Source organism: Leopardus geoffroyi, chromosome D3, assembly GCF_018350155.1.
Source record: "Leopardus geoffroyi isolate Oge1 chromosome D3, O.geoffroyi_Oge1_pat1.0, whole genome shotgun sequence".
Classification (NCBI taxonomy): Eukaryota; Metazoa; Chordata; class Mammalia; order Carnivora; family Felidae; genus Leopardus; species Leopardus geoffroyi.
This window is the reverse complement of record NC_059339.1, coordinates 93,206,139-93,278,227: the sequence shown is the minus strand read 5'-3', so window position 1 is coordinate 93,278,227 and position 72,089 is coordinate 93,206,139.

Genomic DNA, 72,089 nt, shown 5'->3' with positions numbered 1-72,089 from the left:
CTAACACGGGAGGCTCCGTTATTTGGGGCTCGGCGGGCTGTACTTGAGGCCTCTTTTACTTTTCTTACCAATAAAGGGTTTTGGGCCCAGCAGCCTGCCCATGACATTGCGCTCCTAAATTCGCATGACAGCCATGAAACGCTCCCATAATCAGTGACACGGGATGATTTTCCGCTCCTGACAAGCCCTTGTATTGAGTATGATAACAGTCACTCTGTCTTCATCCACCGCTGGAGTATAATATCAATCCATTTGATGATCCGGCCAGCGAAGCCCAGCACCTCTGTATCAATCTTCATAGAGTGCCGCCTGATGTCTAACAAAGAGCCTGAAATGAGATCATTCAATCACTTTCTGCCGGCCCGGCCGCTCTCCTGGAGGAGCTCCAGCCACTGCCACGTTCCCACCTTTACACAGTGAGGGCTGGATGCTAATTGCAATAGAAATACCTAAATGCCTCCAGAATGGAGCTAACTCACACAAACCACATATAGGAACAAAGGAGAAGCAGATTTCTTGGCCCTCGCTGGTTAAAGATATAAAAAATCATGACGGTGTGAGTGGGGGGCCGGGGGGGGGGTGGCTTCCATTTGGCAACATTCTGCCTGTGTGCTCTGCTGGGGACTCGTAGGCTGGTTCTGGAAATGGATGTTTACTGTCACACAGCGTTTTTCGGAAACGTTTAAACAGGGAATCCATTTTTGTGTGGGACGAGCCACTAGCCTCGTTCCCCTGAGTATCTTCTTGCGTTTTCCCTAAATTTAAAAATAAAAACTCCTTAGAAACCTAAAACAGAGCAAGGAGAAATACATCTTCTCTAAAATATGCAGTGGCGATACGGGAGAGGCAGATCACGTCAGCCGCGTTACTTACGTATTTAAATAATCGTAACGGTGGGAAGAGAAAGGAGACATTCAGCGTCTGCTCCTTCTGTCCGTTCTTATTGTGAGAAGTTTTAGATCCTGTGAGTTTCTCTGTAACCAAAGAAAATGAAGACCCAAGAGATGCCTGTTGCCCCCTCACATCTCTCCCCCCACGAGACTCGGGGGACGTCGCCGTGCTCAGAAAAGTGGAGACACGTTTCGGGACCACGGTGGACACAACTGTAATGCAGAATCTGAGGTAGGTCTACATAGCTGAAATCTTTTCAGCTTTCAGAATGAACTGAAAAAACTTCAATGTCTTGTTAATGCAATAGCTTCCGGTTTTTAAGACCTAAAAGAACGGCACGTCTCCATCAGCCTATGAGCAGAACATCCCATTGACTTCCGGCGCCCTTGACTGAGGTTCCTCCGTATCGGCACCTGTGAAAGCTCGTTGCCATTTTCACGCGTACGTGATGTCTCCACCTTTTGAGAGGAAGGGCATGTTATTACAGCCACTCTTCCGAATTACTCCAGGAATCACTCACGAGGACACGGGATATTAAGAGAGTTTGTCATTTCAGGTGATGGTTTGTCCCTGCTGGCCAGGTGCCAAGGAACATGTTAATTATTTCCCTTAATACCAAACCTTTATGCTTTAAATACAGTCTCTCAGAAACCCAGGAAACAGATGTGCAGCTGTATAATGCACATGGAGAGCCCAATCTGATATTATTTAGGTGGGCCGGTGGGGATTCCAGCCTGTCAGTTGTGCATAATAGGGCTTTTTTGCACATCTGTAGCTTAGGATCTGACCCCTATTTGGCTTTTTATGCATTTGTTTTTCTCCTACTTGTAAGCAGCACAGGAAAACAGTGTTCCAAATTGTTTCTTCCTGATTTAACTTGGGTGTGGTTTCTATACACACACACACACAGACACACACACACACACACACACACAGTTCTTGGTGCAATATCAGAAGGACACGGAGTGATAATTAAAACACACAGAGTTCGTACTGTGCGCGTATAAATGGAATGCGAGAACATGCAGGGATCCTTTTCCTGTTTCCAAGAAAAATTTGGTTTCTCGGTGATCTTAGAACCAACCAATGGGCGTATCAAGCCATTCGGTTCTGTAAAGGTTAAGAGACAATGGGATTCATAAAGCATTACTGATTTCTATAAAGGTACGTGAGCAAAATTCGTACCTGTCCTCATGCGCGCCATTCCCTCAGGTCCGTGGGGAGTGAGTCCCCGAAAATCTAATGGTCAGTTTTGCAATGTCACCAATTTTTTTCAATCATACAAATGCCACCAATTCAATTAAGCTCGCAGGGTCCCTCCGCCGGGTTGTCCTGGATAAGAGCATGCGGCCGAGCCGGTGCTGTCCCTGTGAGATATGGTTCAATCAACAGCCAAAGTTTTACTTGTCAGTTTTGATATATCCGATAATAGCTGTGGGTTGTTTTGCAATGTCCAATGTTCTGTGAAGATGGGCTTTTCATATTCTTTATTGTTTTTTACTGACAAAATGTTGCCTGGACTTTTGCAGTTTTGTGAAATGAAACAACACTGAAAACAATATATAATTTAATCCTCATACGCCTAAGCGGACTTCCCCAACCTTGTGGCGAGTTTCGGTCGGGATATAATGAGTTCCTGTTCATTGATCTGTCATAAGCAGGCTTGGTGATTGAACATGACCCCACAACCAAAACACTACAACTCATTCGGGTCCCCTCGGCCCCATGCGAATCCATACGTGACATCGGGGGGCAGCGTAGCGATCCATAATTATATTTCACTGCCTCTCGGAGTCGGGGCTGACAGGAAAAGAATAAAAATGGGTCTTTCCAAAATGCGCGAAGGCTGCCGTGGCTTTTACTTATGTGCTGGCGCTGTGCATTTATACTGCAGGTGACTCGCTTCTTCCCTGGGGACCCGAGTCGGATCCGCTTCCATTCTTTTCTTTGTGTCTCTTCTGTTTTGTGCAGAGACACAGTCACACAAAAACTTGCACAGGGGTCAGCAAATCCCGGTACTTGTAGACTCAGCCCGCGCCGTTCCCTGCCCAGGGATTTGCACACAGGCGTGCACGCAGGTAGACGGACACACGCGTGCAGACGCACATACACACTGGCACGTGTGCACACGGACACGCCGAGACAGACACGCTGACGTGCACACACAGACACACACACCCACACGTGCACAGTCACGCACGCGCTCCGGGGGAGGCGGCGTGAGTGCTCATGTGCGCCCACCTGCGCGTAGGTCCCTAACTGCGCTCGCCGCCACTACCTGCGTGCGGTGTCTACGGTCCCGTCTCTCGGTAAATGACACGGCTGCACCACGGTGGCAATCATTTAAGACAGAAGGTGTCTCCAACGCACTTGCCCGACTCTGATCAATGGCCGAACGGTTTCCTCCTGTGCACGGTCATACGCGCGCGGCATCGCTGATGTTTCCGCCGGCCGTTTCCGCGCAGCAGCTAACAGGTGCAAATTGGCGTTTGGGAGCGTCAACGTCCCACTGTGCTTTCTTCATTTTAGAGCAGGGTCCGCCTCTGAGCCTCCTCGCCTCTGTGCACATCGAGTGTCTTGCGACACAAAGGATGCTTCTCCTGAAGCGGGTTATGTACAGATAGGCCCACAGATTGTGAAATAGGAAGGCACGTGATTCCTCAAAGTGAGAAAACTCTTCTTGGACACCCCACTCCCTTTTTTGTGGGGGGAATAAACCCTAACAAATAGAAGCAGTTTACGAAGACGCTGTCTCTGTCTTGTCACGGGAAAGGCCGCTGACCGCGCGAGGCCAGACCGCATCCCGGGTGCAAACGCGGTAGCCCCCGTTCGCACTGGCCCCTGGGCTGGATTCCCGCGTCCTGGAGGAAGGAGTGGAGCTCAGAGGGGTGAGGGCCTGGGCTCCGGTCTGCTGGGTCACCAAGCTCACCTCCGCGGCTCTAGAACAGCGCCGTGGACTCTCCCCGCCTTCTCTGAGACCAAGTAGACCTTAACTCATGCGTTTTGCCCCTGGAATCACCACCTGCCCCGCCGTGGGCTCTGAGGCCACGATGCCCGGACATCATTTCGGGATCTGTGGCACGTGGAAACCGTGTTTGACATTTATCTCCTACTTTCACGCTGTATGTTCATTAGAATCCGATGAGTAACAGTGTGGTTGGATGTATTTGTGGTCCTGGGGGCCAGGCGTGGGGGCGGGAGGTCTGGGGACCCTGCAGTAGGAGAGATGGTTGTTCAAGCACGAGAATGGAACACGAGCAATGAGAAAAGATAATGAGACCAAAAGGTGCTAAGTGCTAATATTCACCTTAAGTGATTTCTCGCAAAACACGCGTGAGGGAAGTACACGAAGGTTGTGTACGTGTGCTGGTCCGTTTCCCAGAGCAGTGGCGAATCAGTCACAGCACGTTCGTGCTCTGAGCACACGCGGACGAGGGCGTGTTTGCCCTCCCCCGCCGGGTCTCCCAGGAACCAGCACATCTTCCTTCTTATTTGCACGATGAGGTGGGAGGGAGGGAAGCTCGCTCTCCAAGGACACTCCCCTGCAGGGCTGGAGGCCGACTCCGGGGCAAGGGCTTGGGCTGGCGCGTCGTGGGCGTACCTGTGTCACCTCACCGCACGCACCACAGTCACGGTAGGTGTGCTCCTCCTGGCGGGGACCCAGGTGCCGGCGGCCCGCATTCTGGCTTACCTTGTTCCCCTCCTCCTGCTCCGGAGATCCCCGCACATCCCCACAGATCCCTGCGGGTCCCCACAGGTCCCCGCAGACCCCTGTGGATCCCCGCAGATCCCTGCAGATCCCCTCAGATCCTTGCGGATCCCTGCAGATCCCCGCAGACCCCTGGGGATCCCCGCGGACCTAGCAGACCCTGGCACGTGGGACACAGGCATGGGAATCGGGCAGAGCCGCACCCCAGCTGCCAGTCCCCTGTGTCACATGCCCCATTCTCTCTCAGCAGCCCTGCCTCCTGAGAAGCCATCACTTAACAATCTTTTTACTGTTTGCTTTAAACACACACCTTACGAGCCTCATCCCAGAGTGACCTATCTGTTGCTAACTGGTAAGATAGTAAATGTTAGTTCCCCACTGTGCCCACGTGGCAAACAAGAGCTCCGGGACCAGGAGGAATTGAGTGGCTTCCCAGGGTCACAGAGCCTCTAAATGGTGGCATTAGACTCACACCGAGGCCGCTGGCTCCAAAGCGCTGTGTTGAAAATCATCCCCCCTCGGAAGGAAGTGTCATTTGCCCCTCAAGTGTCAGAAGCACAGTCCCGTGGGGGCTGCATCGGGACCAGAGTTCCCAGAGGCAGATGGCAGTGCCCGCCGAGAGCCTCTCTGGTGCCCGAGACAGACGTCCGTGAGGTGGGACGAGGGGAGCTCAGAGCCGTGGGGAAGGAGGCTGAGTTCCCGGCGGGAGAGGTAAGTGTCCACGGACGTCTCCGCCCCGACTGCAGGGGAGAGGGGCTGGTTTCTCAGAATGCAGCGGGCACACAGGGCGTCTAAGCCAATCTTCATGCCACTTAATCTTGCCTAGGTTTTCTGGAATGATTTTGGAGGCCTGAGGGGAGGCCCGGCGATAACGTGGAGTGGAGTGGACGACACTCCAGCGTGACGTTGGGCGGGCGACAGGGGAGGGAAGGACGGTGTGAGAAATATGTTGGGTGGGGGACGTGGCCATGTGGAAGGGTGGCAGGTGTGGAAGCAGAAACAAAGCAGGTGCCTCTGAGGTCAGGACGTGGGGATGGGAGTCGATACCAGCACAGCTGTCACCAGTGACATGTGAGTTCGAGCCCCGCAGCAGGGTCTGTGCTGACGGCTCCGAGCCTGGAGCCTGCTTGGGATTCTGTGTGTGCGTCTCTCTCTCTGCCCCTCTGTGCTCGTTCTCTCTCTGTCTCTGTCTCTCTCTCTCTCTCAAAAATAAAAGAAAAAGAAGAAAACACACTGGAAGAAATCATGGCTAAACATTTCCAAATTCTACATACTCAGAACATTCAGAAAACCTGAAGAGCCCTATATTAGTTAAAGAAGTTACATTTTTAACTTGAACATTTGTAAAGAATGATCAAAGTCCACCGTGCTTCACTAAGGGATCTGTCAAATATTTGAGGAGGAAATTATGACATGCAAACTCTATAGAAAGCTGCATTAGGGGCACACTTTCCACCTCACTTTCTGAGTAAGCATTTACCCCAGGACAGACTAAGACAGGGCAAGAAAAGCTAGAGATAAATAAATCCAACGGACCGATGCAACTATTCAGTGAGCTCTGAGAAACCAACTCTCAGATTATATAAAACCTAACATATGACAAAGTGGGGTTTATCACAGGAGTGTATGATTGTTTTAACACTGACAATCAGATAATGTAATTTACCATATTAACGGAATAAAGGAGAAAAACCATATGGTTGTCTCAGTAGATGCAGAAAAAGCATCTGATAAAAATTCAACATGCCTTCATCATAAAAAGTCACACTGATGTAGGGATAGAAAACAACAGCCTTAACCTGACAAAGGACATCTATGAAAAACCTATAAAGTAGCATCATATTTAATGGTTAAGACTGAATGCTTACCCTCGACATCAGGAACCATGAAAATCTCCGTTTCCACTGTTTCCATTCAGCCCTGCACTGAAGCTTCTAGATAATGCAATAAAGCAAAAATAAATACAATAAAATATACTGTTAAATTTTTAAAAAATAAATCTGTCTCTGCATAGAAATGATCATTTGGGAAGAAATTTCTAAGGAAGCTAAAAACAACAACAACAATAATAAACGGAACAAGTAAGCCGGTTTAGTGAGATTGCAGAATACAAGGTCAATATACAAAAGTCAGTCATATCTATATACCAGCAACAAAAATTTGGGGATTAGAATTAAAAAAATGGAAACATAAAATACATACATTTCTCAGAGATGATTTTACAAATTATGTTCAGGACATGTACACTGAAAACTATAAAACAACGTGAGCCCTAAGCAAATACAGAGTGCTAGTAGGTCATGAAGAATTGCAAATTCTCTCCCAATTGATCTGGAGATCCCATGGAATTTCCTCCAGAATCTCCCCATACATTTTTGTAGAAACTGACGTGTCAACTCTAATGTTTACGTGGAAATGCAAAGAATAGCTAAAACCATCTTGAAACGAAAGAAAAAGTTTGACGACTTCTATTACACAACTTCAAGACTTAAGGCAAAGCTATAATAATCAGAACATTGAAGTACTGGTCTAGGAATGAACACACATGTTGATAGAACATATAGAGTCCAGAAGTAGACCCACACATAACCGATCAGTTGGTTTGTCCAAAAAGTTGCTAAGGAAGGCACTAGGAAAGTGATCATCTTTTCACATATGGTGCTGCTTCCTCAGACGAAGACAAAAATAACCTTGAATGTTACCTCATAGCACGAGATCTCAAGAATTAAATCAAAATCAATCAAGCATTTAAACCTAAAATTTTTGACTGTAGAACATCATAGAAGAAAATGCCGGAGACAACCTTTGAATCTTCAAGCAGGCAGAAGCTTCTACATAGAACATAAAAGAAAACCACAATAAATTGGACCCAACACTTAAAACATCTGTTCTCTGAGAGATACTCTTAAGAAAATAAAAGTACAAGCCACACCTTCTGAGAAATATTTTAAAAACATATATCTGAGGGACGCCTGGGTGGCTCAGTCGGTTAAGCGTCCGACTTCAGCTCAGGTCATGATCTCACGGTTTGTGAGTTCGAGCCCCGTGTCAGGCTCTGTGCTGACAGCTCGGAGCCTGGAGCCTGCTTCGGATTCTGTGTTTCCCTCTCTCTCGGCCCCTCCCCCACTCATGCTCTGTCTCTCTCCTTGAAAAATAAATAAAAACATTACAAAAAAATAAAAACATATTATCTGACAAATGCCTTGTATCCAGAATACTTACAGAGCTCCTTCAACTCAAAATATTTTTATCAAAGATTCACATAAGTATCAGAGGGTGTAGAATGGGAGTTTGATCTGCTCGTGGACTTGGGGTATGGCTCCTATGTCATTCATAGTTGAGCTGACGTTTGAAGGAAGACTGTCCGGGGGAAGTAGACGTGCACTGGTCCCAGAAACGAAGGATACCGGACGGCAAGACCCCAGGGTGGGACAGGTTGGAGAGGCTGTCAACGCTGAGCCATGAGGGCTGCAGACCCCTAAGACCTGGGTCGGTGGCCTCGATCGATATACGCGGATTCCACGGTTTTCACACACAGCAGAAGTTAGTAGCTTGGGGACGCGCCGCTAGCTGATGTGTGGTGTAGAAAGAACAGTGTTGTTGCTACCTGCCAAGAGCTAATGTCAAGGATAGGGACAGAGCAAGTGTGAGGACCTGTGTTAGAGATGATTCCTTAGCCTGGAAGGGAACAGTTTAGACCGGCGTGGACCCAGCAGAGGAGAAGATGAGTAGAATTTGTGAACAGCCTGGAGATGAATGGACAGCATTACGTGATGCACTGACGCGGTGGCGAAATGTGAGCAGCTGGAAATGGTGTAGTTTGGGAGCAGAGGAGAGAGGAGGTCACAGTTTGGACACCCGCACACACGTCCACGTGTCTGTTGAGCTTAGAGAGTCAGGTGTAGGGTTTGGGGACTGGGGAGGTAGGGGGCACTGGTGTTTGCTTGGACGGGGGTTGAAATCGTATGGTCACCTGGAGACAAGTGGACAAGAGTGGACACGCTGATGGTGGCAGAGCACAAGAACTGAGCGTAGGGAAGAGAAACACAAACCTGTGAACAAGAACAGAAGGGCGTGATTAGGAAGCTAAGAGGGGCCCTGGACAGGTATGAAATGGCAGCTGAGAGACAAGAGTGTTCCAGACGGAGGGCAGCCACCGAAATGACAACAGAAACATGCCCTTGGATTTTGCCACATGGGGGGTCTTCCTGGCCGCATAAGAATTGCTTCAGGGCACTGGGTTGGCTCAGTGGGTTGGGCGTCCAACTCTTGATTTTGACTCGGGTTGTGATCCCAGGGTCATGGGACTGAGCCCCACGTCGGGCTCCATGCTGAGCATGGAACCTGCTTGGGATTCTCTCGCTCTCCCTTTGCCCCCCACCCCCAATAATAAAGAAAAGGAATTGCTTCAGTGGTGTGTCAGTTCCCCAAATGCAGTCCAGCGAAGCCTGGGGGTCCCAGAGACCTGCCAGGGTCCATCATTCTACCAAGACACTGCTGCCCTAATTAGCGGCATGCACGCTAATTTAAAAGCTTCAGATCCCTAGATTGTCTGTTTTCTTAAACTTCTTTTAGCTATCATTTCTTTCATTATTTGCGAGAATGAGTAGTTCTCAGATATTTTACTTATTATTTTTGCTTTATCTTTAAATTTATTAATTTTAAATGTTTTTCTTATTATTTTTGTCATATTTGTAACAAATATATTCTTTAGTTTCTTATCCTTTTTTGGCCTATAAAGGCATTATAATTCTTTTAGTGGATTAATGATTACAAATCCTTAAAAAAGTAGAGGATAGTTTGGGTCTATTTAAAAAAATAATTGCAGATGTACTTGTATTTTCTATGAAACTTTGGAACTTCTGGCCAAATAGATAATCTATCGGAACAAATTACTACCATGCTAGAAATGTACTTTGGATTGATCAAAGTTGTTCTGAGGAAATACAGCAAACTCACGAGGAGTTTCAAGGATCCTATTACCCACCAAAGACCCAAAGGAAAGTGGGTCATTGACTGGCAGTGCAAGGTGTGTCCACAGCAGCAACACGTACAATATGTTCAGCGTCCAGGGGTCCACGAACTGGACGAAGATGTGGCTGTCGATACGCTTGTACGATTATGTCTCAACTATGAAAAATTATGCATTAATTTTCCCTCCTAGGAATGAGGACAGGAGGGGAAAATGAGGACTCGAACTTGGGTGATTTTCCAGGGAGCAGAAATATAGGCATTTTTCCCCTAACTGCATTACTGATATTCCAAATGTAATATAATCTAAAATCAAACAAAACTCAAAAGTAAAATGGTTATGGAAAAGATTTTTTACTATTAATGAAAGTCAGTCTGGTAAGTGACCGTTGACATTTTTGAGTCGTGTCTAATCAGAGTGACAGGGGCGACCCCGTCGTTAAATCTGCACGTGGTTCCTGTAACAGAATCCGCTGCCCCGCTGAGCCCGGCTCATTTCATCCTTCTTGGATCAACACCGTATAGTTCATACCACACACACACACACACACACACACACACACACACACTGAATTATGGGAACACCCTTACTTTCAAGGAGCTTACTACTTGGAGGCGCGAGGCTGTAGGGAACAAATGCGCCCATAATAAAAGTATTCATCCACATCTCCCACAATAGCAACAGTTTCTAATTAGACCTTTTAAACATACAGTCAATGCAACCAGGATGTGAAATGTGTTCAAGTTAATGTTACAATTAGAACATTGGCATTTGCATTTACTGACTTTTTTGTGCTTAAATTTGTAATCTTAACTTTGCTTTAACAAGTTTTTATGTTTAATCTCTGCTCCATTTTTTGAAATAAGAGAAAGAAACAGACAGTGCTTAATAGTGTTTGCATTTAAACAGCCTGTGTGAAGTTCCCACCTCATTGAGTTGACTACCTCGGGAAAGGGGAAATTCACACTTTCCTTGCTCTTGCCTTTGTACAGCTGGAGAGAGTTTTCTGCCAGGCTACCTCTGCAGCAGCAGATTGGATTTTGTGCTGTTGTCTGAAGATTTGCTGCTGACAGAACCGGGAGACTACATTTCTAGAAAGTTCTGGATTTGAGAGAAAGGGACAAGAATGCAAACATCGGAGAAGTATTAAAATAGTATTTCTTCTCACAATTGAAACATATTCCTGGGAATTGTAAAGAATTTGCTTAAATATCGAGCCGCTGGCAGGGGCAGAGTTGGATCAGAGCCACGCGAGGTACCATTAGGGTTTCAGCAACAGCGTTTGAGCGACCAGACGGGTGGACAAAGTCGGGCTGAGTCCACCCCAGGCTGCTGTGTTCTCTGTAGGCATTTCAGCTTCTTAGCCCAGGAATGCGCAGTGACCTTGACCCCAGGTGGGGGCAGTGGCGGGGGCTGCTGATCAAACCTGCTCTCTGGGAGTGGGGACTCCCTTGTCAGGGGGAGGCTCCTCCTTTCCTGTCACACTCCCTGTCCTCATGTCTTCTCCAGATCACCCCGCCTTGTCCCTGGCCTTCCAGAGCCTAGGGGAAGAGGGGCAGAGCCTACCCCAGTTCTGACACTGCCCCTCTGGGTCCAGCACTGGCCACACTCAGGCTCCCCCTGACCTGACCGCCCCCCCGCCCCGGGGACAGAGCTGTGAGCCCCAGCCTCCACTGGCCGACCCCAGGACGCAGAGACAGGAGGGGACTTGAACGGAGGAGGGAAGACGTGGGAGCAGACCGAGGTGGGACTGTGCTTGGTACAGCAGAGCACCAGTAGGCTGGGCCGGGTTCTCAGAAATGGCCGTCAGCTTCTGAACGTGTGGAACAGAACCAGCTGGGTCTGCCAGGACCCAGTGGCTGGGGAGGACGACCCTGGCTCTCACACCGCCTGGGGGGCCCTAGCCTCGAGTCCCCCACTACCGTGGGCTTCCTTCCACTGCCACCCTGTCCACGCTTTACTGAAGGTGGCGTCTGTGATGGTTTTCATTCCGTGCTGCTTTGGGAGACCTGGGTCAAGTCCTCTGTGATCGCTGGGAAGACCGGCCTTGACCCCACTGGCCAGACCCCACCTGTCTCTCTGTGCCTCACTGAGGGCTGGGCTCGGGGGAGCTGTGAGTCCAGGGCGCCCACCGCCCTCACGGCTGCTCCTTCCCTAGAAGGAGGTGCTACAGAGACACGTAGGCCGCGAGGAGCTTCGTCACCTACAGCCTGTCACTGTTCTGTGCCCCTGGTGCCATCAGCTATACAGAAGCCATCGTTGCCGGTCACGTGTCCCTGGAGGAAGAGCTGCGTGCACGCTGGGACTCACTTCTTCCTACGAGATGGAGCGGGGCAGGGCTGGGGCTTGAACCAGCACATCTGTGCCCTGCCCGTAGCCCCTTATGCTTCAGACCTTTCTGCGCATTGACGCACCGAGAGGACACAGCTCCATTTACGCAACAGTGGTGTTCTCTAGGACAGGAGCTGTTGCCCGTGAAGGATTTTCCTAATTAAGAAAAAGTAGAGGTGTGGGGTTTTAGGATTCCTTACTGCAGGGGAAATGTGACTATTCCGGTTAGACTTGAAAGTCCATGTTCAGTTAAAGCATCATATATGTACATACGTGTATATGTGGAAAAATATACAGTCACCCGATCATGTTTATATTTTTTGGTGCCTTAGTTTTTTAATATGCAATTTCTGTGCATAGTTATTTTTTTTTTCAACGTTTATTTATTTTTGGGACAGAGAGAGACAGAGCATGAACGGGGGAGGGGCAGAGAGAGAGGGAGACACAGAATCGGAAACAGGCTCCAGGCTCTGAGCCATCAGCCCAGAGCCTGACGCGGGGCTCGAACTCACGGACCGCGAGATCGTGACCTGGCTGAAGTCGGACGCTTAACCGACTGCGCCACCCAGGCGCCCCTCTGTGCATAGTTATAATGTCAACGCTGTGCGTAACATAAAATTCAGTATTATTATTATTATTTACACAGAGAGAGACAGAGACCGTGCGTGCATGCACAAGTGAGTGGGGAGGAGCAGAGAGAGAGGGAGAGAGAACCCCAAGCAGGCTCCACACTGTCAGCACAGAGCCTGACGTGAGGCTTGATCTCACGAACTGTGAGATCATGACCGGAATTGAAATCGAGAGTCAGATGCTTAACCGGCTGAACCTCCCAGGTGTGCCTGGAACCACATATTAAAATATCGTTAATCATGTATTGATGTTCCCCTTGACCTTTATACGTTTTACATTAAGCTTGAAAAACTGACTTGTAAGTGTTTTAGACTTTGTGAATAACACGGAAAATTTAGAAATCCAACCTAAGGGGCTATATTTAGGATCTACGTGTCCAGCTGGGATGAGCCCAGCTTCGGTGCGGGTAGAACAGTTGTGGTGAGTTACTCCTCTGCCGTTGAACAGCCAGGTATGCTCACCTTGGACCTTCTCAAATGGGAACTTTGTGCATATTTTCTTCTTTGATGCCTTGAATATTTCACAGGTGAGAGAAAAGGCAGCGGGAACTAAATGGATGGTACTTGAGGGGAAGCGGGGACACTGGACCGGACCTCGTCCTCGTCTCCACAGGCCACCGTTATGGAAAGGGGATCAGACATGGTTTCTCCCCAGTGTGGAAACTGAGGCCACACAATCTTAAGGAACTTGCACATTAACACATTTAAGTCACAGTTATATTATTCCATTACACTTTTGAATTATTTTTGCATACTGTTAATATATATCTCACGAAAAAATCCACCTTTATTGTTAAAAATGTTGATGGGGGTGGCGGAGAGGGGCGAGTGCGTGATGGGTGGGGGGGAGGGCGCTTGTTGGGATGAGCGCTGGGTGTTGTGTGGAAACCAGTTTGACAATAAATTATATTTAAAAAAATGTGTTTTTCCTGGGCTTCTGTTTCAGTTAGGAACATGTCCAAACAGCCCCAGACCATCTTTCACGGAAATGGGGACACAGGCAGGATGTAGCCAGGCGGCTGTGGGTCACCAGGCAGGCTCTGCCTGGATGGGACAGGCTCCCACCTCGGGAGGGTAAGAGAAGAAGGCACCACCATGAAGCGTCTGGTGGCCGTGGCCAGGCTGGGCCGGAGCTTGGCCACGGAGGAGGGTGTCGCCCACCCCGGCGACAGGAACTTGGCAGGTGACTGATTGAAGACAGGTGTTTGTGAGGACTTGGGGCGAGACTTGGTCGTATCTCATCAGAAGAGCTTCGGAAATGTTGATCCAGATTTAAACGGATTGGCCCCAAATTCTGATACTCATTTCATTCATGTTTTTGTTTTTAATCGACTCAATACAGATTCTGAGACAGAAATCCTGTGAAATCAGCAATCAGAAGGTGAATCGCTGTCGGAGAGCTCGCCCCAACTGTGGACGTCCCGCGTGCAGGCCTCCACAGGTCCCGTGAACGTCCCGGGTGCAGGCCTCCACTCGTCACCTAAGGTCCTGGCCTCTCCTCTCTGCTGAAAGTTCCTGGGGCAAGGTCGCCGTAGGAAAATGTTAAAATCTGATTTATTCGTTTTCTTCTGGGATCCTCAGTTGGTACTTAATGTGAAATAATGTGAGTGGCATGTGAAGACACCTTACCCAGTGTGGCAGATCTCCAGTTAAATTATCCGTGGTATTGGGAACTCGCAGGTCGTTGACTATCCCAATTTAATTTGGGCAGTACAGGACATTTCTAATAATTAATACTGTAATAACACTTAATGATCTGCACTCATGCAATCTGAAAATCCAGCTAATGGTGCAGTTTTTAGTGATTGCACAAACAGCAAGTTTTAAATGTGTCCAATGCTGCTATTTCAGCATCCTGGTGGCATTCAGGAGACCCTGCCCGTGGGCTCTCGCTGACCCCGACCCGGAACCTAGACGTGGATGTGACGAGTGCGGGGCTGGGTCTCCAGGGAGGGGCTGCCTGTCTGGCAGTGGATCCAAGCGGGAGAGCCGGAGAGAGCGCCTCACTCCTCCCAGATGAAAGGTACGTTCAACGGCTGTGATGAAAGTCGCCAGAGAGAGAGCAGAGAAATTGGAAACAAGGAACAAGCTTGTAAAGACTCTTTCACAGGCTTCATTAGGAAGGGGTTAATATTTTGGAGGCCTGCCCAGCAGATAGCCACATATTCAATAACCTTCCTCGCTGCCGACCTCCCTCTTCTACTTGGCGCAACGAGCCCGTTCTGGAAGTTCTCATGCAGACGCGGACGCTCAGACCTTTTCTGGAAACTCCCCTTTGAGACCCAACCTCCAAGACTTCGTATTTCGTTGAGGGCTGGGGTGCTCTTTTCTTTTTTTAATGGGGAAGACTTTAAACTGAATACCATCATTATTTCCGTGGGAACAGACACTGGTAGAATCCGAGGCTCTAAAAACCCAGTTAAGTCCCTGCGACGGGGACTTCGGCTCACTGACGGTCCTCAGCAGAGCTGACGCCAGGGAGCAGGAGGGGTGCCCAGACCAGGCCTTTCTGGCTCGCCGTCGCCAAGCGAAGCCAGTCCCCGCTGACGCAGGCTGCACCTGACAGGGCAAATTCGAACTCTTCCAGAAGGCTCCGTCCCTCCGTCAAGGGCCCCTTTGTCCTGAGGCCTGCACATCGGTCTGCATCAGAGGCACGGTCTCATTACCAACGAGAATGAAATAAACTGTTTAAAAAATTTTTTTTTTCAACGTTTATTTATTTTTGGGACAGAGAGAGACAGAGTATGAACGGGGGAGGGGCAGAGAGAGAGGGAGACACAGAATCGGAAACAGGCTCCAGGCTCTGAGCCATCAGCCCAGAGCCTACACGGGGCTCGAACTCACGGACCGCGAGATCGTGACCTGGCTGAAGTCGGACGCTTAACCGACTGCGCCACCCAGGCGCCCCTGAAATTAACTGTTTAAAAAAAGTAACGTTAAAGGGGCTTCAGTACCCACGAGCCCGGAAATCCAGCACAAGGGCCGGACGTAACCCCGAGGCCCAGTCTGAAACCGGAGGCCTTCAGTTAGTCAGACTCGCATCCATCGTGCTAGCCACCTGCAGACGGCTTTCCAAAACACAGCAAAAAAGCCAGCTAACTGAAGCCACAAGGCCCTACTGTGGGTCAACGAGATCAGCCCACTTTACAGGCGGTTAAACCAAGTCATAGGAGCTATAGCTAGGCGCTGGTGCAGCCAGTACATGACATGTAGTCATGTCCCCAGTGCAGTCCCGCCCACTCACCACCTGGGGACAGAGAGCGTCGCAGCCGCACCAACGATGACCTCCCAGAGGACACTGAGAAGGACCAGGCCCTTGGACTTCTGCCTTCTGAGCATCCCACGCGGCCTGGTTTATGGAGGCGACAAACACACGTTTGCGCAGGTGCGCGGACGTCTTGCCGAATGGAGGACAGCGGGACTTCCTGCTTCATCAAAGCTGGGGCAGGGGCCGCCCACTTGAGCCCACGTTGCTCGCAAGGACCAAGCGTGGAGAAGGGTCACTGATGAACTGTGGAGGGGTGTTCTGTCTTTGAAGAGAATCGTGTCTTTCCAAATGCTGGTGTGCGCATAACGGAAACAGGATGGAATGGACCCCAAGTTCAGCCGTCTGTGGTACAGATAGATGTATTAATCGCCTTAGTTCGTGCAACAAGTGTGAGGAACACACCGTGTGGGAGGGCTCCACGCGGTCCTGAGGAACATGGGAAGGCGAGCGGGGTGGTGGGGGCCTGGTTTCTTAAGGCCCTGGGAGATTCGTGGGGAGGACGTAGTTGCCCCACATAACCACATCCCAGGGGCCGAACGTGCCGGGAAGTGTGTGAGGAGATGCCGGGAGACGGTTGGGGGGCCAGCTTGATCCTCCGTGAGCCGTGAGCGCGCGAGGCCCAAGGAGGGGTTGGACCGAAGGGACAAGGCCCCACCAGGTGCCCAGATACCCTTTATACCGGCCGGACTTCACGGTCTGGGTGGCTGTGGGCTGGCGACAGCCGACGTGAATCAAAGCACAAGCTTACAACCCCTCTGTTCTCTCCCAGAAAACATAGATCCTATTTGTTTACACTCAGTAACTTTCGTAACTTTCCGCTTTTGGCGCTCACTTCTGTTGTGTCGTGGAGAACCCGTGTGGCTCACCCTGACACCTTTCTTGCACTTCCGGCCCATGGCCGGGCGTGCGGTGGGCTTCCTGCAGCCCGAGCCCCCAGCTGGCCTTGGAGTCAGACAGGGGACCCGGGCTTTCCCTGCCAGTTCTCAAGGCTCTAAGGGATTTGATCACAAGAGGCAGAGGAGTGGCTTCCATTGGTAGATTTTAGTTTTAAATGGAAACACTAGAAAATTTAAAATGAACTCGAACGCGTTGACCTTGGAACCAAGCCACCGATAGGCTCTTTATGGACAGTTGTTCCCACAGCAATACGTTTTCTAGAAATTCCTGCATTTGCACTCACAACTTTCTCTGGCCAAAACGTTCTAGCCACACGAGGGGAGGAGGGCCCACCTACATCCAGTCTGGGTCACTGTCGTAACCTCTATGCCATCAGCAGTGGCACGGGCAGCTTCACTCTCACTGCGAAAGTATTCCTGAAGGTTCCATCTCAGCTCCTCCAGCGTCACGGTGTGCAGCTGCGAAGAGGGCTCCTTCTTGCTCCTGTCCCGTAGAGAGCCAGTCTCCAACTACAGCAACCATCCATGAGCTGCATTTCCACAAGTATGTCTCTTGCCTCAGCTTGCCAACAATGGAGCTACGTGGTGGTTCCCGTAAGGAGTGATGAAGGTCGGACATCACAGCTCAGGGTTGACTGTCCTAGAACATCTGCATTGCTGAGTGGGGGGTTGGTTCAACTGAATCATGATCAGACGTTCTGGCATCACACACAACTCAGGCATAGTTGAGACTTCAAGGTTATCATTATATAAAGCAGGTCCTGGCTTTTGGTTCATTTTGAGTAAAAACAAAATCAAGGTACAAAAAACATGCTTCTATGCAATGAGAACATATATTTATGCTTTGGAACTTAAAGGAGCATACGTTTATAGCATTTCAAAATATCAGTAGATACCATTTCTGTTTTGCTCTTAAAAATACAAATACAGTATTTGAAGTGATTGTACTCATAAATCTCAGATTTAGACCTCTGAAAAAATATGTTACTTTGCTTTAAAAAAAAAAACATAATAGGGGTGCCTGGGTGGCTCAGTCGGTTAAGCCTCTGACTTTGGCTCAGGTCACGATCTCTCTGGGTTTGTGAGTTCGAGCCCCGCGTCGGGCTCTGTGCTGACAGCTCAGAGCCTGGAGCCTGCTTCAGATTCTGTGTCTCCCTGTCTCTCTGCCCCTCCCCGACTCACACTCTGTCTCTCTCTGTCTCTCAACAATAAATAAAAACGTTAAAAAAAGTAAAAAAAAAAAACATGATATCTTTAAATCTCAGAAAACTGAAAGAAATCATAATGCATTTCTCTCAGAGGTATAATAGATGATATTTTAAATTTAAAAATTGCAAATATGTATTCTAACCAACTAAATATCAATGCTTTATACAATTCCTGACATTCAGAAGTATGTTGATTAACATTAAAATTTCTGTAATTTATTAAGACATTTAAAAGTCTTCTCTTTACAGCAGGTGTGTGCAAACTGATGCTTCCATGCCTGCTATGCTCACGTTAGAATCACCGCGCTCAGATAGCTGTATTAAAAACATTAGTTCAAGCGATTCTAGTTAGGCTCTTTTATTCCTCTTCTTGGCGATGATCTATCCACGTTTTTCTTAGACTAGAGCATCAAATGCTCAGTAAGTGTAAAATTTGAGGTCTGATATCAAAAGAACAAGGCTCATCAGAAACAACACGGTCAGGATGGACTCTTTTTTATTTTTAGTATTTTTCCCTCTCTAAAAAAATCTCTTTGTATCTTACCTCTTCCCAACATGCATTTGAGATTCTGAATACCGAAGGAAAGTATTTTCATCAATAAGTAAATATAAATGGAAAATAAGAATCCTTTCAAGGCCTATAAAGCCACCATACTAGCCAGTTGGCTGGTCAGTATGGCTTCTAAGGATAAACAATATTTACTTCTAGGGAACAAATTATTGATGCAGGCATGAATTTACTTGAGTATTATTTGGATTAAAAGGTACTACTTGTCAAGCTACTGATTTTGTGTGTGTTGATAAGATATTTCCATTTTACCTTTTTGTTTCTGTTGAGATAGAGAGCATGAGTTGGGAAGGGGCAGAGAGAGAGAGAGAGAGAGAGAGAGAATCCCAAGTAGGCTCTGCACTGTCCACCCCACTCTGCCCGATGCGGGGCTCGAACTCATGAACTGTGAGATCATGACCTGAGCCAAAGTCCCACACTTAGCCTGCTGACCCACCAGGCGCCCCGGGCCATTTTGTCTACACATTAAAAGAAAATGTTTCAAATGCTAAAGTTAATTTCTTTGGGTGAAATCTTTGTCCTCGTGCACGAAGGTCCAAGAAACGTCCAACATTCCCATTAGGATCCACTTAGAAATGGCTGCCTTCATGCGAGTTTATTTTCGAGCAACATTTTATGAATTTTTAACACCCTTCAGTCTTGGGTGAATTGCCCCGTCCATTTGAGCGACAGTACACAAGAACGTTCGCTTTCAGGACGGGCAGACTTTGTGCAGCTTCAGAATACACTACGTACCTCTTTCCTCCAAAGGACTTCGGTTCACATCAAGCCCCTTTTCTCTTGTCTCCAGCTCTCTTCCAAGGCTGTCAGAAAATGAAGAATTCTAGCTAAAACTGAAACGTGGAAGTGTCAGCTTCTGTAAATGAGACTTACAAATGAGTACTGTCACAGCCCCTTTGCAGCCAAGACTAACCACACTGGCAGTTCTTCCTCCCCAGGGTTCATCTGCTCAAAATCATGTCTCGACAACAAGTGAGAGGTTCATGATATAAATATAAAGAACGTAAATGTAGTCCAGGGAAGTGTATACAGTTGCTGATGTCGACTGACCCTTTAGATCATGAATCTGCCTTTTCTTTCCACCCAGACGTCTTGGCCCCCATTCTTCACAAACTATTTGTGATTGACCAAAGATACAAACATTCCATGTGAGGATTTGGGTACATGCTCCATGTAGAATGTGTGCAAACACATATTAGAGGCATAACTTAGCTGGGAAAGGCAGCAGCGAGCCTTACTTGGCCGATGTTAGTTCATTCTGGGCTCAGGCTGAGTGGCTAACTTACTGTGGGTCGGTCTTCGTTGCCTGGTACATTTTCGAGCTTTGACACGCAGGGTGACAGCCGCCCCTGTGAGCAGACTCGTACCTGCGAGTGAACAGGTGTGTGCTAACCCGTCACCCTGACTCCACGAGGCGTGAGCGGGTGCACTGGGAGCCCTTCATGTCCTGCGGGCTGTGCCTGCCTCATGATGGGGCCTGGTCTGCCTCCCCTCCCTCCTGGGCCTCCCTGCCTCACCTGTAGACAGGAACAGCATGGGTGCTATGCTGAGCTCTACAGGAGACGATGTGCCCTGTATTTGACGGTCACTTGATCCACGTCCACAGCTCCCAGGTGTCCAGTGACCAGTCATGTGGCCGACCTGCAGCTGGGCGGTATACAGCCTTCAGGGATGTCCTCCTCTGCCCAGGCACCCTGTGGGGTTACACCCCATGCGGAAGAATGGGGGCGCGTACTTCCTGGGCTCGGGTGTTTAGTCCAGACCCTTATTAATCCAGCCGCTTTCACTGGTGAGGACACAGAGGTCCTCACAGGCCACGGGTTCTGCCACTTAGCACCAGAGCAAAGACCAGAATCCGAGTTCCTTGACTTACAACAGGGTTCGTAACTGAGTTACGGCAGATTTTCTGGCACTAAGCGCCAGCACCCTAGGCGCCGAGGGATTACTGTCTTCACACTTCTCTTCAAACGGCCACTCTGGTGTTTCCGCGTCTTTCCATAACAGATACTGCTGTGTTTCACCTTGTAGCTTCGGTCTAACATCATAACTGGAACATTTCTTGGGACGACTCTGCCACCGTGTGCAGACGTAAGACGGTTTCTCTTTGCATGTGTGTCCTGGGCAATACTTGGTTGGAACGATCTTACACGACCCACTCGATGAATTCCCGTCACACAAGCAGAAGGGGTTCGTTCGGTGGTGATCCCAAGGTGGTTTGGACCAACGGCAAGAGCTGGGCTGCCAGTAACATTCGGTCGAGGCCAGCTTGTCTGTCTTCACGGCCCGCTAGCCGCTTATTTTCATGTGGCGTGAGATCTTTGCCTGTGAATCATCTTCCCGTGGAACTGGGCAACTTTCGAAAGTGATATTCCTGTCAGTTCTGCTCTGCGGGCTTCCCGAGACTCTAATGGATTTAAGGTTTGTTACTGTATCTCGGGTTTTCCACAACAATCAGCGAGTGGCTCGGCCACACCGGGCCGCTCAGAGCCTCGACAGGCACGGATTTAGCTTTGTGGACTCAGGTCATTTTTCATAACCCTGTTTCCCTGTCAGCGTGTCATAGCCAATAAAGAGCTGCTAGATCCACACACAGACATAAATCTTTTCTCAGCCCGGGCTCACTGCGATTTAATGCCACTTTGCTCGGTCACCGTGCTCCCGAGCTTAACACACCTTCTGCTGGAAGAAATGCATACTTATTATTATTATGGAGGAGTATGTGAGATTTCCCCCATCACGGGCTGACGGGCCGCCCGGCACACTGTCATTTATCATTGTACACTAGATCTGTCAACTAGAGAAACAATTTCAATAAAAAATTTCTGCATGAAATTACTTCGCCGGAGAGCAGACTGTTGTGCCTTTTGTGCGTGCGTTCTGTGTCTCTGTGCTGTTTTTGTCTTTCCCTCCTCCTCCTTCTTTTTTTTTTTTAATTTTGGCTGTGAAAGGTACTTAATGTACCAAAAACAATTTGTACAGACATTATTTTACCAATTGAAAGTGTGTACGCCTTGCTGAGGTCCCCCTTATCTAACTGTTGCTAATATATTTTCACGCTGTGCTCTTACGGCTTCATTTTACAGTTGAGGAGATCACCCACTCCATGCTGTGCTGGAAATGGGACCCTCGTCACTCGGGTCCACAGAGTGCAGTTAACATGCGAAGAACAGGCAGCAGAAAGTTGGAGCATTAAAGCATCTTCATTGCTGTTACACTTCTTGCCGCAAACTTGGCTTGTTTGGTCGTTGGTGTCTCTGGAAAGCAAGGCGCAGCGACAGTGAGCAGCGAGAGTACCGGGTGCACCAGAGAGGGCAGGACACCGGGGCGGACCGCGGCAGCCAGCCAGGCCTCCTGAGCGGGGGCGTCCGGAGAGCCAGCGTCACGTAGGTACCGGGGTCCCCACGTCGCCATCACGTCTGCTCTGCAGACAAGGCGGAGATCATCCCTGTGGCTCACGGATAAGCCCTAATTGTCCTTACACGTGTTTGCTTTCTCGTGTGAGCCCAGGGACCAGGGGAGACCGCGAGGCCCATGGTCAGTAGAACCAGCTGGGGCAATAATTGCTGTGAAATTACGTTCTGGACAGCTGCAAGGGAAAGACCAGCCGCGAAGGCCCTTGTTTTCCACCCTGTCAGGTTTTTACCCAGCTATGGATTTGTTGTCATCGGCTCCTGATGATTCTGCTGACACCGCTATCAGAAAATGAATTTTTCACTCCCCACTTGGTTGACTCCGTTCCTAGGGTGTAACTCTGTCAAAAAAAATGCCACTCTCCAGCCCGCTCACTCGCTCGCTGGTGATTCGCGGACCTGCCGCCAGCGCCCTGCTGGGCCCGCCCCCCTCCCCCGTCCCGGTCCCGGCCACGCAGCGTCTCTCACACACACCACCCGCACTTCTAAGCACTTAAAGGTGAAGACCACCACCTCCGCGTGCATCAGAATTCATGCAGAGAGCAGAACATTTGGCAAAGGGCGGCCGGGGCTCGATCAGAAGACGGAGTTGGGTATAAATCGTGTCTCTTACGTGCCCTGAGTAGTTTTAACATCTCACCTATAATATCTGACTCCTCGTGCAAAGAAAACCCAATATTGAGGCCAAGTTAAAAACAAACCCACAGGAGAATCTAGGAAACTCACGAAACGGCATAGAGTCCCTGGACATTTCCTTGGCTGGATTTATACTTTTCACACAATAACAAAAATCTTCATCTGTAATCACTATGTGAAATGGAGACATGAAAGGAAACTAGTCATCAAGCAGATGTTGTTGAGCAAACGGTGCTCGTTGAGTGCTGTGTGCCGGTCCGTGTAGACGGAGGAAGGATGCGCATAAAAAGTCGGAACTGATGGAGGGGGCTCGTAGGCGCTCGGGCAGAAATGGCACAGGCTGCTTTGTGGGGGCTACTGCTTCTCCGTTTGCCTGTGACTCTGTCGTATCACATCGTCCCAGCCCCCAGAATCCCTGTGGGGAAGGACTCGGCTCACCACACTGTGTGGATGAGCATGGTGGGCTGAATCGCTCCTCAGATCCATGGTCCAGAGCTTCAAACGTGACCTTATTTGGAAATAGGGTCATTGAAGGTGGAATTAGTTAGGTTAAAATGAGGTCACAGTGGACTAGGGAGGGTCCTAACCCAAGGACTGGTGTCTCTTTAAGAAGAAAAGTCTTGGGGCGCCTGGGTGGCTCAGTCGGTTAAGCGTCTGACTTCGGCTCAGGTCACGATCTCACGGTTCGTGAGTTCGAGCCCCGCGTCGGTCTCTGCGCTGACAGCTCGGAGCCTGGAGCCTGCTTCGGATTCTGTCTCCCTCTCTCTCTGCCCCTCCCCTGCTCACGCTCTGTCTCTCTCTGTCTCAAAAATAAGTAAACATTTAAAAAAAAATGTGAAGAAGAAAAGTCGCAGGGACATGCAGAGAAATGGCCGTGTGAAGACAGACATAGAGACTGCGGGGACACAACCATAAGCCGAGGCCAGGAGAGGCAGGGGATCCTCCCCCGGGCTGCCCACACCTTGACTGCAGGCTCACAGCTCCAGCCTGGGGGAGGAACATTGCTGGCGTGGACCTTGTGTGTGTGCTGCGGAGTTCCATCGAGAATGCTCAGGAACACCAAGACTGTGCACTTTAGCAAAGGTTCCCACAGACGGGTCACTACAGCAGGTGCTCTCGGGGGTGGAGGCTGGGAAGCCAGCGGGACGGAGGCCCTACCGCCAAGGAGCTGGACGGCCACTGCCAGCAGGTGCCTAGAACAATGTGTCCTGAGCACCAACAGGCCTTGGATCACCTGGACGTGTTGCTAAGCCGCGGGTCTGACTTGGGAAGTCCGGGGTCCAGACCAGATTCCACATTTCTCAACGATCTTCTGGGTGACGCTCTCATCTTCCCTCCAGGAGCCCCATTTCAAGTGGCAAGAGTTTAGACCCTGCCGTCCCCAAAATTGGTGTTCTGCCTGCAACAGTCTGGTTGGGTACTAATTAGATATCTCACGTGTAAACCTCGTCAAGGGGCCGGTAACTTAAAAATCAGATGAGATAAAAAGGAGACAATCCTATAGCTGGTGAGGTGGGCTGTCCTCTCTCCTACATCTTTCTCTCCAGAGCCGCTTACGAGAGTCCAGCATCTCACGGCTCTGTCACAGAAGACCCCCAAGTGTCAACTGTTCTTCATGAATCCGTCCTTCCTTCAGCAATGCCACAACTTGCTCCTGAACAGACTCTGCGCTGGTCCTCTGCGAGATTCTGATCGAATGAGGTATCATGACATAGAAAGTAAGATCGAGTGATGTATAAAGCAGACAAAGCCTTCGTACTGTGAAGAAATAGAACACAATTTTAAAAATTTAAATCGTGGCAAACACCACGAACTAGAGCGTGTCCCCCAAGTACAGGACGAAAGGTCCCCGTCTAGTCTGGAGGAAGGCACCCTGGAAGAAGGGACATCGGGATGCTCTCCTGCACATCTCCCCAAGACTAGCTCTTTCTTGTCACATTAGCTCTTCTCAGTCTCTTTGTGATGGCGGGAGCCCAGCCCGCAGCCCACACGGACAGAAACCACAGCCTGGTCGCCATCCTGGCGGGTCTGGTCTGAGTACACACCGGGGCTCGGGGCTGTGGAGGTGGGTCCGCTTTCCGGTTATCCCTGGGAATGATGCCAACAAGCCTGCGGGCTGTTCGAGCACCGAGCTTCCTGAGAATGGTTTTCCTGATGCAGGAGCAGCAGGTGAATTTAAGTCTAAGACAGGAGTCCAAGAACAATGCCGAGTCCAAGCGCAAAATGTCAGCACTGAGGTTGAGCTGCTGCACTGACAATCCGGTGGCCGCACTGAGTCCGACAGGGTGACCGGTCAAATGGCCACGTCCAGCAGTGAGTAGGCTGGTGTCTACCCGTGGGGGTCCCAGAGTCAGAGACAGCTGTTGGCCACGTTGAAGGTGAGTGCTTTTGCCTATTTGTGGAACCAGCCTAGATCCTGGGTGGAGTCACAGCCCCAGAACCATGGTTTATTTACCCAGCATTTGGCAGGGTGCACAACCAATTTTGTGAAATGAGCAGAGAACGATGAGTCAAAACCCCAGACTAAAACATCTGGGCTTGAAATTGGATCTAGGCGGGAGGATAGGATTTAATAATGAGCCAGCTTTTGTAAGGAAGCTCCTTTACATGTTATTTCTCTGGCCAGAATCGGTCTCAGAATCTAGAAGGTTCAAATCTGTAAACTGGGTCCGTCATATACAACAGAGCTGGGCAGGGAAGGGACAGACTTCGGCTTCTGTCTGCCAGCTCTTCTGTTTCCGTGAAACCTCTTTTCAAATAACATCTACCACTGAGGAGTAATATCATTAAAGGACTTACAGAGGGTCTTCTGGCCTGAATATTTAGTAGATTTACAGTTTTTTTTCATTAAAAATTATGAAAAAATGGAGGAAAATATAAGAAAGAAGAAAATAAGAATCCTCTAATCCCCAACATGCAGAACTACCGTTTACATATTTATATTTATGTATATATTTACCTCCAGTCTTTTCTTGTTTCCTTAAGAAAAAATCACCCTATTGTTTTCTAGAAGTTACGCATGCATAGAGTTACAAACAATTCAGATAAGGCATATAAGTATTAAAAATTAAAGCACGTAAGTATAATAAGATGCACAAAATTATAATCAGAGGTAACCTTCGTAACCGCTAGTGAACATTGTTCTAATTGTCTTTATGGTTCTTCATAGGTAGAAAGACGGCCGGTGATACTTTTATGAAAATCAGATAATTGTAATGAAAGGTAGTATTTAATTTTGCTTCAATTTAAGTAAATGGAATACAAATAACGGACATAGTGGAAATTCAAGTGAGTGTTTCGTTATTACAAGAAAGGATTCCAGGAAATTAAGAAAACAGACTGTGAAACACAGTTAAAACAAAAGCAAACGTTGCGGCTTTATAAGTGGAGACATAAGTCTCCCTCCACAACCCCCGGCTCACGTGTGCACGGTCCACCTTCAGGTGGTTTCCGGGTGCCACATTATGTAACATGGGGTCCCCTCGGGGGAGACTACATCCGATTACATTCCATGACATGATGCGGGCTACATCGGGGTCTGGTCCTCCAATCCTGCATCCCTGGGTTGTTCAGGATTATTTCTTGAGGGAAACTCATTCAGTGTGAATCTCCGTCCTCTTAACAGGCCTTTGCAGCCCTCATTGTTTTAACCGTTGAATTCAACTTGTTGCTGGAGCCACCCCCCGCCCCCACCTCCCTTCCCACATATTCTCAGGTTCCTGCTCTTCCCTAGGAGTCCAGAGTCTGAGCTCAAGCAGGATCGTGGCCTGGGGTACGACTGCTGCTCCCTCTTTTCCCAGAACTTGGGAACCCCTGAGCCTCCCAGCTGACGTTACCCCCGGACCCACGATTCGCTCTTCTCTGGTTGGGGGCTCGCAGAGATCTTTGACTTTCCTTGACCTTCAGTGGGTTAACTAAGTTGTGTCCACCGACTGCAGGTTCTGTTTTCATCTTTTCTTAGAACACGGTGTGCCCTCCTAATCCAAAATCTTGTTTTCCTTCGGTTCAGGAAAATAAAAATGTCTTCCATAAATTAAATTAAAAAAAAAATTAAATGTATATATAATTTGTTCTCCAAGAATTCCGTGTCCAACAGTTTTTTAAACATTTTTTAAGGTTTATTTATTTTTTTAACATATTTTTAAGTTTATTCATTTATTTTTGAGAGCGAGAGGGAGAACGAGTAGGGAAGAGGCAAAGAAAGAGGGAGTCCCAAGCAGGCTCTGCACCATTATTATTAGCCCAGAGCCTGACGTGGGGCTCAATCTCGTGAACTGTGAGATCATGACCTGAGCTGAAACCAGGAGTTGGAGGCTTAACTGACTGAACCACCCAGGTGCCCTGAATTTCGAACAGTTTTAAGTACAGATTACAGAAAAGAACAGATCCTGGCCCTGGTTATACCCGTGTCTGGTTACCGCTATCAAGAGTGTAGGTTGAAAGACAGTCCTGTGGGTCAAGTATGACCACTGCGACCCTCTGTAGAAGAACACAGCCGTGACCATTCTTTTTTGTATCAGCGGTGGCTGCTTTCATGTTCTAATGCCAGAGGTGATTATTTGCACAAAGTCTGAAGTACATTGTCTTCACAGAAAACGTTTGCCTACCTCTGATCTGGGAGAAATCACTTCCAAATGTAGTAGCTGTTCTGTGGGGTGTTTGCCTCTTTATATTTAGCTGATATTCCTATACTGGCGTGTGTTCTCAGTTTAGATATTATCAATTGACATCTTACAAAGGAAGAAAATCTAGTTCTCTTAAACATCTCCATAAACACAAGAGCAAATATTTCTTCTCTTCACCCACCTTTTAAATAACTTTTGTTTAAAAGTTAATATAAGTATCACAATGTGTTTTTGCGTTTGCTCACTGCTGAGCTACCTGGTACTCTTTCTTTTGGGACAAATGTCTTACATTCCTGGAATTAATGATTGTCTTTTTGTTAGCTTAGTTTTCTATGTACCTGACAATAGTTCAGCCCTAACATTCCAGCCCAGACCATGTATTTTCTCAATAGGGTCAAATTGATGGTATTTTATCATTAACAAAAAAACACTTAAAAACGTGGGAGTGGGATTTATTCTTCAGAAGACCTCTGACTTCTTGCACTTGGACTATCACTCCGCAGGCCTGCTGCACTGCTGACCTCCAAATTCTGGAACTTTCTGGCATGATTTTGTTGAACATTCTCTTTGCCCCTCTGCTGGTTAAGAACCCTACTTCCCGGCTGTAATGTCCCCTTCTTTTGTCATCTGCTCCAAATGTGCATAGGAGCTAAGCTTCCTGAGCCCTTATGCTATGCTCACCTGAGCTGGGTATAAAATTCTGATCTGTAAGCCTTTTTGTTTCTGAGAATTCTGTAGGTTTGCTCCACATTCTTTTAGCAACTGCTGTTCCTCTGGAGAAATTTGATGCCCTTCTAACACCTCGTCTTTCTTCTCTGGAAGTTTTCAGGATTCTCTCATGACCCCTGGGTGATGACACTTTGTGATGACGTTCCTGGGTGTGAACCATTTACAATTCATTCCTGGGACTTCTGTGTCCACAGGACCCTTCAGTTCATGGAAGTTTCCTAACTCTATTTATTTGCTATTTGCTAATTTCCATTATTTATTCGTTCATGCTCTCTTGACTTTAAAAATTACAACTCTTGCACATTAAAGAAATACACTTTGACTTTTATCGTATGCTTTTTCAGATGTTGGGTAGGAGGTTGGGTGATGACACGGGTGTGGGTGCATGTGGTCTTGGGGCATCACGTGCTCCCCAAAGCTGGGAGTGCTCAAATAGCATTGCAAACTGCCCACATTCAGAGGTTCTGCCTGGCTTGGCCCAGGGTGAGTCCCCACAGCAGCATGGCTGGGGATTTTCTCCACTCCTGCTGCTCTTCTGGGTCCTAGGCCCTGCCTTCCTGCTGGAGTCCTGTTTTCAGTCCGTCTGCTGGGCATGTTCAAAATACAAATAGGACCAGAAGAACGAAAGACATGCATGAGGGAAAGATGGGCCCAAGGGAAGCAGTCCCATGGAAGAAATGAGTCTTTTCTAATTACGATAAAAATATTCGATCTAGAGCATATAAGTTCCTTAAAAAGTCAAGATGAGCGCAGATACATTCTGTGTTGTTTTATTTTCCAAAGACATTTTTATTTCTATTTTCCTAGCCTCTTAAACTTCCAAGAAACTGTGGAATGACGTTCATCCTAAATAAAAACAGAGCTGAATGAAACTAGGTCACAAGTTTTCAGTGAAGCCAGTGTTTTAATTATGTTGTTTTAATTCAATTACACTGCTCTTTTTCTTTCAGTAATAAATGAATTAAGTGTCATTTCTTTTTCCTTTTTGTTGTTAAATGTATCTGTATTCAGAGAGATAGAAAATGAAATGAAGGAGAAAGGGAGGAAGACGTACCTGTTCTGGAGCACAGACCCTTGTATTATCTTTGTTGTGTCCTTGGCTGGTTGTACGGAGGGGTGGGCTCCTGCTGGTTACATCACCATGCCCAGAGCATGTTACTTCGTAATGTTTGGTTAATTTAGGAGGAAAGCTCTAATTTTGTCCCTTCGGCCTCTATCTTCAGCTCTGACTTGCTAAAAATATACATTGAAACTTATTTTGAAATCAACAAAATGAATGGTTCTTTAGTCAGTGCTGTATATGATTGGTTGTTCTACCTGGAAACATCTCCAAATATCATCATATAGATATAATATGCTAAGAAGTAAAATGAAAGCATTACCAAAATGTTTGACTCTGGGGAGTTAGGAGTACACAATTCCTATCCAAAGATTCACCCAAAAGGTGGTGTTCCCACTGGATCTAAATGAACAAGCGAGTGTGCGGGGGTGGGAGAAACAGCCCCCGGAAGTGTGGGTCCACACCTGGTGTGTTGCCCCAAAACAGGAGCAGGGCTCATGAAAATTAAAATGAAGCAAGATTAGGAGAGGTTTTGTCCCTAACTACTTACTGAGGAATAAGTCACACAGTACACAGTTCATGCGTTTGATTTTCACAATTTAGTTTTATAGACAGAGCCATGCAAACATACACCTTGTCACATGGGTTCCCTCACTTGGCACTGTTATTTTGACATTCATCTGTAGGGTCCATGCATGAATGGCACACTTATTTCCATGGCTGAGTTGTCTTCCAGGATAAAGCTGTGCCGCTGTTTGTTCCTTCAGTCACCAGCTGACGTGTCCAGTTTAGAGCCACCAACAGCGTTAATGTGCAGCTCTCTCATGAATGCGTGTTCCCCTTCCTCCAGGCAAACACCTAAGACTGGAATGTATGATGTATGGTGAATAAATGTCAAACTTACAAGAAAATGCCAACCTTTATTTTTCTACATTTTAATATAATTTATCTGTTAGAAAAATTTTGGGTTTACAGAAAACCTGAATGGAAACTACAGAGAATTCTCATATACTCCCTCCCCTCCCCCACGGTTTTCTGTGTTACCAACATCATGAATTGTTGCGTATTTGTTATAATTGATGAACCAACATAGATAAATTATTATTTCCTAAAACCCATAGTTTAAATTGGAGTTGACTTTTTGGGTGGAATATTTTATGGGCTTTGACAAATGTGTGGCACGTACCCAGCACTACGGTGTTACAAAGAATGGTTTCAAATGGTTTCAATGCCCTAAAAGTTCCCTGTCCTTCCCCTGTTTGTCTCCCCAACCCTTAAACCCATTACAACATGGGTCTTTTTACCGACTCTGCAGTCTTGTCTTTTCCAGAGTGTCATATGGTGGAGTCACACAGGACATCGCCTCTTCAGACTGGCTTCTCAGCCTCGTGTGTGTACCTTCTTCCGTGTCTCCTCCTGGCCGGCCAGGTCCTTTCTCTCAGCGCTGAGTGACGTTCTAATGTCTGATGTGCCACCCATCCTTCATCCATTCGATGCTGAAGGACTTCCCAGCTCTTCTGTGACCTCTTCCCAGCGGCATGTGGGGGTTCCAATCACTCCATATCTTCCCCCAAACTGAGCATGGTTGAGGGTTTTAATTTCAAACATTCTGATATAATAGCATCTCCTTGAGAATTTAACGTGCACTAACCACTTCGAATAACTTCTTATTGCTCATTTGCCCTTCATGTGTCTTCTTTGGTAAAGTGTGCACTCAACCATTGTGCCCGTTACTGAAGTAGGTTGTTTTCCTTCTTATCATTGAGTTGTAACACTTCCTCATACGTTCTACATACGAGTTCTTTGTCAGATACAGGTTATGCAGACGTAGTTCCAAGTCTGCGTTTTGCCTCTTAGTTTTTATAACCATGTCTTTTGAAATGAAATAGTTAAAAAATGTTAAGAAGTCTATTGTATCACTTTTTAATTCCATACTTGGTGATTTTTGTGTTGCTAAGAATGCTCTTTAAAAACTCAAAGTTACTAAAGTTATCCCCTATATTTTCTTAGAGGACTGCTATATATTAGCGCATACTTTAAGGTGCATACTCCATGTTGAGTGAAACGTCGCAGATGGCTGGGCGCGAGCTCAGGTCTGTCCGTGATGCACACACGTGTCCACTTGCCGCAGCACCATTGGGTGTGAAGCTTATCATCTCTATTGACTTGCTTTGCCACCATTGTCAATGACCAATTGACCGTACGTGCATTGGTTCATTTTTACCCTGAAATCACCCAAATATCTCTCAAAATGAACATGGAATGAACTTTTCCAGAAATACAAAAGCTGAACTAATTTATCACCAGCTTGCCAGAACAACCAGAAATGTTGAACACAGTCTGTGAACAGAAATACGGTGTCATGAGTTGGAACAGATCTACATCTAAAGATGCCAAGAACGCCCAAAATCATGTAGATGTGGTAAATACAGATGAGTTTTCCTTATGTCTTTACAAATCTCCTTTAGAGTAAATAGACTGTTTAAAGCTATAAATAAAAATATATCATGGAGTTTATAACATACATAGAAGTAAATGTATGATAATTGTAGCACAGAAGCCGAGAGAGAGAGAGAGACAGAGACAGAGACAAAGACAGAGACAGAGACAGAGAGTAATACCACCTTATGGTATATGTAATGTGTTGGAAAATATACTATAAATCCCGAAACAACCACTAAAAAAGAGGCATAACAAATAGCCAGTACAAGAAATAACACAAAATTATAAAAAATGCACAAATTCATAAGAAAGCAAGAACAAGAAGGAGAAGGAAACGAACAAACAAAAACTTTCAGGTGGAGGGTGCCACGCTGGGTACGTGACTTCCTAGGTGCAGATCTTCTATGAGAGGCAGAGGAAGTGTGAAGATGCTAGAAAAAGTGATCAGAAAGTTCAAGAAAGAGCCAGAAGATTAAGTTCCTCCATAACCTGATTCTTTCCAGGGTTCCCACTGAAAATATAGTGGCAGATACAGTGAAGCCTCAGTTCCGTAGAATATGTAAATAATTTTTACATTCTTAGGTAAAGATAGCTTTATATCTGATATGCTTTGCAGCATATGAGTGTCAGAGAGTCTATAAACTTTCTGAAATTATACACACATTTTTGCATAATTGACCAAAAATGCAGTTTTCCAGGTTTGAGGCTTGAGATTGTTGTTATATTATTAGAAGGGCCCTTGGCCCAGGGATGTTAAACACCCGTCTCCTATGTCTTACGTGTGTATTTCCTCAGCTGAGTATACTGATTCTGGGCCAACGAGTTAACCCATGATTCCGAATATGCCACCGTTCACGGTGATGATTTCTAACCCTTCCTTTCTCGGTGTGGATTTATGTATCATTTTCCTTCTAAACCACATGAATAATTTAAACATGAAAAAACAACCATTAAAAATCTGTGTCTTTAGGGCTTGAAACTTCACTCTTACCCTCAAATATTGAGTCACGTCTGCTGGGCTATTATCAGTGTAAGTACAGATACTTCCTGGTGCCCGCAGACATCCATGGTGCTTCGTTAGCCTGAAAAACATACTGTGAACGACATTTAAGGGATAAGGGAGCGTTCCGTGCAGTGGAAAGCGAGTATTTAACATGAACAATCTCTGTGTCATTACCCTACATCTGCACTGCGATCATCTGTGTCACAAGCCTTCTCTGAAATTATCTTTTGGATGATTTTATATAAAAGACAGTTTCTGATAAATCTGGTTCAACAATTACTGTGCAGCGTAAGTTGTGATTAGAGGAGTTGAATTGGAAGTAATGAAGGTTTAAAAATAGAAAACAGATGTAATATTTTAAATGACATTTTCTGGGTACTGTATTTATATCCCTCTTTCAGTAATTAGCAAAATGTTTTCAGTTTTTTAAAACAGCTTATTACTGTGAACACAATAAACCCATATGTGTAAAAAACAAATAAAAAATAGTGAGAAACAGATGATGACATACTTCGGGTTGTGCAGATAAGGAGAAATAATAAAACAAATAGATGGCCACAAAAATACAGGGCCCCAAATGTAAATAATTCAAATGGAGATAACCAATACTCAGGCGATTCTGCGGATCTGTTATTGAGTGGGGCAGAAATGATGTATGTAATGGAGAGGGAGACTGCAAGTCATTAAACAAATTTTGTTGGGGAATTTGAAAAATCCTGCGGTTAAAGATGCAACCAATCCCACCACATTCGTGTCTGTGTTGGCATTCTTTAAAGAGACCAGGATGACCGGCTGGAGGTTCAGAGTTTGCAAAGACAGTTGGTTTGGAACCATCCAGAGCCATTGAAAGGAGAAGTCTCTGTCCTTGTCCCTTGGTGTCCCTGAGTGATGCCTCTGGTGCCTGTAAGAACAGAAGACTCTCCATGTGTCATATGAGGTTAGTAATTTTTTGGAACTTTCCACCGAATAATTTTCAGAGCACAGGTATTGGTGTTTTTAAAAATTAAGTGGTAATGTGTTTTAAGGAAATGTCAACTTTGGTTTTGGTTTTGGTTTTGGTTTAATCTGAATTTTGGTTTCGGCAAGTGAGGTTTTACTTCAAGGTGATTATGGCCCTAAAATCAAATGAAATGTAATCGCCTTCTTACTGACGCAGGAGAAGGGAGCGCACGTGACCAGACAGGAGTTGTAACCGTTACTAGAGGTGATGCTGTCAGCGGGGCTGAGAGCCAGGCAGGCCCTGGGGCCGACGGGGACGGGGACAGGGAGAGGGCTGGGAGCAGAAGGGAGCACGATGACAGAGCACACGGACAAAGGGACGTATTCTTAATACAAACGGACTTTTTAAAAATGAATGAAAGTGCAGATCGCTTCATTGGAACACGTTGGGGGCAAAACGCTCGTTTACAAAGGCTACCTACTGTCACTTTCAGGTGCAACGTCTGAGCTACAGTGATGCTGCCTTCAGGGCTGTGCCTGTTCCAGGGGTCCCCAGCCGGTCACGGCCTGAACTGCACTTCGGAACAGTGGGTCGTCTTATCTCAGTCCACAGGAGTGGCACCAGGAACCAGTAAGAGACCTGAGCTCGCAGGAGCCCCAGCTGGGGGCGCAGGTGCACGGAGACCCAGGCGGCGGGGGCCTGGGCCCCAGGGGGAGCAGAGAAGCGTGCCCTGGGCCGTCACCTTGCCTGTTTCGGGGGTGGGGGGGCTGCTCTTCCTGAGCAACCTGCAGGCACTGGGTCACGGCACTTTTCATCCCCATGTCCGAAGCCCATGCTCTAGGCCGGGGCACCGTGGAGCACAGTCCTGTATGCTGGTCACGAACCAGGCGTCAGGGGCAGACTCATGACAGGTGCTCCCACTGAGTCTCTGCTCCGGGGGTGGGGGGGGCAGCGACGGAAGTCCACCCTCCACGGGAAATCACTGTTCCGTGATGGACGGACACCAACAACTTACTGGGGAGGACGGAGCCAATGGCCTTCAGAGAGGACAGATGGACCCGGGGCGGGGGAGCTCCCTGTAGAACGTGCCCTCTGCCTCTCGCCTGAGCTGGGCTGCTTTCTCCCTCACATGCCTATACACCCCAGCCTGCAGGCCAGGACGCGTGATTTATTCTTCTCTTTGCCCTGGAGACCGTGGAGCAGTTTTGGTTGCCCATAAATGTCATTGAACAGATGACAGATGAAGTTAGTAGTGTTGGCCCCGGCATTTTCTGGTAAGAGCTCCCATAGGTTCTCTTGTGCTTGCGGGAGTGTCAGAGGCTCAGAAGAGGGGGGGGGGCGCCCATGATGGTGACCATGGGACACCTGAAAACACAGTACCCACCTGGGCCAGCACAAGGTCAGAATCACACATGGACAGGGAGGGCCCACCCCTAATTGGGGTGGGGAGTAAGGCATGTCTAGAAATGAAGGATATAATATTTTAGGGCCAAATAGTTACATTATCAGAAGGTGTTTGTTTGTTTTTCTCTCAAAACTTATCTTTATTTAAAATCAAGTCAGGGCTCGTACTTTTGCTGCACCGATTTTGGGTCCTGACGTTAGCGATCATCCCTCTGCTAAGGGAGTAACTACAGGGCTGGTTGCTCTTCACAAACCAATGGGCCCTGGAGAGGGAAGGCTCTGTCCCGACCGCGCTCAGCCCGGGGCTGCGGGTGATTAGCGCCCTGCGTCTCCCTGGGGTCCGCTCACAGCCGGCTGGCTTCCTCCCGTAGGTCCCCCTGTCAACAGAGGAGACATCGAGCTGCCCCATAACTGGGCTTAGCGCAGTCAACTCATCGACAGGTGCTTGTTTGAAAAAGAAAGCATTTGTCCCACATCACAAGGGCATATGTACTTGGTGCTAATTTTATTGCGACGTTATTTCATAACACTTTCAAGCTGATCCGATTAGCTCACAATAATTTACATTGGTTTCAAATTTAACTTTGTCTTTCAAATATGACTTATTTCACACAAGTTTAACTCTTACGAGTTCAGTTTTTGAAACGAATGGAATTAATCCAGCATCGTGGCACTGTCTCAAGTGGGGGGGACACCTCTGTACTTCTCCGCATGTTGAATAGTAAGACTGACTGCGGACAAGGAGGGACCTTGCGTTCGTGAAACTATGTGATTCTTTCGAAGAATTAAAACTCTTGAATGTGTTTCTCGTAGTTCCAGTCAACTGACAGTTCGGCTTAACGACCCGCTTTATATTTTTCCTCCACACCCTGGATGTCCGACGTCACTGGATTCTCTGATTAAGAGGAAAGCAGTGATGACGAGCCATGTGCTAGAATCACAAGACAGGTTCAGTCCTCCTATCCGGTTCTGTTCAAGTCTCAGGTAATCTGATAATCTGATCCATCTGGCATCCCCCGCAGGGGCCACGTGGGGTACAGTTCAGGTGTTTGGCTCATGAGGAAATTACTTGAACATGATAGTCTGGAATCCGACCAACACCAGATCATCGGCATCCGGCACTGGCACCACGACACGGGTGGGCTGGAAGTGGGATGGCATCTTCTCACCACGGTGATCGGTGGGGAAGAAAGACATTGACCAGTTATGACATCTCTTCTGAAAGAAAGGCCGTTTGCAAACGTAAAGACAGGATCTAAGTGAAACGTAGCAAGACAGCAAGGTGGGAACACACACTTGGAACGGCTCTTCAGCCCAGCTCTTCGTCCACCGCACGGCCATGTGCTAACGCGAGGTCCGGGTGCCAGACCGGCGGATGGACGTGTGAGCACGTGGGGGCCGTGCATTTTCCTAACGAGCCACAGCTGGGAATCGAGCTGCAGAATCTGAGGCAGATTCATAGCTGAAGAATTCTCGATGGAATGCCTGCAGGTAAATCTGCACCTCGTTAGCTGAATTGGTACTTGCCACGTTGGAAGGAGAGCAAAACTCCTTCCATCAAGTCGAGAAACTTAACGGAAGACCATGGGGGAGGGGAAGGGGAAAAGCAGTTTCAAACAGAGAGGGAGGGAGGCAAGCCATCGGAGACTCTTAAATACAGAGAACGAACTCAGGGTGGATAGGGGAGGGCGGGAAGAGGGGAAAATGGGTGATGGGCACTGAGGAGGGCACCTGTTGGGATGGGCACTGGGTGTTGTATGGAAGCGATGAATCGTGGGAATCTATTCCCGAAACCAAGAGCACACTGTATAAACTGTATGTTAGCTAATTTGACAATAAATCATTTATATATATATATATATAAATTTATATATATATAATATATATGTAATGTATAATATATATATATAAATGATTTATTGTCTATAAATATATAATTTATATATATATATATATATAATTTATATATATATGGTCCTTCCATTAAAATCCAACAAAAGCACAAAAACACTAGTTGGGGTGGGAGAAATTCCAGATCCTCCCCTGTGGTATCAATCAGGGGAACAAAGACACAGGCTAGTTTCAACCCAGGAACCTCTGAATCACAATTGCATTTCGCGAATGAGTCACGTGAGCACTTCCGGTGCAGGTGAACAGGTGTGTCTGGGGAAGGGCAGCGACTCGCACGAGGTCCTGTTGTTCACACACGGGAAATGTTTGGGCATGTTGGGTCGCAAGCATCGTTTTCCTTCTCGAAGTTGGAAGCGTGGTAGCAGACTGGTTGGGGCTTGGCAAACGCTCGTGGAAAGTCAGCCCCGTGGTCCACAGGGCATGAAGAGGTCAGGTGACAGCCGTATGCTCCGAAGTGTAGCCGTTACCTTTCCAGGCAGATTTCACGCGCGAGGCATGGCAGACTACTCCCCGAACCACGGGATATTTTCAAACGTAAGGCGCTCCACATCGCAGAAAGCGATGTCTACGAAGCCTTTACTTTGGTTCAGATACATGCACCGCGTCCCATGCCGTCTGCTGTCTCCCAGGTCCTCGCTTTCCCCATGATCCGCACGGATGGACCACAGACGGCGGGACGTCATTTCTCCTGCATGGCCGGGACAATGGATTGGCGGTCTGCCTTAGTCCGGCTGCGCTGCTGTACCAAGAGCCAAGCACCGCAGCCCGGGTGACTTACAAACAACACACATGGATGCCTCACGGTTCCCCAGACTGGGCGTCCAAGAGCAAGGCGTCTAGTGAGGGCCTGCCTCCTGGTTCCTAGAGGCCGTGTCCCTCGCTGAGGCCGCTCTCTGCCCCCCTCCTCTAGGGGCGCCACCATGAGACCTCCACCCTCACCACCTAAGCACCCCCAAAAGGTCCCACCTCCGCACACCATCGCGCCGGGGGTTACGGTTTCAACGTATGAATTTGGGGGGACACGACCATTTCGTCCATAGCGCGGTCACTAAAATGAATCGTTATTTAGAAAACAACCCTGGTCGGCCGCAAAAGCAACTATGTCTTGAACAGGGTCCGCTGATACGCAGCTTAAACCTGTAGTCTCGTCCTGCAGAATGTGTGAACCACTGAGCTGGTTTCCAGGTCCCGCCTGCCCCGTCACGGTGGCGGGACGGTGATCTTGGACGACAGGAGAGGGGGCGGTGCTGACACCCGTGGGCCCCCGACTCCTGCCATCTCTGACGTCTGCCGTGGCCTGGCTGCGTGGGGGTGGGGGGATGGGGTCAGCCCGCCCGCTGGGGGCGAGCCCACAGGGACGGGGCCACCCGCCAGGCCGGCGACAGTCGGGTGCAGGCTTCCCCCTGGCCAGTGAGCCGCACGTCCGGGAGGGCTGTGCCGTTCCCCCTGGAGCCGGCATTCTCGAGAAAAGGAGGGACAGGCAGCGTGTGTGAAGAGAAATGTAAACCGGTTCACGTTCTGAGGAAGAAAATAGGTCAACTCCGTTTCCTTTGTGCCCTTGCTAAGCCTCATTTGAAGAGGCGGCTTTTTCTCGGAGATAATAATGGGCGTGTGACGCTGGGCAAGTTTTAGGTGGACGACACAACGACGCGATGAAATGGCTCTCTGTTCCTTCCCACTTTGCCGAGGTGTGGCTGCCGGGGGCTGCGCCCCACGACGTGGACGTGTGCACCTGCCCTGCTTGTGAGCCCTGTGCACGCTCGCGAACCCGTCGTCACAGCGGCCAGGAGCTCACAGCCGTCACCCCCTTGTCACCCCTCCTGTCCCCGTGCCCTCCCCCACCCCCAGGCACCTTTGTCTTTCACACGCTAACTTTTCACTTTCTAGAAGCTAGTGTGGATGGAATCACGCTGCATGTGCTCGCTCTTTGGTCTGTTTGTTTATTAGTTTTTGTCTGGCTCCTTTCACTTGGTGCAAGTGTTTTAGACGTCTTCATGTCGCTGAGCTTGCTGTCTGTGCACGTTTCTTGCTGACTGGGGTGGTGTCGTGGGCCTGGGACCGTCATTCAGCCTGTGGCTGGGTTGTCTCCATTCTGGCCGTGACAGGGCTTCCCCACGCGTGCGGGGCACGTGTTTCATCTCAGATCAGGTCACCACGGGGGTCGCGGATGCCAGAGAAGCCCAGGAGAAGAGGCTCGTCAGTCATTTCGGAAACAGAACTCACAGCCCCCAAGGAGTCACCACCACGTGTCCTAAAATGCCTGAGCTTAGGGTGCTGATGACGATGTAGAAGGCACGAGGGACGACACGGAGACTATGACGCTACTAAACTTGAAAAAATGGCTGTGGTGACGGATCAGATCATTCGTAGTCCCCCCCCCCCCCCCCGTTTGGCTGACGGGGACACAGGCCTGAGCCTCACATGGACGAGGAAACAGCTGAGGCGAGGCCCGAACAGCCAGGCAAAGGGGCAGAGTGCGCGGGTCCTTCTGGGGCAGGTGCGGAGCGTGTGGGAGAACACGAGAGCGAGGTCACTGATGGAGGCCGCTGCAGAACGACATGTCCCCCCCCCCCCTCCGCGGCAAAAATTCAAATCAATCCCTTTATAAGTCTTTCTTGACCAAATCTGAGTGGAAACAAGATAAGAGGAAGTGAAATCACAGACGGGAAAGCGGGAGACAAAGCTAACATTTATCGATCCCGAGGAACAAGAAATGTGTCAAGAACTAAGTGGGGTGTGAACATTAATTAGACACAAGGAAATCTTAAAAGAATAAAATAGTCCTGCTGTAGGCAGGCACCTCCTAGAGGCTCGCAGCCAAGTACGTGCCGTCTGTGTAGAATCTCACAGAACCCCCGCAACCGCCCCGAGCTGCCGAAGCCGTGGGACCGGCTTCCGTGGGGCACCCGGCCCTCCTCCCTCGTTTCCTCGTCCGCACCGAGGAGGGTCACTCACTGCCACCGGCCTGCAAAGAGGACGCAGAATTAGCTCGCTCCAAGGGGCAAACAGGTGTCCTCAGTCCTAATAATGGCACTCAAGGGGAGGATGCTTCTGGAAGGAGGCAGCCCCTGGGGGAGGTGCTGAGGAGGTGGCTGGGGGGAGGGCCGGGGGCCGATTTCACGGGGGCGGGTGGGAGTCTGTCTTCCCATGTGTGCTGCCGTTGTCTGTGTGGTGGACTCTCGGGGCAGAGAAGGGAAAAATGAAAGAAAATGGTGCTGGCGATGGCCGACCCAGAGAGTGGAGAGAAATGAGAACTTACATCAGTTGTCAGCACCTGCCGCTCAGTTTGGGGTGTTGTGTGTGTGTGTGTGTGGGGGGGGGCAACACAACCCCTTTAAAGCATTAGCTGAGACAAAGCGAGCGATTCTTGGCGGATTTCTAATTTGTTCTCAAACTGAGAGGTCAATTTCCATCTGCACTGGAGAAGAGAGACCCGGGTCCTCCATCAAGGTCTTTGCCCTTTTCGCTTTTCATTCCGCGTCGAAATAAAAAAGGAGGAAGGAGTTTCCCGGCCGAAGCTGATAAAACACAAACAGAATCATCTGGAAAGTTCAACCTTAAGTGCAACCTCCTCACGTTCTTGAATATGTGGAAAAAAACAACAAACCGTCAGAGAACCTCCAGTCTTCGCAACATTCACAAAACCCAGACTATCTGGGAAGCACCCAAACCGTCCCCCCAGGAGGCAAGGGTCCCATAGCTAGACGGCAAACTCCTTTCTTCCCCAGTCTGAACGGCTTTGAGAAGTTGGAGAACACGGAGAACGTTCCTCTCCGTCTCCTCCGTGCCCGCGATCGCGGTGCGGCCTGAGCGCGACTAGAAGCACAGTAAGTCGAGCTGTGTGGGGCACGTGGGGAGGGGCCCGATCGCCTTTTGTGGAGCCCAGGGACCCGTTCTTCCTTCTGACGCTGCCCAGACACAGGACCGACGGCTGGACTCCGTCACTTGGATTAATGGGTTAAAACTTGACATCTTTTTAGTATTTTAGGTTTTATTTCCTTTATCAGCTTGCCTTTCATGCTCACGGTGCTCTTGCTACAATATTCTTTTAAAAGTGCACTTGTCAGGGTCCATTTGCTACCAGCTACCTTGATGGTGACATCGGCCATGCCTGTGGTTTACCTTTTGACCTGATAGAGGCAGCAGCTGGGTCCAGTAATAAATCCCGATTATTAGCGAGGGAGCCAATAGCTCGGGAAGGCAGAAATAAAAGTCGGGCAGGTTTACACTGTGATTCTTGTTATCTGCTCTGACACGAAGAGGCGGTGAGCCTGCCAGGGAGGGTGAGGGCGGCCCACCTGCCCGTCTCTACTCCCCCCTTCCTTCCTTCCTTCCTCCTGGCCTGTCCCCTCCCCCTCTCCCTTCCTCCCCTCCTCCTTTCCTCCTTTGAGGAGCGGCTGCCATCCTCCCGCTACAGTCCGATTGCACCGGGAGCTCACTTCTCACCCTGCCTCTGCCGCTGTGCTGTGTGATCCGGGCAAATCCCGGGACCTCTCTGTGCGCTGCGCCAAGTTAACAATCCCTAATGCCTCAGAGATAGCATAGAAATTAGGGACAAACATTTATAACGTGACTCACGCTCTTTGCATGAATTTAAGAGACCATACTGTTCTTCCCTCCCTCCCACCCTCTTTCTCCTTCCTCCCTTTCTTTCTTTCTTCTTTCTTTCTTTCTTTCTTTCTTTCTTTCTTTCTCTGTCTTTGTTTTTCTTTCTTTCCCTTTCTTTCTCTCTCTCTTTCTTTCTTTCTTTCTTTTATTTCTTTCTCCTTCTTCCCTTTCTTTCTTTGTTTCTTTGTTTCTTTCTTTCTCTTTCCTTCTTCCTTTCTCTTTCTTTCTTTCTTTCTCCTTCCTCCCTTTCTTTCTTTCTCTTTCTCTTTCTTTCTTCCTTTTTCTTTCTTTCTTTCCTTATTTCTCCTTCCTCCCTTTCTTTCTTTCTTTCTTTCTTTCTCTTTCTTTCTTTCTTTCTTTCTTTCTCTTTCTTACTTCCTTTCTCCTTTCTTTCTTTCTTTCTTTCTTTCTTTCTCCTTCCTCCCTTTCTTTCTCTTTCTCTTTCTTTCTTTCTTTCTTTCATTTTTCCTTCTTTCTTCCTTTTTTTGCGAGGCACCACAGGATCCTGAAATGGTTTCAACGACAGAAGCAGAGGCTTTATGCGTCTAGCTCATCAGACAGGTGTGAGGAGAAGAGGTTTGCATGTCAACGGCAGACAGGAATCTTATTTTTGAAATTCTTAGATACCGATGTTCTGTGCTACTAGGACATATATGATATTTATACTATATGAATATTTATTTACGGATCTTGAAATTTCACAATTTATGTAAAATTCATAAACCTCTTTTAAATTTCTATTGATAAATGAACAACAGGTGATAAAACATTAAGAAATTCTATCAACGTGTCACATTAGTTTTCCAAAGGGCTCCAGGCTGGCTTGGCTCAATAGGAAAATTCAGTCTGTTCTTTCTGCTTTGCTTGCTTTTCAAGGGTTTCCAAGAAGCCTGTTTCTAAAGGATTTGGAAAAGTCAGGAAATAACACTGCTTTTGTCAAAGCTTTTTTTCTTTTCCATAGTTCACTTCCTTATTCAGCTAAAAGTTTTGTTATCGTATTTATAAAGCTATTTTCATTTTTAGAGCCATCATCCTTAGACGACAGCTTACAAAATTAACAATCCAGGCTTTCAAAGGTTTTTAGCATAGGTAGCAGTGGGTGTACGTGGCGCTTGGATTGTGGGGGTAAAGCGGCAAATGACGGGTGCCTTTTAGAGTAATTTCTCCATTTAAGTGATAAATAAATCCCCAGCACAGGAAAATATTAACGCTGAAAGTACAAACTGGAATTCTATCTCGAAAGAAGTGTTTGTCACACAATTAGAGTCATTTCCTTTCCTTACTAGAAAGTTAACTTCTAGACAAAATGAAAACAAAAAACGAAGGAAACAAACGACAACAGCAAACCAATGTTATGTCTAGGGTCGCAAATTGTCTTGTTACTTGCCTCTAAATTATTTTTTCCCAGTGCACCTGACACTGTTTCCTAATGCGGACTTCCAGCAAGAGGATTACTTTGTTTTGTCAGTGATCACGTCGAGGAGGCTGTTATGAGGCTCTATGCGAATATTAATTTAATAAATCAATAGACGTGTTTGAGCCAATGAAGACTCTCACGGTGATGGTTTAGACTCAAACTGAGGGCAGAAACTATCATTTTAAAATGGACGCAGTGGATGCTAATTAAATGAAACGCAAACAAAAAACTTGTTTTCTTATTAATGTGTGTGACAGAGACATTCTAATTAGAAATTGGTACAATGTGAAATCAATCATTGGTTTTACTTTGTCAGTGTAGAGCGCACAAATGATTTCCATTCCTGTGTAGAAACTAGAAACTCGTGGTTTGTACAAAGGAGTGTGAATATCTCTACACGCTGTGTTACTGTGCAGGTGTGTGTTTTTGTGTGTGTTTAAATTGTGTGTGCTTTTTGTGTAAATGCCCAGTTGTTGTTGTGTCACATATACAGGTGTTTAGGTTTTTTTGTTTCCTTTTGCAAAAGCAAAAATAGCAAACAACCCAAGGGCTAATGTGCCAATTATCAGTGGCTGTGCAAGCCTCCCCACAGCACCTCTTCCCTGGAAAAATTCTGACGTATTATACACCGTTTGAATTAGCGTCAATCAGTAAACAACACATTGGTGCCAGCCCAATGATAGAGGAGCGTGATGCATACAAAGTAACTTCGCTTAGCAAGGCCAAAAGAACCACAAAGCATCACCTGTGTAATTCAGCTCGAAAGTGTCCGAGTTCCCAGAAGACACTGCAGAAGACAGTTCAGGGGTGATAGAAAAAACTGAGGTCTGTCCTCTGCCACCTGTCTAGTGCACGTGCTTGTGTGCACATGAGTGTGCATCTGTGACCTAACAAAAACGTGAATGAGCACAGAGACAACCACAGGTAGTACAAGCAAAGTCACCGTGTGTTTAGATCTTTTGTAAATGCAGCAACTCTGTGTAGGAGGGACAGTTCTAGCTAAGGTACACGTACAATCAAGCTGCGATCATATGTAGTAGGCAACCTCCCCGGCCTATACAGGGCAATTAGTGAGTGAACGCATGTTAACATTCATAAACTATCCACATTCCTCTTAAAAACACGTTTTCCTTCAAAATTTGCACTTAATGATGCTGGAGTTTTCTCCCTGATGACAAAAAGTGTTACACCAAAAATCCGTTATTTCTTTATGCCACACAGCCTCACATAGGTTTCAAATTATTTAACTATTTATGATCAATGTAATTTGGTTTAAGTGTATCCCCAAAGACCCAACTATGTAATAAATTCTAATATTTTTTTAGGTTTTTTAATGTTTGTTTATTTATTTATTTTTATAGCATTTGTTTATTTATTTAGTTTATTATTATTATTTTAAATTTATATTCCGGCAACAAGAGATGTTGGCGAGGGTGCGGAGACAGAGGATCTCTTTTGAATTGTTGGTGGGAATGCAGGCTGGTGCACCCACTCTGGAAAACAGTATGGAGGTTCCTCAAAAAACTAAAAATAGAAGTACCCTACGACCCAGCAATGGCACTACTAGGTACTGACCCAAAGGATACAAAAATACAGACTCAAAGGGACACATGCACCCCCATGTTTATAGCAGCACTATCGAGTATGGAAAGAGCCCAAGTGTCCATTGCTGGATGAATGGATAAAGAAGATGTTACACACACACACACACACACACACACACACGCATACACACTGGAGTATTACTTGGCAATCAAAAAGAATGAGATCTTGCCATTTGCAACTACGTGGATGCAACTGGAGGGTATTATGCTAAGCGAAATTAGTCAGAGAAAGACAAAAATCAGATGACTTCACTCATATGAGGACTTTAAGAGACAAAACAGATTAACATAAGGGAAGGGAAACAAAAGTAATATAAAAACTGGGAGGGGGACAAAGCATAAGAGACTCATAAATATGGAGAACAAATAGAGAGGGTTGCTGGAGGGAGTGTGGGAGGGGGGATGGGCTAAATGGGGGAGGGGCACTACGGAATCTACTCCTGAAATCATTGTGGCACTATATGCTAACTAACTTGGATGTCAATTCTTATATTTTTAATAGCATTTGCCAGGTTTTATTCATAATCAGGTTGCTTTCATCTAAAGCATAGTAGGTACTCAAGCAGGTGTCTCGAGTACATGCATTTTTAATTCAGGGGGAAAAACATGGAAGAGAGAAGAAATATTCCCCAACGTTCTGGTAGGTTTGGAAGTAGAAGACTTAAACGTTCTTGATCATTTTAAGTCTATTCTTTTCTAGGTATAAAAATGCTTTGACATCAACAGAAACTGTTCTGAGTTCCTTGCTACTCTGTTAAGATTAGCACAATGCTGGTCTGGGGAAAAGTTTAGGAAAATATTAGATAAATGAGTGAGCTAATAGATGAATGGATGAATATCTCAAATGTTAAGTGAATATAAGCAGATCAGAAAAAAACACAGAAGTTTCCTAAGATCTTAATTTCATTTGTTAAAGAAAGTTTATTATTCGTACAATAAGATATTTTCATTTCAAAAGGCTTGGACATGTATGACAGTCACAGCAGAGGGGGAATTCATCAGTACTCTGGGATCCCCAGGGTCTGTGCGCCTGTAAAGATTTGTAGTACTTAAGGGATGATGGTCCGAGACATATGGTTTAATCATGATGTATTTAAGCCTTTTCTTATCTGCTTACGAATTTATTTTTCCTCTAATTTGATTTATTGTTATTCTAACTTGAATCATCGCTTGTCTTTCCTAAAAGGAGATATATATGTGTACATATATATATATATATGTATATATGTATATATATATATAAATAGAGAGAGTTCAAATTTTCAAAGTGCCCCAAAGTAGAACACAGGGTGCGAGGTGGGCTTCGGGGGCCGATGGTCCCTTCTGGGCGCTGCATGGACGCCAGTGGGCTTGGGCAGTCTCCACAGTGCCTCCTGGACAGCACAGTAATCCTAAGAGGAAGATAATTAAATGGCTGAAGGACTCTGTGATTCCTATCTTGACGTTATTATGTCTGTGTCAGTCCGGCCCTCTCTATTTCCCTAAAAGTCTGCCTTTATCATTAGTCCTGACAAGGCCTTATTTTTAGGATAGATTGAAGTGAGCGATAAGAACCCGGCACAACAAGGTTGCGAGCCATGCCGTCATATTCCTGTGGTGTGGAGACCTAGCAGGATCCCTTCTGTGAGTGCCCACTCTGAGTCTGGACGGTGACAATCAGCCAGGAGCAGAGACAGAGAAGGGCAGGTGCTACATCACCTCAAAACCCCCAAAACTCGGTGCAAAGATGGTGTTTCACTTTCTAGCAACACTGTGCATGTTTCGTAAAGAAGCAAAAGGCCGCCGTATTCCAAAGCGTGGTGGCTGTCCACAGACAAGGCGACCAACTCCACTCGCACAGGACAGACAACTTCACACAGGAAAGACAATGAGAAATTACCCCACGATGATGAGTGGATGATCACTCCTAATGGATTAAAATTCATGAAATCGCTAATATTCTGGGATGGCTTCTGGCCATCTCCGACCTGTGGAAATAACGGCGTCCTGTGGTTCAACCTAATCCTTTAAAACATTTATGTCTCAACACCGTGGGGCTTTATCACTCAAAAATGTAATGTCAAGCACTCTTTCCACATTTATGGATGGTGCCCATTGCAAGCTTAGCGGAGGAGAGACGGGCTGAGTTTCTGTGGCATGTGCTGAGTGTGACACGAGCGAGGACGAGCCATCTAGAACAGCTCCCGGATTCCAGGTTGGACCGAAGATGACGGCACAATTCACTAAATTCTGGAGAAGGAAGGTGGCTGGCAGGCAGCAGAGGAGTCGATGAGGACAGCATAGGAGGGTAGCTTGACGATCTGGTGGGTTGTTCGCCTCGAGTCGGAGGAAGGGCCGGAGCCCTCAGGCAGGTGGTGGCTGTGAAACCAGGGCTATTTGGGGACCAGGGTGTTAACGACATGGCAGAAGAAGGGTCCCAGGGACTACGGGAGAAGCAGCCACCCACACTGTCTTCGCCTTCCTGCTGGGGCTGGATGCCCAGATCTCTGAGGTCAGCGTCAATCCGCCCTGAATCCGGGACCCTGCACCGTTGCCTGTTATGAATGGATGCCTACGGTGGTTTTGCATGTTGGATATTCGAGCAAAGGATTTCGAGGCCAGAAATGCAAACTTTGAAATGGCTGGGCGTCCACCGTCAACAATCATGGTGCAGGCCCTGCCCACCTCCTACCGTCTGCAGCCCTGAGCCTAGAAGGCCTGCTGCCCTACAGGGCCGACCCCCTGCCTGGCCGGCTGGTAGACCTCTGTGGAGGCCCAGCTCGGGCACTGCGTCTCCGTGTGGTCTCACCGACTTCCAGACCGAGTCCCTCATTCTTCATCCCTTCATCACCCAAATTAGCACCCTTACTTTGCACTTTCACGTAGGACACCCTTGATGTGCAGGACCCGCATCCTTCACTGTTACGTCCTCACTCACTGTGTTCTGGGGCTGATCACCGTGCTTCGTTCATATTAGCTCTGTTGATCGATACCTGATTAATTTCAGTGCTTGATAAATGCGGTACCTGAAGGCCAGAGAGGATCCAGGAAGCGTTCGCTGAATGGATGATGGCACAAAATAATTAGGTCCAATCAGGGTTTGTAAAATTTAAAGGTGATAGTTATTGGGTTCACAGTTTTAAAACCTGGGAAAGAGATAGAGCATCATTTTAGAAAATGTAAACATACAAACATGGGAATCCAACTGACAGCAGGTCAACTGGCAGAATAAGCAGACACTGGACATCACCCTGTAGTAGAACACACTTAGAATGTGTGAGTGTGTGCATGTGCGTACCGTGTGTGCATGTGTACAGTGTGCACACGTGTGTGTACTGTGTGCATGTGAGTGTGCGCACTGTGTGTGCACGTGAGCGTGTGCATGTGTGTACCATGTGTATGCCTGTGCATGTGTGTGCATGTGAGTGTGTGTACTATGTGCACATGCGTGTACTCTCTGTGCATGCGAGTGTATGTACAGTGTGTGTACATGTGTGTGCATATGAGTGTACCATGTGTGTTCCTGTGCATGTGAATGTGTGTACTGTGTGCACATGTGTGTGTACTGTGTGTCTGTGTGCTTGCACACACATGCGAGTGTGCACGTGCACACACATGTTCAGTGTGTACACGCTTGTGCTGTGTGTGCACACATATGTGTGCAGATATGTGTTCACATGAGTGTGTACTTGTTTGTGTGCTATGTACATGTGTGCACACATGTCCATGTATGTGTGTGTGCATGTGAGTGTATATATCTCTGTGTATATGGTATGCACATGTATGCACGTGTGTGCGAGTGTGTGCCTGTGCATGCGTGTTCACAGGAGTGTGTATGTATGTGCGTGCATGTGTTTGAGTATGCATATGTGTGTACAGCATGCATGTGTACACATGCGCATGCATGCATGTGTATGTGTGCTGTGTGCATGTGTGTGTCTGCGCACACCTGTGCATGTGAGTGTGTACGTACGCATGTGTGTGCTATGCACACGCATGCATGCATGTGTATGTGTGCTGTGTGCATGTGTGTGTCTGTGCATGCCTGTGCATGTGAGTGTGTATGTGTGTATGTGTGTGCTATGCACGTGTGCGTGCATGTGTGTATACTGTGCGTGTGTATGTGTATATAACTGCATTAAAAACCACGTAGTAGAAGTAAGAGAAGGACACTTCTTTCTTCGCAGAGAATCAACAGTCAGACAGGAACGGCTTGTGGGATTCTAGAAGCCGAGGAGGTACCAGGACCGGATGCCCAGGACTGGCCGACAACCTAACACGGCTTTCGAGACAGCACCTGCAGTCTTCATCGCACGCAGGACAGACGCGACAAAGTCCAGAGAATGAAAAGAAGTGCAGGCATGATGGAGAGAATGACGTGGACAAGAACCCAAATCCTATCTTGTAAATTAAAACTACTGCAGATATTTCAAGAACTCACTGTGCAATTCCTGCAGAAACTTTTTTCTGAAACAATAGAAATGTCTTTGATATTTAATTTTTCCTGTAGAACCGAGTTAAATTGCTGTGAACCCATACGGTAGGCGGGGCTGACCGAGGTGACACTGCAATCACACTCCTCAAACAGCAGGCGTGGACGTGACCAAGCCCACGCCCGTGTGCTCCCTGTGCGGACGGATGGACTGTGGACTCGATTCTCACTTGTCTCTCTCGCCATCATTGCTTTTCATAAATGTCTCCCTTTTGTGAAGAGGTCTTGCTTTGATGAGGCAATAGACGGATCGGAAATATCTGAAACGTTTGTCCTTCCTCGGCAACAAAGCTTGTAGACGATACGCACGACTATTTACGAAGAGTTAAGTATAGACCGGAAATGCAAGTAACTCAGTTCTGCGGTTCACCAGGCAACCCGACTCTCAGCAGGTCCAAAGCCAGGACTGGCCCATGCACAGGTGGTATGACAGGAGGGACCTGATTCTGTCTGTCCAGGTGCCTCCTGGACTTTGCCCCCGTGAGACACCATCAGAAACTGTCCTCAGGGAGGAAAGCCTAGGAACGTGCTTTGGCCTGAGATATGTTTGAACCCTCTGAATTCTGAGAGAAGACGACTTAGCATTCTTTTCCATACACCGTTTTCTAGAGGAACTTCAGACGTGTGTAGACCTGAGTCTGAGCACAGTACTGAGCGGTGTGCCCACTTCCTTCTTCAGCTAAATCACAGTTTATCATACTTACATCTTCTTAAGTGGTTTCAGTATTGACCGATTGATTCGAAACTCATTTTATGGAAATCTTGCTGTTTAATTAGATTGCCTTCCAGTACCTGACAGTCATGCTTTTCATTAATAACAAGTGCTGTTGTGGCCATAGGAGAGGCTGTTATAAGTTCTAAAAGCCTACTTCATACACAGTCGATCAAAAGCCAGAGACAGTGAGCCCTGGACCCACACGCGTGGCCACCTCATCAATTAGGAGTAAACGGCCAAGAAAAGATGTACTCTTAGCATCTGAGTAAATAATGGAGACAGATAAATGAAATTTACTAAATCAAGATGAAATACATTTCCGAGCTCGTGTCAGCCTGGCTCTCAATTGAGGATGGAAATGACATTGATCAACGGACCACAATGCAGGAGCAAAGGTCTGCTTTGGAGGCCACTTACGCTTTAGTTAATGGCATGCTTTGGGATGATAGGACATGAGCAATATTATCTCTAATATATCATCCACGGTATTTTTGTTTGTTGATCTCTCTCTCTCTCTCTCTCTCCCTCAAGCTTTCTTCTGACAATACGCTTGTGTCAATGTGGACCAAGTCCACACTTTGCTTCAAGGTCCCCTAAGAGATCTCAAAAGGAATTTTTGATTGGCTTAAAAGAAAAACTCTTCTCCTCACGTAATGCTTACGTTTTCCATGTGTGTTTTTACGTGTGGAGCCGTGGGCTCTCCTGAGGGGAGGTGAAGGTCCCCCACGTCCTCCGGCATTGAGCACGGAGCGTGGAGGAAGACTGTGGGGACAGCTCAGCCACGGCCGCCTCAGTCCCCATGCCGGGGTCCAAAGCTGCACGTGCATGTTTAGTCTTAGTCATGACAGGACGCCTTCTCTGCAGTTACCTGGATCTTGTCCAGGTGAGAGAAAGATGGTGAGAGAAAGAGCAGACAACGACGACCCCAGAAGCCTTGTGGCCGAGCCGGCTTGGGTGTGGGCAGGGCGCTCCTGGCCGTGGGTGCTGCTCACCTCTGAGACCCGGCGTCACTGGCTCGTTGCCACAGCCCCGGGTGGAGGCCTTGGGGCCTCCACTTGCTCCTCTGTGCAGACGTGGATACTGAGGGGCAAAGCACGTGGCCCCACAGCCAGGACGTGGCTGAGCCCACGTGGGCTCTGCTATTTGTCTCTCAGTCTGGAGCACGATCCTGCCGTCTCGGTAGTCTTTGCAAGCACGTCTTTGCTTAACTGAAAATTACCAATATGGCCTCGCCCATCAACCTTTCTTTTACTGTCTGGAAAATAGAGAAATCGTAGATTCTGGTCTAGCTCCTGGAGGTCTACATTTTGTGTCACAAACTTGGGAGAGAGAGGATTCATTCAGAGCAATTTTATCATCAAAACGAGGCGGGTTTGGGGGCTCCTTAGCTCACGGCCATCCAGGATTTCTGTTCTGTCCCAAGCTCATTATGGCTTCGATTTGTCAATCTAGAGATGCACATTCTGGCCCTGGGACCTCGTCTTCATCCCGCTCGGCGTCACCTGCGGGACCCTGCCGCTCGCCTGTTGAGCCGACGCTCCCCACGCAGTTAATTCCTGAAACTCATCCTGGAAGAAGGGAGTGGGGCTCACGGTGGCCTTCAGTCCCCTCACCCCCCATACATGCCAGGGACAGGACCTGAGGACTCCCAGGCATTTCTGCAAATATACATTCCAAGGTGCACCCTTCACATGCACAAATCGGTGGAGGGGGCAAGCCAGGCGACTCACAAAAGAGGGCGAGGCCCCCACTTAACCAATTTTTATTTAGCATTTACCTTGTGCTCGGGATCAAGGTCAGCTGTTGCTGAGAAAACTGTTAGCTGCGGTAAAAGACAAAGCTTTCGGTTGCCTTGAAGAGACAAAGCAAAGAACCACCGACGGGGGCTTCGGGGACTGTGACTTACAGACGTTGGGGTGCCCTGAACCCCACAAAGGCCAGAGACAAAGGAGTTAAAAGGCCCCGGAGCCCACTCGGGGCTCCCTGCTGTGGACTCTGGAGAGTCTGTTAACTAACCGGCTCCTGCTTTCAAGCCCTTGGCGGTAGGAGGGGAAAGTGTGAAGAAAAGGGACACGGTGCTTCCCTCGGAAACTGTTCTCTTCTTGGGGAAGCTGAGAAACATCCTTGTTTTGGGATCACAGGTCTTGGGGAGCGGATGAGCCTGAGCGCGGGGAGCATGGTTCTGCTGGGGACTGAGCAGTAGCTCAACTTTTGAGCTTGTTTTCTCAACAAGTTGACAGAGCTGTGCCTGGGTTTCCATTCATTTTTCCTCATCTGGACTGTGGAATACAGAACACGGTCTGAGGGCCTTCTCTGCCTGTAAGGAAGATGCGTCCCTGACAGGATCCTTGGAGCCCAGAAGAGTCCGTGAGGCTCCACTATGGCCTTCCGTGGCCGCTAAAATGTCCTGCCTTAAAAGTTGGACTGTGGGATAGAAATAGTACACCAGTCAAACACGATCTGTGATGAGAGCTAGAGTCTTGGGTTGGCAGAAGAATGAGGGGGACACCTTGGAGGGGGCGTGTGGCCAGTCACCTGGCATCCGTCTCTCTCCTTCCACGGCCAGTGGTTCACAGCAAACCGTCGGGAGAGAACCTGGAGGCTCAGAGGCAGCAGCCTCGCCTGTTCTGTTCTACCCGGTGGCCGTGGTGGAGCAGGGATGCCAACACCATCCTGGGGTCCCTTCGTCTTCCACTGCCTCATCCCTGCTTCCTGCTGTGATCGAGGCCCACACGTTTTTATGGTTTAAGTCTTTACGATGATCATCGCTATCCTCCAGATTGGTGGGGGGAGGGTGCAGGCATGCCCTGGAGGCAGCCGGCAGGGCTCCGTGCCCAAGACGACAAACATCGCCGACTCTGGGAGCGCTGGGTGCGGGGGCCCCTGTTCTAGAAGGAAGGCTGGAGGAGCAGCAGGGAATGGTGGTTAAATGCACAGCTGTCGGTGACATTTGAAATGACATTTGAAGGCTCACTCCCCCGTTGACCAGCTGTGTAGCCTCAGACAGCTTAACTGACTCCTGGAAATCTTGGTTTTGAGTCACCAAAAGCAGGATTAGGACAGCATTTGTCTCATTCCGATGGGACCATTACATCAAATGATGATGGTTTGTTTTGTTCAGCACACGCCCCTTCTCTTCCTTCTCTATTTCCTTATCTTTGCTTGTTTGCGCGGTGAACACGGGCTCTTGACCAGCATCCATAGATTGAGGAGGGACCCACTGCCTCCCGTGGGAGGTAATCATGGTGGTGTAGACCTCGTTGCAAAATCGAAGCCTGGCTTCGCTACCATGTAGGTCCAACCCAAAATTTGGTCTTTGGCAACATTAGGTCATCCACAGTGTGTCATAAGTATATCCTCAGGTCACGTGCAGAGTGGGACTGAGAGTATGTACCAAATATCTATTCTGAAAACATCTTAAGTCCTAGGAAGCAAGTTAATGAAAATAAAGAGCTGTGAGCTAGATAATTTTCTTTAAAAATCATTTCAAACCAAGAGAACACCTTTCTAGATCATGGGTGGGGCCTCTCTTCAGGAAACAATATAACTCTTTATCCCCACTTCTCTGGGCACCCTTCTCGTGCCCCAAATACCAAGGAAATATGCCTTATGCCATTATTTACTTATTTTTATTTTTTAGCTTTTTAAAATGTTTATTTATTTTGAGAGAGAGAGAGAGAGAGACAGAGCAGGAGCAGGGCAGGGGCAGAGAGAGAGAATCCAAAGCAAGGTCTACACTGGCAGTGCAGAGCCTGATGTGGGGCTCGAATTCAGGAACCACGAGATCATGACCTGAACTGAAGCACTTGACTGACTGAGCCACCCAGGTGCCCCGCCTTATGCCATTTTTTAATGCAACATTAGATTTCCAACATGCAAATGTCAAAAAAAACAAACACATAAACAAAAAGAGAGATGGGTTTTTCTTTTATTTTTTTAAAAGTTAGCACAAGTTGTTAAATGTTTTATTTATTTTTGAGAGAGCGACAGAGACAGAGTATGAACAGGGGAGGGGCAGAGAGAGGAGACAGAGTCCAAAGCGGGCTCCAGGCTCCGAGCTGTCAGCACAGAGCCCGACGCGGGGCTCGAACCCACGAACCGCGAGATCGTGACCTGAGCCGAAGTCGGACGCTCAACCGACTGAGCCCCCCTGGCGCCCCCCACCAAGAGAGATGGTTTTCAACTCATCCGAGCTGTATGAACGCGGGCTCCAGATTGGTGCTCTCAGAAGGTGTGGGTGTAGAGACTAAGACCCAGGAATGGCAGGACACGAGGTCTGGAAGCTTCGTGAACGGGTGTGACCCCGAGGCAGCGCACGGACACGTCCCGGGACGTTGGCAGAGTTGCACGCATGCGCCTCCTCTGTGGTCCTCATCCTCCGGGGGCCACGTCTGGTCCCCCCGTGGCCGCCGCTGCCGACGGCAGGAGGCAGTCCACACCCAGAGAGTCCCGTGCGAAGCCGCCACACGGCCAGGTTGCCCCGCCATTTATTAAACATGTTAACCAGAACGGAACATTAAAGGGGCCTTCAGATTAGGAACACAATTGAAAAACCTCTAAGAAAGGAAATATCTTATTAATTCATTAAGTCAAACTGCTTGTATCTACACTTGTATGACTAGATTTATGCTTCATTAACTTCATTTCTTTATATGAGTTAATTAGCTCAGAGGAGGCCAGAAATTAATTACCAGCTTATATAGTTTGTGCAGAATGGCATTCTGTTTATTTAGTTTCTCCTATTAACTTTTAATCTCTTCAAACAATAAAAGAGGTAATTAGTATTTTATAAACAAAAATGAAAGCAACGAAGGCAAATAATTTCCCAAATCCTGAAACTCCTGTGAGGACCTTGATGGATGGCTGGTTGAAGTTCAGACCTTGTCAGTGTGAAGGATCAGCGACAGGAACCGGGGCGTGTGGGGAGTCCTGAGGCAGGCAGGAACCCAGCGTCCGTAGTTGGAGAGAGGGTGCTGGAAACACCTCGTGGAACTGAGACACGGCCCTCGGATGCTTCCTGCTGTTTGGGAATAATTGCCCATGTATTCAACTACAGTTGCTGCGTAAACTCTCTCTCCAAAGACATTTGACGATACGCTTACAGGCAACAAAAGGGCCTATCCGAGGACTCTGCTTAAATCCCGATGCTTTTTTAAAAATGGACCTACTCCGTTACCGTAGAAACTTAAAATAACAGGTTGGCTAATTTTATTACCTGGAATATCTCAGCTCATGCACTTGCCTGGTACACGTTAGATGGTGTGTGGCCTCTGGTAACAGGAAAGGAGAGAGTTAAAATCGTGACTGGCACTGAGGCCGATCTTTCCGAAGGACCGAGAGGTGTGACAGACGTGCAATGCTGACGAAAAGTAACCAGTTTGACATTTTCGGCGTTCGTGTTTCCTGAATTTACGGTCATTGTATAATTTTGAAACTTCCAAGGGGATTTTCACAGTATGAGTGGTGAGCCACTTCCTCGCAAGATATTTAATGAGTTACAGGAGTTATTTAATCAATGTATTTTGTTAGCATAACATTAATATTAATTAAATGTTCATTAAAAAAATTGGATTCTTAACAGCCTAAAACCGAGGGCTCCGAGCGCAGTCAGAACAGCCCAAGTCTTCTGCACAGCAGGCTGCAGCCTCCCCGGGGGGCTTTTATCAGACAAACTTATATTAGTAGAAAATATCCTACAAGTTCTTTTAACACACATTATTTCCTTCAAAATAATAACTTGAGCTGAAAAGGTCTACTGCGTTTGATTCCCCTGCGCGGAAAATGTGAACGTTTTCTCCATCTCGGGAGATCAGCTTTGCAAGGTTGTACATACGTCTACTCGATCCTGTCAGATAATGGAAGAAAGGAAGAAAAAAATCAGTGTACCAAATCTTTTACGTCTATAAATAATGTCAAAAGAAAACACCGACTATATCCCTTTTTCCTGGGAGGAACAAAAAACAAAATTGGGACTTATTAAAGGGATTTTTTAACCCTGAGGAAAACCGTACGGGCTTGTCCCCTAAATTGGTTGAAGAGTCCCTTCTGGAAAGGGGTTTCAAAGACAGTCAACGTATGTGCTGAATTCCAGAGCCCCTCGTATCAATACCTCCAGACCGAAACACTGTATTTTTCACTGGCTCTGCGGCGAGCATTAAATTCGTCATTAGACGGGTTTGAATCATCAGAATTGATTTTAACCTGCGACAAAATGGAATTTTTCTTCCTGAGCTGTGCACCGCCCTGAGACTTCTTTCTGCTTTTGTCTCTCGGTCCTCGTGCTGGGGAACAGCTGACATCTTCCCCTGATTAACAGATAGGCACGGGTACTTTATTGCCAACATTAGCTTCCCTGCACAAATCACAGAGCATCAAAGAGGCAGAGAAGCACCGGCTGCTCCCCGCCACCACGATTTCCAACAACTGGGGGCGCGAGAGAGGAGAGGCTTGGGAAGGGGACCCGCCTGGAACGTGGGAAGGAAACCCGGGCCCGGAGTAAATATCCTGCAGTCCCCATAGCTCGATGCCTCTCGAGCAGTAAAGCAAAATAAAGACCCCGCGTGTGTGGGTTCGGGCGTGTGCGTTTGGGGAGCTCCAGACAAAAGAAAGCGGTTGTGTTTGCCCTGGACTGGATCCCTGTGCTAAGCGCTCCCAGGCAGAGCGAGACAGCTCCCCTTCTGCCGTGTCCCTGCCTTGTCTCTGTGTAGCCAGGGTCAGCCTCCACCTCAGCTCTGCTCTCGTGTACAGTTGGGAAGCCCCCCCACCCCCCCATTGCATCCCCAGTCCCCCCCACCCCCCCACCGCATCCCCAGTCCCGAGACTCAGTCGTAACAGGTGTCTGGGATGCCCCACCCTGCCTTGTCTGCCGCTGCATGGTGTAGACACCTACACATTGTCCCCGCACTGGCCACCCTCATTTGCTTCTCTTCTTTGTGCCTCTCAACTCAGTCCCCGTTCTCAAAAAATAACGGTGTTTTCTCATCGCTTCTGAAAACGTTTAAGCCCGAACGTAACCGTATCCGCACATCCCCCGGGGGCTGTGTTCCCGCCGTACTCACGGCCTCTTCTCTTGTCTGGGCGTCCGGGGATGAAAGGCCAGTTGCGGTCTCCACACCCAAAGAGAACAAAGAGAAAGAGAAAAGGAGGGGCCCCATTTTTGCAAAGTGAAATTTCTCATAGAACCAGCTTATATCTGAACGGATATTTTTTTTTTTTCCTGAAGGAGGTGAAAAATGTTCGTAAATACTCACTAGCTCAGTGTTTATTTCATGTGACGCCACTTTTGAGGGTGAAAACATTTTTTTTAATTAAAAACCTCAGTCTGGGGAGGTGATAAAAAAATAAGACCGCATTGATATGGGCATATTTCAACTGGAGTCTGCTTAAAATCAAAGTGAGTTTTTGTAATAAATTGTAATAACTTTATGTGGTATGTACTGAGGTTGTTCCAAATTCCTAAACATCCCTAACGCATAGACTGTGGCCTGAACCGGGAACCACAGGAAGCTGTGGGTGTCGGGGGCTTGACTAGCTCCATTCGCCAGAGAAGGAGACCCGTCTTACAGCACAGATAAGTCATTCCCCTCTGGGCTTGCCAGACACGGCCGAAGTGAGCTCACCAGCTCGAGTGGCCGCGTGAAACAGAACTGAAGGTCCACAGAGCTGTGCCCGGGAAGGAGGACCGTGTCACTGAGGCCCTGAGCGGGCTGGGGTGCCCCACCCAGAATTCCTCGTACAGACGACGTCATCACCCAACACACACGGCAGGATTCCGTGTCGGTCCTTGGTTTTCCCATCACGCCTTTCCTGCACACTTATGTCTTAGCCATGACTGCACCACAGTTCGCCTCTCCCCACAAGGCAGGGGCTCCCACAGTCCCCAAATGTGGGCTTACGGATCGATTCTAAGATCTTTGGGCCCTGACCAGCCGAATTCTACTTTACTGTGGGCATCTCAGGACAACTTGAACTTGGAAGACCTAGAATCCTACATGTTTCCAAACCCTCTGGCTCTGAAACCAGGAGAAAATGGTGTCGCCCAATCTCACTCATCTGTGGAGTCTAAAGAACAAAACAAACGTAGAAACAAGGAAGCAAGCGGACAAAGAAAAGTCAGACCCTTAAATATAGAGAACAAACGGACGGTGTCCGGAGGAGACGGGTAGGGGACGGGCAAAATGGGCGAGGGGCTGAAGGAGGTCCAGTCCTCCAGTTGTGGAGTGAGCAAGTCACGGGATAAAGGACACAGCACAGGGAATGCAGTCAGTGATATTGTCACAGCGATGTATGGTGACAGGTGGTAGCTATGCTTGTAAATACGGTGTTACGAATGGAGTTGTCGGATCACCGTGTTCTACACCCGAAACCATTGTAACGTGTGTGCTAACTACACTCAAATAAGGAAGGGAGGACGAGGGGAGGGATGGAAGAAGGGAGGGGGGGAGGGAGGGAGGGAGGGAAAGAGAAAAGGAAGGAAAATGGAACACTTGTAGGCACTTCTTGGGCAGATGGTTAATCGACTTGCTCCGACTTTTGGAGACGCCTGTGGCGTCTGGATATGAGGAAGGTGTCTAGAGTGCTGTAAAGATCAAGTTTTCTTCCCCGTCTTAAGGTTTTAAAAGAATAATATTTTCTTAGAAATCCAGAAAAGTCAATAATTCAGTGAGAATGAGTCACTGTGACCTTATTTAAATCTATGTTTAAAAATGAAGTGAAAAACTGATTAGGACCTGGAACGACACGTATCTTACTGACACTAGAGCCTTCTATCTTGTTGCCTGGGGAGCCTGAGGAGAGTGTGTGAGGCGAGGGAGGCAGACACAGACAGAGACCCAGGTCGGCTGCTGAGCACAGAGCAGGTAAGAGAACAAGGCTGATTTTAAGACAGTTCCATTGTTGCGGGATCCCCATTTATCCTGAGCCTCACGAAAACGTCACAGCCCGTAACGGTGTACTCTGAGTGCTTATCGTAAGATAAGGGCCAGCATTCTCCGACAGCCCCCGGTGAGGTCAACGTGAGAGGGGCAGCGTCCAACCTGCTTGCTGCTCTCAACCAATCTGGGTGAATAGAGAGTACGTAGCAGTAAAAACTAGAACGTACTTTACTTCGTCGTCTCCAGGGACAACAGCCTTGATGCCTTTTTATTTTAGTCTGTAAAAAGGAGCTGCAGAGATTAAATGAACTCAAGTGAGCTCGTATCTCTCACGGATACACATAGTGGCTGGCACACAGTAGGCACTCAATACGCGTTCTTTTGCATTACCGTTATGGCGAAAGTGAATTCTCACCTTTCTAACTTCTGACATGGAGCTGCTACATGGCTCGTCCTGCTGTGCATGCCGAAATCTTGAGTTTCCCAAAGAAAACACAATTTTTCCATCGTATCCTCCTTTGAGTTCCTTACCTTTCTATTCTCTCTGCCTGCGGAAGGCAAAATACTGGCTCCTAAAATGTCCACGTCGTCACCTCTGAACGTGCAAATGGAAGGGGGATTGGGGCTGCACGTGGAATTAAGCATGCTGATCTGATGACCTTGAAATAGGGAGATTGTCCTGGGTTATCGGGTGGCCAACATAGAGGCCAGGGGCCTTCAGTCTGGAAGAGGAAGGAAGGAAGGACTCTGTCACAGATGCTGCGTAAGAAGCGACCCGCCATGGCTGGCTGTGAACATGGAGGGGGGCACGAGGTGAGGGCTGGGGGCGCCCACCAGGAGTGGATCTGCCAGGAGCATCCAGGGGAGCCAGGTGAGTGGATGGGGCCGCTGAGCCCTGGGACTGGGAGACAGCAGGTGTGTTTGCAAACCACTAGGTTCATGATGTTTTTTACAGCCTCACCCGGATTGGGATACGCTTCCTCTGTGCTGGCTGATTTCTGGATTACCTCAATTCGTCAACCTCAATTCTCTTGAATCCGTCTTGTATATACCTAAATTAATATTTGAAAATACCGCATTAATATGCATGGCTCGAGACCCTTTGGTAATTCCCCTTGGCCTCCGAGTGACACAAAACTTGTCACTGTGTAATGTCAGGGGCGCCCCCAAAAGTACTCCGCACTGCCTCCCCCTGCGCCACGAGACAGCGTGCTCCTGCAACCAAACGCACCTGGTCCTCCCCCCACCCACCCCCGGACAGGCCGGTCTCCGGTCACAGCCCCATATAAGCCCTGTGTCTTCCGTGAGGCGTGTGCAACTTCCACACCCGTTGGACTGGGCTTCACCCGTCTACACGTATGCATGCACCTGGAAGGAGAGACAGCCTCACTTCACCCCGTGAGCCCTCGGTGGCTCCTCGTGGGGAGGACTCAGGACTGAGTGGCCGGCAGAGCAGACCCGGCAGCAGCTGGGGGAGGGCACGTTTTCTAGGGTCTCAGCCCGAATTGCACTGATGTTAAGACTGAGTCAAGCAAATGATTCAAACGCCTAACTTCAATTGAATGTGTTTTACATCACTTGGAGACCACAGCTCTAAACAGCGAACCGTAACCAGATGCAGTTGGAGTATTCCATTCTACCGCTTGGCTTTGCCGCGTCCCGCGTACGTGTGTTCCCTTCACTGTGTGCGAGCACATACACTGCCCAGCAATGACGTGTATCTTCACGTCCAGCTGGCGACCCAGCGCCATCAGCCTGGGAGACCGTCTGCTGCCCCGTCCCACGGAGAGGCCGCCGTCCGGGGTCCCAGCCCCCTCCACCCCAGCCCCAGAAGCTCCGTGGCTCCGTGATGCGCTGATGTGCACGGCAGAGTAGGTCCCTACCTGCGAATACAGGAAATGATCTTTCTTCTTGACGCTCACTCTTGACCAAGGTTATTCCCTTTATCATGCGCGGATTTTATTGAGTGATGCCAAGTGAGATGCGTAGAGCAAATAATGACAGCGCTGTGGTGATGAAGTGCGCGGCCAGGGTCGCCGCGGCTTTCCACGGAACAAATTGAGTCACATCTACTCCTCATCCATTATTTAGGGGTGATTGGCCAGGCTTGGCTTCTATAGATTTGATAATCATTCAGATGTCCATATTTAATACGTAACATAAATTTCTCATTTGGATGTCGATGGCTTGTCACCGCAGAACAACAACGCATAAAAGGAGAGATAATGTATGGATGCTCAGAAATATTTGACATAAATAAATATGTAAAGGGGAGATAATAAAATCTGTTTCTCTCTGCCTGCCAGCGAGCTCTCATGTCAGCCTGGACAGCCCATCTAATACCATGATTTTATGCAGCCGTACCCTATGCATATCGGCCTGCACACTGGAGATTAAGGCACAGCAGATGTCCCTCCGCAGGCTAACAAATATATCACCCCTGATAACGGATGACAAATGTTGTTCCATATTGTGTCAGACAAAACCGGGGCTCTTGTAAAACAACTGTTTCAGCTGGAAGAGGATATTTTCACACAGTCACCTCAGGAGAAGACACACCGACAGTCACCCACTCAAAAGGTACCCGAGGACCCAGCCGCAGCCCGACCTCTCCCCGCCTGGCCGGGCACAGGCGCAGCTCGCAAGGCGCTGGCAGACAAGCGCAGGGCTGTGCTGGGAGCCGCCCCTCCCAGAGACCACCCGCCCGATTTGCAGGGAGTTTCCAGGCAGCCGCCGGTGTCCTTTCTTCCGCGGGGGCCCGAGAGCACGGGCAGAAAGCGTGCCAAGGCTGCGGGGGGCAGAGTCGTGAAGACAAGCACGCGTCTGGGATCGGAAGAGCCAGTCGCTTTATTTACTCCAACTTTCTCGGAGCCAGCTGGATTTACGAGTGACCGAGAGATAAATGTCACTGGGACAAGACAGGCAAAAAAAAAAAGCTCCCTTTTTATGAAATATTACCGCGGGTTAATTAGCAAACGTAGCGGTTACGCATTGCCATTGACTTCGGTCACTCCCGTGCTGCGTGCTGTGTTAATGTCACGTCCTTCCCCCGACTCTCCACCGAGTTGGGGCAACATTCATTTCTCCCTGTTTACCCATTGGTTTATTAATGCTATGTCTTTTCTCTCCCCCTTGCCTGCAAAAAAATAAATTCTCTCCGTAACCTTCACGGCCGACAGGCTTCCAGGCAACTCAGCAATTATGAGTTGGGTGTGATGTTTTTATCGTTTGCCTTTTCAGGACTGGGCCATCCACGAGTTCTGGGGCTCCAGGACCGTCCGCCGAGCTGTGTGCTCAGGTGACTTCGTCTTCTCTTCTGCCAACAAAGACGCCGAGAAGGAGCCGGAGAACACGACGCGGCAACTTTCCATCACTTTCTGACTTGTTAATGAACTTTTTCTCACCTCCCCCACTTTCTGAGACTTAGCTTTCCAGTTACCGTGTTTTCCCCAAGCAATTCTATACAATGAGACGGTAACAGTTGTTTGTCTGATAAAGCACGTACTATTTAGAACACAGATGTTTGATTATTATTTATTTCTCTCCGAAGCCCACTAATTCAGTCCCAAATGATCTCTTTTTCCCTTTTGCTTAAATTTAATTTGGAATGTATGTTGTTGGTAAGTGACAGACAGTTTAATTATTAATAGGATCCTGTAATGCAATGCAACACAGTTTTAAACTCTTTGGGGGCCAGACCACCACACCTCCTTTCTCCCTTATGCTTCTGGGACTTCCGGATGAGTACAAAGGTAATTACGAAACGCACGACAAGTCTGCACGTATCGCCTTCTTTCTTCAACATTTGTGCTTGCCTATGATTTTACCAAGTGCCACTCAAATAGCACAGCGGCCGTGAATCAGCGAGGCCTTTGGCGTGCCCTCTCTTTGGGGCCGGGATATTTATCCATGTGTGCACGTATATCTAACTGTATTTCATAGGCGGGGACATGGACATTATGTTCATCGTCACAGAAGAAGGGTTCTTCAAACCGCCACTTGCCTAAAGTCACCACAGGAGCGCCAGGGAAGAAACCACGGCGGACTCCGTACCAGCACAGGAGTAGAGGGAAAGCGGGAGGAGGTGAAAGCCGTCCTGAGCAGCGCAGGGAAGGCAGCCGTCAGCTGGTTTTCAAGACGTGGCGCGGCTCGAGCCTGGCGGCCACACGGCGGGCTCCGGGCTGATCCCGGTATGAGCCAGTTGCTTTCCCGGATGGCTTCTACTCACAGCCGGGAGCCTTGACGCTGGGCACCACCGGTCAGACAGGCTCGGCCCGCAGCGCCCACCGAGCAGCGAGGCTCTCCCTCGCCACAGTGGCGGCGCAGAGCAGGGCCGGTGAGTAGGTGCTCAGCGAAAATCCGCACTCGGACGTCAAGGCCTGGAGCTGAATAGAAGTTATGTGCAAAGTCTGCGTGTGTGTCCAGGGCCGTGGAATCAGCGGTGTGAATGTGGAGTCTGGACAACTAATAATCGCAGTGACACAGAATAGTACAGGCTGACAAAAGTGGAATTTGGGGGCGGGGGGTTCGGCGGCTACCGAGCCCGGAGCACCCACATGACTGGGCTGTCGGCTGAGGCTGTGGAGGGGACCGAGAAGAGCCAGGGAGGCTCAGAGAAGGGCCCCGGGCCCAGCCCCTGGAGGCCCATGGAGAAAGCAAGGGGGCCGTGGAGGTGGGACAGCCCAGGGCTTGGTCCCAGTACCAGTGCTGCGGCCCAAAGCACAGGCGAGGGCTGGCAGTGGCCAAGCGAGAATGTTCGCTTGCGGATCATCCGGGGCTCCCGGAGGTGTGCTGCCGGGTTAGGTCACGTCTGGAACCTGCCGACTACGTTAAATATCGCGCACAGATGCTTTACAATTTAAAATGTCACAAAAATTGCAGCGAGGACGCGAGGGCAAAACGGCAGGAGAATGCTGCGTCCGGGTAGCACATTCTCCCAGTCTCCAGGACAAGGTCCTTCGTGACTCAGGGTCCGACCTGGTTTAAAAGTCTGACTCTGACTTCGAGCCTTCCAAGGTCAGACGAACAGTATTTCTCTTGTCCTCCCGTGGGAGTGCTTTCTACAATATTTGAAAAGTGGGCTGCAGCATCCCTTTGAAAAATGGGGCAGTATTCACATAATAATTGGAGACCTGGCTAAGCAGGAGGCGGGGCGGGAAGCACGTGTAGGAGCCCAGAGACGCAGGGCACTGGGGATCCTGCCCTGGGGGGCACAGTGCGTGGCCAACGGGAGCCTGGCCGCACATGGGGTGTCGCACCTCCTTCCTGCGAGCTCGGTCTCAGAAGGCCTGGTCTCCGTGTTCTGGGCTGTTAATCGCTTTGCCTCCAGTAGTTTGATTCAATACATTCTTTTCCCTAATGCGGCTTATTTTTTCCTCTACTTCTCCCGGCATAAAAACAAGAAAAGAGCAGCACTCTTTAATGAGTGCCTCCTTACCAAGTAATGTTTGATTATGGAGAAAAACAAAACAGAACAACAGAAACCCATTGAGTACTGGAGCCAAAGTGCCCTGACTAACTATCCCCTCTGCATAAAACCCTAATGAAAGGATTATGAATTTGATTTAATATGGCCACAGGAGAACGTTGTGCTTTTCCCCCCTAACTACCATATCTAACTAGAGTTTGCAAATACCAACATTTTGAAAAATCCCTTCTAGGATTTTCGGTGTAGCTGGGGTGATGGTGAGCCATTCCTTACCAGGAAGGCTGGATCCAGGTTCTTTGGCAACGGATGTGAGAACCCACATCTCCGTCAGCAGAGACCGGTGTTAAAGTTCAAGGAACAGACAGAATTTGTAGGCGCTGGGGTTTGCCAACGCTGTTGCGCTTGCTAAGACATGTTCCCGTGGCGCCGATCCCCCAGAGGGAAGCAGATCTCGCGGCAAGAACATGAGCCGTCGTGAGCATGGGCTCTGGAGAAGGGAGCTGGGACCCGGGACTCAGTGGGTGCAGTGCAGCTCTGGGGAACCTTGTGTGTTTCAGCTTCAAACACTCTTAAATGGAGGGAGCGAATGCGGCCGAAACAGAATCTCCCCCAAGAAGTCGCTACAGACATTAGAGCGCAGACAGTGGGTTTTAACGGTGCGACAAACCCATGATAAATGGATAAAACCCTGACACACTGCGTTTCTAAAGTCTTCACATCTGTTATTCTTGGTCAAACGCATTATACGATCATATAAACATTCACAACCTATAGCTATTTTAAGGCATCTATAGTCACAATTGTAACATCATCAGCAATCTGATTTGCGATGATACGTGATGTGTGCTAACTTGCTCCTGTTTACTTGAAATGACTGAGTCAAATTTGTATCGCCCAAAGAATAGCCTTTTCAGGGGCTTGTGTTCCTTCGGTTAATGTCTGGGATCCTTTGGGGAGGGGCTTCGTCACGAGCTTCCAGAAGAATCAGCCTCCAGAATGAGAGACTGCTGGCTTGAGCTTTCTCCCGCCACCTGAAGTCATGTCTGCACCAGAAAGACAACGCAGCCACAGAAAACACGTTTCAGAGACCCCGTGGCTCGTCCGCCCTCCCCACTCGAGGAGTCTGCGTAAATGAAAATGCACGGGCAAATTCAGATTGTGGTCTCGGAGGTTCTATTCATTTGGCACATACATAAAGCACTATCTGAAGTGAGCACTATCAAGAGAGGGACTTCCTTCCCCAGACTGCCCTTAAGTCGGAGTCCCACAGGGACAGGTGTACTTGGTAAAGAGTGACCAACTCCATATTTGTCAGGTCTGTTCACGAAAGACGTGTATCCACCTACTAGAAAGGCCGTTTTATTTGTCAGAGACTACTATACGCATAACGAAGATAATGTCCTATCTGCGGCTGAAGCTATCTTCTGTGAAATTAAAACCCTGATTTTACTATCCCAAGGTTTTCCCATCAACATAATCTAAGAATTGTGGCACAATATGTATTTTACCAATCATTTCATTTTAAATTTTTTTTTTCAACGTTTATTTTATTTTTGGGACAGAGAGAGACAGAGCATGAACGGGGGAGGGGCAGAGAGAGAGGGAGACACAGAATCGGAAACAGGCTCCAGGCTCCGAGCCATCAGCCCAGAGCCCGACGCGGGGCTCGAACTCACGGACCGCGAGATCGTGACCTGGCTGAAGTCGGACGCTCAACCGACTGCGCCACCCAGGCGCCCTCAATCATTTCATCTTATACAGTGGGCACGTGGATAATGAGCCGTTCATCGCCCCATACCGTTTTGAATACAGTCTCCTAAACTTGGGGTTTTCTTCTGATTGCACTTCATCATACAGCCTTGAAAATCAGTCATGGAACTTCTGCCCTAGTATGGATAACGTACGAGGACAAGGAGAAAGTAATGGTTATCTTCCAAAAGCATGATGATGCCAACGCACGGACTGTCCTATGTTTTAAGAGTGCCCTCTGTCCTACCACATGCTGAGTTGGCAGATTATAAGTAACTCAGTGTGGACGTACACACAGCTCACAAGCACTGCCCTGGCCGGTGCCGAAGGGGTAGTCATTTTTCAGAAGATGATAAAAGCGTGTAATATCCAGAATGGCCTTTCCGACTCTGCTTCTCACTGCCGATGTGCTCTGTGGCATTCCTCCTGCCGGAACTCAGAGTCTGCATTTCTGACGAGAAAATAACCCATTTTCAGTTTGTTGTACGTATCTAAAAAATGTGTCAACGAACGTCTATCTGTGAAATGTCCAGAATTAGGCAAACTCTTCCACTGACTTTAAAGAGCTTCCCAAACATGCTTTCGTCAGTTTTGACAAAATCAAGATGGCCACGGGGGTTTGGGTCGTAGTCCCTAATGATGTCCCCACTCCTCCACCGAAAACCCGGGGGTAACAAATTAAGTCATCAGGTTATATTTGTTTTCCAAATCTGATTTTTGCTTTCCAGCTCACTGATAATGGGAAATCTTAGGCCAGGTAGAGGGAATGGACTCTTAAATGATTATCTGATCCCAGTTTAGGGATTTTGCCACTTCCATTAAACTGGAACTGTTAGTGTTTTTTGCAGGATAAAGGGCCTGGTTTCAGGGAACTGAAGCACCCTGCTTCACCTGCTGTGAAACTGGAAAACACGAGCCCCATCTCCTAAGCAGGTGGTGAGGACAGTGATTCTCCAGTGTGAGGAGGGCCCCGTTGTGTACCTCAGGGTACGTGGATACACATCATCCACATTATCCAAGGGTTGGCTTGTCCACTGAGTAGAAGGTGACAGCATCCTGTTCCTGGTAAGTCTTTATGCTTTGGAACTGGATCTTTAAAAAATGAATTTAGTCTCAATTTGCAAGGCCTTTTTATTACTAATCATGGTCAAGTACAGAAATGTTTCAAGTCAGAATGGTGGAGACGCTGCACGGAAGGCAGAAGTCAAGTTCTTGCAGTGGCTTAGCTCTGTGACTGTGGACCAGCACCATGAACTTTCTAGACTTCCAGGCTCCTACCTGTGCAAGGTTTGTTCACCGTGTACTGTCTGTGTATCCCAGGGCAACTACGGGCACGTCGGGCCTTTGTCAAATGTCGATGTAAGTTGCAGCCTTTTACACCTTCCCGATTAGCATAAGGCTTGAAAAGACACCGTCACTGTCTGAATTCCTGCCCGACGCCTCAACACGCAGGGTCCTCTTTGCTGATGACTCAGTCTCTGACATCCTGGGAGCCACGTGGTCCTCACCATGCCATCTGTGATAGCTACTCTGCTCCGAGAGCACGATGACGAAGAGGGAGAATGGAAGGAGAGCAACGAGAAGAGGAAAGTGTTCTGTTCTCCAGGGCGGAGGTGGAGAAGGAGAAGCCATAGCCACGCTGTGCACACCTGTGGGTCTTACCTCACGAGTATATGACGTGTGGGGAGATTGTTCACGTGGTCTCACACTCCTTGAGCGTCCTTGGTGCTTTATTTGTTCCTGGTGCTAACGGGGTGGCCGTGGCCTGCAGCCCAGAAGCCCAAGCTGATGGGGCGGAGCCTTCTGCAAGCGGGCAGAGGCCAAAACCCTCCTGGAAATCTCACATCTTTCCAGAATTAAATCTCAGGCCGACAATTCTTCGATCCCCAAAACCAAAGTGTGCCTCCAAGGGAACAGATGCCAGGCACTTAGCCATTTATTGATGCATCATGGTCATTTTCCTGTTCTGCCACGAGTTCTCTGGTTTTTCCTTCTCCAGCTTTCCTCCTGCCCTTGGCCTCTAATGAACTTGGCAAACACTTGCTAACTCGGGGCCTTATCTGTCTAAAGTGACTCCTTGTGCAGCCGTATTTGGCACACGTCAACTCCATCCAGGCCGACGCGGGATCTGGAGACAAAGACTGGGGAGTCACTACAGATGCCGTGACTGAGGTCCTCAGAGGAAAATGGAAGCCACGGCTCTTCTCCTCTAGGAAGTGTTGCCTCCTTTCCTGACTTGCTCCCTCTTTTGGAACGAAGTAAAGACACAAGAACACCAGTAGGATCCCAGACTCTGTCTCAAAGGACGGAGTGAAATCAGCAATGTGATTTGTGTGGCTCTGGAGGGGAATGTGTGCAAACATGTCCCGTGGTGGCTAACGACAATGACAGGACTGTTGCAAGATTTCTGATAACTCAAAATTACTGGCATTTAATAGTCTGAAGTACAAATGTCTGAAAACTTGGACTTATGGCCTTTGTTCCAAGAACATGAATCTAAGGTTTGAACATTTAATATAAATCTCTTTAAACCCTGTAGTTCTCTCCTGTTTTTTGGAGGGCCATTTGGTGACCCCCCCATTTTGCGTTAAGGGGAATATTATTTAAAATTAAAATATATTCAGGAAAGATTCGGTTCTAAAAAACATGTACTTGGGGCACCTGGGCGGCTCAGTCGGTGAAGCATCTGGCTTTGGCTCAGGTCAGGATCTCACAGTTCGTGGATTAGAGCCACGACGTGTCGGGCTCTGTGCTGACAGCTCAGAGCCTGGAACCTGCTTCGGATTCCGTGTCCCTGTCTCTCTCTGCCCCTCCCTCCCTCGCACTTTGTCTCTCAGAAATAAAAATAAATAAGAATAACATTTTAATTAAAAAAATTAAAATAAGCAAAAAAAAAGCATCAGCACTTGCTATGCTCTGACTCTCTTTTTCAAGTTGCAAATTTGCGGATGCACGGAACAGGTCGCTAGACGCTGGCTGGGGTGGGGGAGGGCAGGTAGAGGAAGGTGGGGCGGCCGCACAGCCCAAGCCGGTGACTCTTCCGAAGCCTGTGGTTGTGAACATCGTGACAAGTAAAGATATTTCAAAAAAAACCCCTTTCTCTTCCTGCACTGCTCAGGCCCCCGAACTATGAAGCCCCAAAGTGTCTTCATGTGGACTGACAGACTATAGTTGCTCAGGATAATCCAGTTTTCTGACACTCCTGCAGGTTCGGTGATGACCACGAGATCCATACAATCTGTGGCCACCCTGGAGAGGAGACAGAGAGGTAGGAATGGCCTTTGTCTTCAAAAAAAAAAATTCAGGGGTGCCTGGGGGGCGCAGTCAGTTAAGCGTCCGACTTCAGCCAGGTCACGATCTCGCGGTCCGTGAGTTCGAGCCCCACGTCGGGCTCTGGGCTGATGGCTCAGAGCCTGGAGCCTGTTTCCGATTCTGTGTCTCCCTCTCTCTCTGCCCCTCCCCCGTTCATGCTCTGTCTCTCTCTGTCCCAAAAATAAATAAACATTGAAAAAAAAATTAAAAAAAAAAATAAATAAATAAAATAAAAAAAAATTCAAATATCACAGAGTAAACACGTGTCTTTTGTCCACATCAAAGAGAACAAAGCCATCCCTTCCAGAATGTTCATTATCTGAATTTGAAATTCTCTGTTGGAATTTTAACGTCAAGAACTACATACATGGCCTTTGTTTCTCACTTTTGATTAGAATGGTTCGAAAAGACCTTGCCGGCTTCATCAACACAGAAAGAACTCCATCCCCCAGCTGAGGCGTCTTCATGATGGGGGGGTCAGATTTTATCTTTAAATTGGTCACACTGGTTGACTGACGCGTTGTAGAAAAATATCAGTGGCTCTATTTGTCATATTTTAAGCCAGCCGCTCCTATCCCCCGCGACAGTGGTGTTATTACTGAGCGGTGTTCCTGGGAGCCGTGCATAAACACAGGAAATGGGGCACCTGAAAAGCAAATCTGTAGTGAATGTTCCATCTAATTTTCATGGATGGACATAGATTGGACAGTTTATTCACAGGCAAATTCCAAATGCAAATTGCATTATAATCTCCCCTAAGGATTTTGTTTCTTAATGGTTCTCTTCCCTCCTTAGCCACCCACTGCCGGTGACCCAGATCCCTTCCTCTAGAATGAGCTGTCCTCTGCAGAGGAAGCCTTGCCCTGGTGATGGATTTACACCGAACCGTCCACGCCCCCGCTCCCCCTGGCTCGTGAATGCCGAGGTGCCTCTCAGAGGAACCGGTGTGGGGTGAAGTGTGCCTGCTGATGATTTGTGCACCCAGATTTTCCCAGCCTGGAACGCACTAGCCAGCCTGGGGACTGTGACCCGTGACCACACTAGGTCGTACTGTAAGACACCGTTTAGCACAGCAGCCTCCAGGTTTTATGACCATCAAGGGACAGACACGTGCAGAGTCAGGGCTCTTTGGCGCGAGGGGGAGGGTGCCTTGTCTCGGTAAAACCTGCACATCGAATGGAAAGAACATGTAACTTGCAATAAAGCAGGGAGGTGAATTCTAGTTAGGGGGCAGGAAACCCCCACTTGGACAGTTTTGCTGAATGTAATTGATTCTAAGTCAGCCACATATTGACATGAGAAAAAAAATCAGATTAGCTAATAAATTATCATGACTTAATCTACAAGTGGATGGTCTAATGGTGGATATATGTTAAAAGAAAGACAGCTGACCTCTACACGAAGCCATCCCAGATACTCCAGAGTGAAGGGCAATTCTTCCCAGAGGGGACACGGGGGGACTGCTTATTTCTACGAATACATAAGCAAGGGGCTCACCTGGACCAGTTCAAAATGATACAGAGCACGCTGGCGGAGACGCCTTTGGGTAGCTGGAAAGGAATCAACGCCAACAGCTCTTTCGCTTTCTGGTCCGAGTGTAGGTGGCCGTAACCCGGACTCGGGGAGCAAGGTGCTGGGAAAAGGCAGACTTCTGCTCCCCACCCCCACCGCCCACCTCCCACCGCCACGTCCACTGAGCAAGGAGGGCTTGGCTGGTTTCCGGGGCGACTCTGCTCTGGAGCAACCGTGATGCTCTGTCTCCCCTTCCCCCACCCCCGCTCTTTTCGGTCAGATCAGCTTGGCACAACCAGCACAAACAAACTTTGTTAACGGCTTTAAACTTGGAAGGCTCGCTTTTTAAATATTTGCCGCTACATAATTGAAACAGCTGTTTTAATGAGGTACCTACTGTCATCATTTTACCCCGGCTGAGCTGGGTGACAACAAAGCAGTAATAACGAATTCAATAATAATTAACTCGGGTCATCTGCTCATCTGTCACGGCCCATCAGCTTTAGGGAGAAAAATCCCAGTGAACTTCTCTCTTTTGTGAGCTTTCCAAAACTCTGCAATAAAATGCTCAGAGAGGACTCTAGGTAGCCCTTCAAAAGTTCTAAGCAAACTGGTAAGTAGGTTAATTAAATTTTATGCATGTTTAAATGCTAATGATTACATTCCTGACATTACAGTGTAATCTGATATGGAATGATGTCATGCAAGCAGTGGTTTTAGTGCCTGAACACATTTCCACCCCCACGTCGCGCGGCAACTCTGGACCATTTATCGAAGGGCAGCACGTTGACAGTTTGGGAAAGCCAGGTTTGCACTCAGGTCCCTTAACTTGTCTGATGCATGTTAATCAGGCAAAGTCACAGGAAGCAACTGCTCCAGACCCAGCAGCAGGCCGGGGTGGGGGGGCATCGCCAGGTCTCCTTTTGGATGCCCTGCTTCTGAATTCATGCCCCTGGTGCTGTGGGGTGAAGGAGCGCCCTGCCTGCCGGTCAGGATTCGAAAAACGAAGTAAGGTCACGTTCCCCGCTTCCTCCGACACAGTCACCCTCCTGCTATGCCCCCCCACCCCGCCCCAACCTCTGCTGTTAGCAGCATTTCACAAGACCGTCGATATTTTCGAGCAAGAAAAAGACACACACGCACCAGCTTCTGCTGCTACGAAAACGATAGGCATGTGCCAGCTTTGCAGGCAAACGCCTCCAGCTTCACTAGTAAGGTAGGCCAGCGCCTCTGGACCCGTCCCAGGCACGGGGAGCCCCCCCCCCCAACCCGGGGATGTGTTACAACGGAAATCATGATCCTGCAGGTCTGGGCTCCAGCCTGAGAGTCTGTATTTGTAACAGGCTCCCAGCCGAGGTTCATCTGGGGGAAGGAGGACCATGTTCTGGGGACCATGCTGGTCAGCGCTGGACAGAAGGCAGCGGAAAGTGTGACACAATTATTCTAAAACGCGGGGCCTCCTTTCTCCACTCAATTCGTTTTTCATCAATTATCTTCATACTTGGTAACAAAGACGGACAGAACTCCTGTTATCTGGATAACGGCCTTACTCTGCACGTGTCAGTGTGTCTGACAAGCAGCAATCCGACAGGGGACCGGGGTCTTTTATGTTTACCGTGAAGCTGATTTTTATACTTTCCGCTTTTCCTCTGAACGAAGCTTAGCCGATGGAGCTCTTTGCTCTTTGGAATTATGTAAAGCAGAGACTACAATATATTTAAAATATTAGACACTCGATCAGAGTATAACAGCATTCCCGTTACAGCCA